General features: G+C 44.8%; 2 protein-coding genes across 2 annotated transcripts; both read right to left on the bottom strand.

The window, feature by feature from the left end:
- Positions 1-25,030: 25,030 nt before the first annotated feature.
- Positions 25,031-41,089, bottom strand: MCUR1 (mitochondrial calcium uniporter regulator 1). The gene is made up of 9 exons (XM_075585666.1): positions 40,678-41,089; positions 36,721-36,837; positions 34,957-35,060; positions 34,167-34,268; positions 33,573-33,614; positions 29,505-29,576; positions 27,053-27,106; positions 25,308-25,422; positions 25,031-25,111 (listed from the first exon to the last, which is right to left on the bottom strand). Exons 1-9 carry the CDS (start codon positions 40,817-40,819, stop codon positions 25,056-25,058), a joined length of 804 nt encoding a protein of 267 aa, XP_075441781.1. The 5' UTR covers positions 40,820-41,089; the 3' UTR covers positions 25,031-25,055.
- Positions 41,090-43,102: 2,013 nt separating this feature from the next.
- Positions 43,103-62,786, bottom strand: LOC142487024 (regulator of G-protein signaling 9-binding protein B-like). Its single transcript, XM_075585667.1, has 3 exons — positions 62,366-62,786; positions 60,261-60,570; positions 43,103-45,579 (listed from the first exon to the last, which is right to left on the bottom strand). The coding sequence occupies exons 1-3, from the start codon at positions 62,459-62,461 to the stop codon at positions 45,221-45,223; spliced, it is 765 nt and encodes a 254-aa protein (XP_075441782.1). The 5' UTR covers positions 62,462-62,786; the 3' UTR covers positions 43,103-45,220.
- Between the last annotated feature and the right edge of the window lie 9,303 nt (positions 62,787-72,089).

Genomic DNA, 72,089 nt, shown 5'->3' with positions numbered 1-72,089 from the left:
CTGCTATACAGGCATACCCCGCATTAACGTACGCAATGGGACCAGAGCATGTATGTAAAGCGAAAATGTACTTAAAGTGAAGCACTCCCTTTTTTCCCCACTTATCCATGCATGTACTGTACTGCAATCGTCATATACATGCATAACTGATGTAAATAATGCATTTGTAACAGGCTCTATAGTCTCCCCGCTTGCGCACAGCTTCGGTACAGGTAAGGAGTTCAACTTTGCTGTTCAGGACGTGCCGACAGGCGCATGCGTGAGCTGCCGTTTGACTATTGGACGATATGTACTTACTCGCGAGTGTACTTAAAGTGAGTGTCCTTAAAGCGGGGTATGCCTGTATTGAAGTTTACAGTCTGCACTTAGTTTGTGTTTTTCGTTGTTTTTTCCTTTATGCTCCCCCTGGGTTATATATATAATATAACATAATAAATAATATATTATATAGTATAATATAATATTATATAGTATAATATTATATATATATATATATATATATATTTATATATATATATATATACGCTCTTACGATGCTTTGTTTATGTGAATGTGTATATATATACACACATACACAACGTTGCAAAGCGTTGTAAGAGCGTTGGATAAGCCATTTTGGCGTTGTAAAAATGAATATAGGTATGCATTGCATAGCGTTGGATAAGCCATTCGTTGTAAAGCGAAGCGTTGTAAAACGAGGACTGCCTGTACATGGTAATATTTAGTCTCATTGGGAGCGTCATGCGTGCCGGAATATATTAATATGTCTTGCGTGCCAGTAAGTAATACTGAACTGAAGTTATGAAGTTATTTAGATAGGAAAAGCAGTTTTTAAACGTCCTGGGTGGGAGGAGTTTTACTCTGGGGTAAGACTGTCAACCTCACCACTGATTTATGACAGAGATTGGGTGCAGGTAATTGTTCTCCAATGGCCTACACTCAATAGTAAGGTATAGACTGGAGATTGCATATAAACAAGGCTCAGCCTATCCTCTGTGTCTTTTGTGCTTTTCGTGATGACTACATCTGAACATGTATTATGGAAGAAATTGCCAATCCTGTATCCTGATGGCTTTCTTGTCCAAACCCCTTAAGTAAATGTATATTTTGCCTGTTATTTGTATATCTTGTGTGTTCACCTTTTCAAGGAATAAATTATATTTTATCATATCTAGTCGTGTTCAGTTCAACCCAGATATTTTGGTGTATATTATATCTTGTCATAAGTTACCGTGACAAGCATACAGTATGATAAACTGGTGGCAGTGGCGGGACTGAACTGAACCTGTATTACAGTTTACTGCGGGACTCTGTAATACAGTTGGAACTCGGGTGAATTGCGAGTTCCTGGGACTAAAGATATTGGACACACTGTACAACATATAACACAAGATATGGCACCACCTCACTGTTCCCCTACTTGTGAGAAGCATTGCCTCCAGAACCAAAGTGCCGGCCATCCGTGTGACTGGAGCCGGGCACCGAGACCGGAGGAGTGCATCAAGTCGGCGCGGGAACCTGCAGCCGGCAAGGCTGAGAGAGAGGCGGCGATCGGTGAGCATGAAACCCGGCCGGCTGAGCAAAGAACCAGCGCTGCAGCCGCCGTAACCATCAAACCGCCCGGAGAGCAGGGAACGGACCCAGCTCCGGGACGGCAGAGACTGGGAGCGGGTAGTCTTGGAGACCACGGAAGTCTTGCACCAAGAGAGGTAACGGCCATGACGGCGGCCCGTCCATTTTCCCTGAAAGAGCTAGCACTGGTGTGTGCGTTGGGCGAGACGTGGTTCCCGGCGAAGTGGACCCAGTTCATGGCGTTGGTGCCGCACCGACCCGCTTACCCCCTCCCAGAACCCGGCGCTCGAGCAACTCCGCTCTGGACTCAGCAGCCCCTTGCTGGGGGTAGTCCACCGGCGGCGGAGGAGCTCCGGCAGGCGCCGCGGCGCTATCACTGCCAACAAGCGGGCCATGTCTCACGAGCTGCGGAAAAGATGACCCAGTTAGCGGCATCCTCTGATGGCTGCCGCCCAGCCTGGGCGACAACCCTTCGTGGGACGTCCCCTGGAGAACCTGGCCGGGCTGCATCGGCAACAGCGGCGGAGAGCGGCGGCCATCCATCGGATCCCGGCGGAGAACCGGCGGAGAAGAAGCTAGTAAACTTCTAGGAGGGGGGTTACAGATACTTACATAAAGTTGTTAACAATTAACACAGATGAGAAGAGTCTCAACAAATAAATATCTACTCAAATGAAAGAAATATATAGCATAAAAAAATATTTTAAAAAGCTACTGCAAACGTTGCAAACAAATATAAAAAAAAAATACACCTGCAGATTAAAAAATAAATGTGTGTGTATATATATATATATATATATATGAAAAAAGAGGAAAGCACACGGCCCATAGTGTAAGATTTCTACACATTTATTACAAAAATATGGGGATGGGGGGGAAAAAAGCTCACTCACAAACAAACAATATAAAACAGCAATGTGTGAACATTAAAGTCACCGCCTGCTGAAGTGGGTAATTCAAGCAGATCCTCCACGTGTGTTCATACTGCAGATGATAGAATCAGCTGTCTGCTCGTAGTAGGAGCTGAAATACCAAAGACACACGAGGAATTCTCCGTTTCCTGTGTCCCGACAGCCCGAGCGCAGTAAGCCTCTCACACCGCAAGCCAATCGCAGCAAGGACGGGGTCTGGCCATGTACCGTCCCACAGTGATTACACTGCCTGCACTGACCTGAAGCGTTTCATCTCTCGCAAGACTCTCTCAAAGGCAATGATTGCTTGTTATGAACAAAGATACACTTGTAGCAATAAAAATTATAATTATAACAAAGTTATTCAAAGAAATATTAAAATAAATGCTACACAATAGTACTAGCATCAGGGGATGAAATCAGTTATCTGATGAAACGCGTAGGGCCGCCTATGATGCTGATGTCCAGGAGTTGATCCGCAATATACCTGCATTGCTAGACCGGGGTTAATAGCTGCTACACGGACGTTACTCCATGCTCGGAACCAAACACACCGGAGGTTTTGCTTCCGGAGAAAGATCTTTTGGGGACTGATATCGCGAGTACCTGCTGGATGGAGGCTCGTGGAAGTCAGTCTGGATCCTTGGAGCAGTGGAGCAGTGGAAAAAGAACAGAGGTCCATCTGTCGGATCGGAGTATGAGTATATCTCATAACATGCTTTATTATTCAATTTGTTTGTGAGTTTTAATTTGTGAGCTTTGGGTACTATTAAATTTGTAATTTTAAACAGTAATGCACTAGGATTGTGCGCTTTTTTCTTTATATATATATATATATATATATATATATATATATATATATATATATATATATATATATATATATACCGGTATGTATATGTGTATATATATATATATATATATATATATATATATATATATATATATATATATATAATACTGAGTTAAGTTATGGTGAGTAAAAAAAGTGACAAAAACCCTCCACAGGAAAGCAAATATGCAAATACAACTGTATGTATGTATGTATGTATATATATATATATATATATATATATTGATGTAGAGGTATTGGTACCATGTTAGCCGAGCTTAATAATCAAAAATGAATTGACGATACCGTTCTGTGGCTAACGAAATGCTTTTATGTGTGCGAGCTTTCGAGATACACTGATCTCTTCTTTCGGCGGTGTTACAATGAATAAAGCAAGCAATATAACCTAATAAAACCTTTGCTTGCTTTATTCATTGTAACACCGCCGGAAGAAGAGATCAGTGTATCTCGAAAGCTCGCACAAATAAAAGCATTTCGTTAGCCAAAGAACGGTACCATATCTCCTTCCCTGAAATACTTATCTTACTGCCTCAAAATGTGGGGCAGGTAGCAACGGGTATTTAGGAAGATGTATAGTCTTCTTCCAATCACTTACAAGATTTTTACGAAGATACACATGTAGCCCTGGTTCCCCTAGAACACAGGACACTACCAATTGCTGCCCTTATACCTGTTGGCTCCAGGAGCCTGAGCCACGGAGAGCCTGGGATATGTACTTACTATGGTGCAGCGCCTCCACCTATGAGGGATCCCAGCAGAGCGGAAGCAGCCCCTCACAGGACACAACAATACACACCCACACAGTGTAAAATAATGCAACCTTTACTGTGAAGCGATTGCTATGAATTATGGGATTACTCTCCCCTATGAGTAGTTACAGATACACAGTTTCCATACGCCTTGCAGGGCTTATTATCCTGAAGTGCTACCCACCACCTTGTCCCAAACCGTGTCCAGAGAAATGTGTATCTCGCACAGAGTCCCCAAGAGTTCTACAGCATGTAAAGTCCCTTGGCCACTAGTCCCACAGTGTCCCCAAAAACCCACCCTTACAGGCGTGATCAGTGCCTGGGTATAGACCGGTATGTTGGTGCACTTGTAGACTGTTACCTGCCGGGCGCGACAGCACCCGGTCTGATGAAGCTTCACAAAGGATCCGCCGATCCTCCCTCTCACCGCGACGTCGTCAAGGTGATCCCACCAAGGCAATGTGTCTGCAGTCTCTCCAGGGAAGCCTGATCTCAACCCTCTCTGCAAGGAGTTCAGCATCTGCTGTGTCCCTAATATATCTAATCACTACAGGGATCCGTTCCCTAAGATAGGGCCTCTCCCTGTAGCTGCCACAAGCTATGTATGACTCAGGGCCTATCTTGGACCTAGGGGAGTGTATGCTGGCCTAGTGTAGAGGCTTACTTGCCCTCCACACGGACCCTCTGTCCCCTACCTCTCCCTGTCACACTCTGCCACGCGACCTCCTGTGACACACTTCCTGTTCCTCCCTGCAGCACAGTTACAGCTCCTATTCACTCCCTGGCGTCAAGTGGTACACTCCTAAGGCTCATGGGACTTGTAGTACTTTCCCATAGCCTTCCCTGATTGGCTAGTGTTCGCACGCTTTCCCACTGCGCATGCGCGACCTAGAATGGCAACCGCTCTGCGCATGCGCAAGCTTCCCCAAGATGGCTACTCTCTGTGCAAGTTCCCGAGCCCCCGGCGACGCAATCGCCCTATCGGTGCACACCGGCAACCTCTTGCTGCACGCCCCGTCTCTCGGAGCTACCGACACGCGTGCACGCGCATCCGAAAGCCCCCGCAACCGGCCGCAACTCTTCTGCACAAACGGAGGTAACGCAGTAGGGGGCACAACCTCAGAGGGGGGGAACCTGGCTACATACACTACATACAAAAGACTCTGGACTGCGCTCAGCCTAGAGAACAAGTGGGATTTTGAAGTGGAAACAATACAATGGACCACATCCAAATCGTAATAGAAGTGATTTCCTTAATTTATGAATACAATCTACCACTCAGTTTAGGATTCATAGATTACGAAAAAGCATTTGATTCTGTTTAAAACTCTGCAGTCCTAGATGCATTAAGAAGACAAAATGTTGAAGAAGCATACATTGATATTATAAAGAACATTTATGAGAATGCCACAACAGCCATTCGATTACATGAAGATACAAGCAGATAAGGATTAGCAAGGATTTGCGGCTGGGAGACACCGTGTCACCAAAGCTTTTCACTGCAACACTTAAAGACTTGTTCAATACATTAGATTGGGAAGAAAAAATAATCAAAATCAACGGTGAATATTTGTCATGTACTATTTGCAGATGACATTTGTTATTTTTGCCACAAGTCCAGAAGACCCTCACCAACAAATTTGAGAACTCACTGAAGCAAGTAAGAATGTGGGCCTCAGTATGCCTCTCAGCAAGACCAAAGTGATGTTCAACAAATGTGTCATGTCTGAGAAGATTGAAATAAATGGAATAGAACTAGAAGTCGACGACTATGTCTACCTTGGCTAGCAAATAATAATGGGAACTTTTTGTTAATGAAATCAATAGAAGAATTAAGATGGGATGGAGCGCATTTGGAAGAAACAATATAATATTTCAAGGGGACCTATCACTGTGCCTCAAGAAGAAAGTTTAGCTTCAAACAACGCAAAGAACTATAGAGAGATGTATGCTGGGTATAAACCGAATTGACAGGAAAAAGAATGGATGGGTTGGAAACCAAACAAAAGTATCTGACATCATCACAAGGGTTAAGAAATCAAAATGGCAGAGGGCTAGATATATCAAAAGAAATGACCATCGTTGGACAAAAATGGTGCTGGATCGGATTCCAAAAGAAATTAAAAGACCAAGACAATGACCAAAAGTAAGATGGGAGGATGAAATCAGAAAATTTGTTGGAGTAACATGGAGAAGAGAGTTTTGTAATTGCAGTGCCTGGAAGATCATTGGGATGGCCTTCATCCAGCATTGGATCGACAAGATGATGATTGATTGATATATACAGTATATATCAATCAATCATCATCATCAGTCTGAACACTACACACTCTACTGTGTAACACGTGAATGCTACATACTCAGTAAACTGTGACATACACACATACCTCTTCCCCTCTGGTAAGTGCTGGAAGCCGGGCCCGCTGCCTGCCTCTTCCCCTCCGCTAAGTGCCGGAAGCCGGATCTACCTCTCCCCCTCTAGTGCGCACCAGAAGCTGATGAAGCTGGGCCTGCCCAGAAGTCGTCCAGCTTCCGCGCGCGGCACCAGAGTTGTTACTGAAACTCCCCTCCCACTAAAGGTAAGGTGTGTGTGTGTGTTTCTTATTGTATTTTGTGGGGGATTTATTGTGTGTTATTGTGGGGTGGATTTGTGTGTGGGGGATTTGTTTTTGAGTGTGGGGGATTGTGTGTGTTTTTATTGCAGTGTGTGTGTGTGGGGGGGGGTTATTGTATTTTGTATGGAGGTGTGTGCGTTTATTGTAGTGTGCATGTCTGTCTGTGTTGTGTTGTATTTTGTGTGGGTTTGTATTATAGGGAGATTGTGTGTGTGCATGCTATTGCAGTGGGTGGGGTATGTATGTATGTGTGGGGTGGATTGTGTGTGTATGGGGGAGTTATTGTATAGTGGGGGTGGGAAGCGTGTGTGTGTATGGAATGGGGGGGAGAACAGAATGAGTGTGACAAGGAAGGGATTGAGTGAGAGGGGAGTCATTGAGTAATAGTTGAGGGGGAGAGAGTGAGGAAGGATAGGGGAAGAGTGAGAGAGGGGACAAATACATGAGGAGAGTGAGATGAATGGAGGAGGGGAATGAGCGAGAATGTGTAAAAGAGGGGGGTTGGGCTTTCAAGGCCACCGACAAACTGTCGGCGGCCCTGTACAGTATTTATTTGTACAATATAAACTTACTGTACTGTGTGACATATCTGTACATAGATTACATAGAGGGAAGCAGCGGAGGGTGGATGGAGGGGGGCAATGGAGTGTGGACTTACCTCGGCCTCTGTGGTGCTAATCATGCTTCTCCAACCCTCTTGGGCCTGCTCTTTTGCCACTCGCTGCCCACGCTAGGAATTTTGAGATGCAAAATCTCAGGGCTTGGTGGCAAGACACAGAAATTGAAAGCGGCAGGGGTGGCAGCAGTGGAGTGCCATGTTGCTTTGTATTCTGCATTGCTGTCAACGCTCACAGATTCTGTGAGATGTACACCTCTCTCATGTGAGGCCGGGGGCTAGGCTGTAAATGGAGGTGACTAATTGAAAATCTGTGAGAGTTCACAGGTCTACCAAGGCTTTCACAGCGTGGAGGAAAAACGTTAGCAATTGAGGCTGGTGCCCAAATGCTTGACGTGAGGTGGATCTTAAGTGATTTCTTGGAAGGTGGAAGATTTCCTGTTTTAATTGTAGATTTCATTGGAGATTGTTTAAAAGCCTGGGCCCGTCTTCTGAGTGCCATTTTCCAATCCTGACCGATATTAGTTGGGGAACAAGTGCCTTGTTGGTTGATGTGAGTAATATGGAGTGATGTGTTCCGAGATGTATGTTGGTACTAAGTCATATTTGGTCTTATGGATTGTACAGTGGTCTTTGAACTCAATTTGCTGTATGATTGGTAGTCTGTGAAGTTCTCTCTGGTACCTGCGCAGGATTCTGAATTGCCTGCAAACAATTAATCCACTTGTTTGACAAGCTAAGATGTTGTGGTTTTCTATAGTCTAGTCTAGAAGTGACCAGCTTGTGGATGATCTTCTGCATGCCTTCTTCTAAGAAGTTGGTAGAGGCAAGATTTAACTGTTGGTTTGACTTGCTCTTTCATTGTGAGTGTGGTGAGCTGAGTGAGGATATATGTGTGACGGTAAAGGGTTAACCAGGCTCTCAATAAAGGTCAAGCCCATGAATGGTTAACCCTGACCTGTATATATGGGTTCAAGAGGGTTAGCTCTTGAGCCCAGTAACAATGTATCTTTGCAATGCATGAAATGTAATAAAGATATTTTTTGTATTTTTATCTTTCCGGGCATGTCAGAGAGCAGGAAATGCTAGGGCATCAGTTTCAAGGGGGATTTTGCAGAGCAATTGTTGCGAGAATGTGTCTGGGTAGTCGGGGTCCAGAGTTGCTGGATACCCCAAAAATGTACCCAGGAATCATGCCTGATTCTCAGATACATGTAGGCACATTGTCCCGGCAATATCTTCCCTTGAAAATGCTTGCGTGACTCACCACTAGGATTCCCTGCTTCAGCACAGCCAGAAAGGTAAAATTAGGCACAGGGATGAAAAGTGTTCCTGTAGCTGTGGGGATCCCTAGGTAACATAGGGGTATCCAGTTAGTGCTAGGTAGCCCAGAACTAGTATTGGGTACATGGGTATCCCCAACCGTAGATAAGGTTGTGGGGGACACTCGGAGTCCAGTCTAAGTCCTATAGATAGTGTGTGGGAAATATAGGCTGATAGGAATAAAAGTACACTTTCTATTCTGTTCCCCATACCCAGGGCTTAGGGATGTATTAAAAGTATATCTTATTAATACATGTGATGTAATGAAGTGTAGTGTTATGCACTGTAAGTTAGTGGGCTTTCAGAACCGATGGCCCAGAGACTTCCAGGGCTACCAAGTTAGTTGCCACTAAGTCTGGGAGACATTGGAGTTCAAAGCAGCCAGGATGCCAGAGGTGTGAGAAGCAAATGAGCAGCAGGAAAAGTCTGAGCACCCAAGTCCGGTCGGACAGTTGTTCTGTCAGACTTGGAAGAGCCTGTCCCCACACGTGGCATTGAGGGAACCAGGGACAGAGGTACCAAGTTGCACCTGGGTTCATTCAGATTTCCAGCTAACCCATTTTTTTTCTGCCGGCTTGTCTCTGGTTGGCTGCTGAGAAAGTTCTCACACTTCGGATGGGGCTGTAGTATTTTGTGAATGGAGTCAGAAATACTATAAGAATCCATGCACTCATCAGTCTCCAGTCTCCAGCAAGAAAGGGCACTGGCTTCAGCAAAGTCTGCCCGGAATATTTTCTGAGTCCTGCTTTTTGCCACCAAGTCCTACAGAAGAGAATGTAGTGGTGGTGTCTGGAATTTCATACCGATTTGAGTTCCAGGACATTTCAGGCTAAGTCCTGGTCAGGGGAAAATCTTTATTTAGAATTCCCTGCATCTAGGAGAGTCTAGGTTTTTACCCCAGGTCCCAAGTGTGTCTTTTTGTCTGTATTTTGTGTTCCACACAAATATGTGATGACACCAAAAAATGTGATGACACCAACTTTTATCAACACATTTATATTTCTGGGTACTTGATTGAACAGAACAAGTTGCAAAATAAATTGTGATTTATTTCCTTAATAGACAAACACACGACATCTGCAGAATACACTTAAAACAACACTCACTGGGATAAGGGAACAAAATAAATTGTCCTTGGAACGAAGAAATTGTCCTTTGCTTGCCAGTGCAAGAAATGCAGCCTTGGTTTTAAAAGTCCTGTGGTTATGTTGTTATTAACCCCTTCACTCCTGGACTGGTTGCTGCTGTGCTGGAACAAAGTCTTGCATCTTTACATCATGGATTAAAATTCAGGAATCACCCTGGGGATACCTGGTGGGGCCACAGTTATAGACTGCCCAAAGCTATCTTTAACATGTGGATCCAATCCCCTCGTGGGAACAAAAAAACCCACGAATAGCCAAGTTACCCACAGTTCATAAGACCGGTCAAAAGGGCTGCCGGTGGGCGGGGCGCATGGGTCAGGTTGACGCCCATGCCACTTAGCATACCTGGGATACACCCATAACTTGGGGCCACTGTGTCTGATTTCTGACTCAGAGGTGTCACTAGCCTGATATCTGCTGTGCATCAGTATGCCAGTATTGTAAAACAAATATAATCACTGCGCTTCTCCATGTAAAGAGCATGCAGCTAGTGAAGGAAATGGCCATACAAATGTGCAAAACAGAAAGTGAATCCCTGCGCTTCTCCCATAGGGATAGCAATCAATGGGGAATATATATATATATATGTATGGTGTAAATACCTATAAGAAAAAAGGAGACTTTTGGTATACATCCTTTGATCAAATAATGCCAAGCCTGCTAACCACGTCAAGGTAAGTCTCTTTAGCAGGTCCCTACGCTAAATGCATACTAGTGTTTTGTGAAATAAGCCCAGAAGGGGTTAAAATATCAAAGCATATGCTTGTATAACCTAGTGCAATTAAAAACTGGTATATACCAGTACAGATACTCACATGTAAGTGAAGTGGAATAAGGGGACCTTGCTAGGAGATTATATACCTAGAAGAGGAGGGGCTGGCCTGCCACAAACTGCTCAATAAGCAGTTGCAGGTGATTGGCTAAATATATTCAATTACACCATAGTAGTGTTGCCCTCTAGGAGCGTGCTGCAAAGGATTAAAATCGGCCCAACAAATAATGTAAAACAAATATAATCACTGCGCTTCTCCATGTAAAGAGCATGCAGCTAGTGAAGGAAATGGCCATACAAATGTGCAAAACAGAAAGTGAATCCCTGCGCTTCTCCCATAGGGATAGCAATCAATGGGGAATATATATATATATATGTATGGTGTAAATACCTATAAGAAAAAAGGAGACTTTTGGTATACATCCTTTGATCAAATAATGCCAAGCCTGCTAACCACGTCAAGGTAAGTCTCTTTAGCAGGTCCCTACGCTAAATGCATACTAGTGTTTTGTGAAATAAGCCCAGAAGGGGTTAAAATATCAAAGCATTATTTGATCAAAGGATGTATACCAAAAGTCTCCTTTTTTCTTATAGGTATTTACACCATACATATATATATATATATTCCCCATTGATTGCTATCCCTATGGGAGAAGCGCAGGGATTCACTTTCTGTTTTGCACATTTGTATGGCCATTTCCTTCACTAGCTGCATGCTCTTTACATGGAGAAGCGCAGTGATTATATTTGTTTTACATTATTTGTTGGGCCGATTTTAATCCTTTGCAGCACGCTCCTAGAGGGCAACACTACTATGGTGTAATTGAATATATTTAGCCAATCACCTGCAACTGCTTATTGAGCAGTTTGTGGCAGGCCAGCCCCTCCTCTTCTAGGTATATAATCTCCTAGCAAGGTCCCCTTATTCCACTTCACTTACATGTGAGTATCTGTACTGGTATATACCAGTTTTTAATTGCACTAGGTTATACAAGCATATGCTTTGATATTTTAACCCCTTCTGGGCTTATTTCACAAAACACTAGTATGCATTTAGCGTAGGGACCTGCTAAAGAGACTTACCTTGACGTGGTTAGCAGGCTTGGCATTATCAGTATGCCAGTATTGTATACATTATGGGTCTCTGGGTCTTTTCATAACTGACACTCTTTTAGACAGGGGGACTCTAAATCTGTGAGAGCCTTTTGAGGCTCCGTCATAAAAATACCTACAGCTCATTGAAATGCCGGTTTCTATACTGCCATCATGTGTCGGTTAGAGGGTATAGCGAGCAATGCATTTTGTCTTTTAGCATGGCAGCCAGGGAATGGCTTGTAAATGGGGAACAAAAACGTCTGGGACAGGGCAACCACAGTAATGCATAGCAAATCCGGTATTAACCCCTTCCTCCCCATCACATATGCTTTTTCATGCAAATAAATTTACAATTTATTTCACTTTACCTGTTTTGCTCAATGAATGATCCTGGTAAAAAGGTGTAAATGCCTGGGTAAACCTTCTGTAGATCAAATCACAATTTTTACTTCTCAGGATCATGCAATAGATGCAACATTTCAGGCTGCAAACAACATTACTTCACGTAAGTGGTTAAATGATATTCATACATATCTAGCTTATAAGGAAAGAGAGTGTCCAGAGACCCAGTTTTTTGAGTTATTCATTACTGATCTCTCATTTTTTAATATGATACTAGTTGGCTATTGCCCTGACGAAGCTTAATGGACAAGCGAAACGCGTAGGGTTCACTAGGTGGCGCTGTTTCTTCAAACCAGAGGAGATACGAGAAGACTCAAGTTCTTTTGGCAAATCACCATCTTCGACCCTTGATGCCAGACGCTGGCTGACTTGAGGAACCCGGAAGTGCACGAGGACACTGGAGCCCTGCTGTTGTCGGCAGCTGCAGTTCTCAATAGGCATCATACCCCACTGGATACTCCTCACACATTGACAGCATAGCGGTGATTATGAGAACTCCTTTCCTATGTACCCTCTGATGCTGCACTTGAATTACTTGATATGTAAGTGAGAATTGGGGCTTGTGGCCAAAAATATATCTTTGGCAATGTTCTGAAACATTGTGTTGTGCTTGTCTCTTTTTCTGCCATTGCATGTTGTTGGAGGTCCCCTGGAAGGACCTTGAAGCACAGAGGAACCCAGCCGTAAGAAGATTAAGCACTGACCTTTTTCAAAGTATTTTAATTCTCTATCTATCTATCTATCTATCTATATATATATATATTCTTTAGTGGGACTTTAAGTAGAGCATGGAATTATATATGTTTGGCTATTGAACTGAACCTGAGGCTTGGTACTCTAGGCAAGTGAGATGCATTTCCTGCTTAGGAGGAGACGGAGACAGAGAGATGTTGCACGCCACCCACAGCTACGCAGAGATGCCTCTGTGAGGAATCTGAAACTGGAGTTCGGGAGTAACAGGGCGAGCGATGGACGGACCAACCGAGGGATCCCAAAGACATTCCTGCATTATACTTATTTTGTAAGCCTATTTGTGAGTGCGATACATATTTTTGCTCATAATATACGTTTTACCGAACAATATTACACTATTGGTTTCCCCTCTTTTCTTTCTCTCTTCTTTTTTGTATTTTGTTGTATGTTATCGGAGACTTCTGTGGGAGACAGTGACTGGGTGGGAGACAGTGACTGGGTGGGTGACAGTGACTGGGTGGGAGACAGTGACTGGGTGGGTGACAGTGACTGGGTGGGTGACAGTGACAGTGGGTGGGAGACAGTGACTGGGTGACAGTGGGTGGGTGGGAGAGAGTGACTGGATGGGAGAGAGTGACTGGGTGACAGTGAGACAGTGAATGACAGTGACTGGGTGGGTGACAGTGGGTAACAGTGACAGTGGGTGACAGTGACTGGGTGGGGTGACTTACCTTGACCGGGTGGGTGCAGCTTGCTGCCGGACGCTTTCCTCTCCTGCCCCCGATATCTCCGCGGAAGCTGCCCGGGACGGGAGGTGGGCTTGGGGGGCACGGGAGGTGGGCTCTGGGGGGGCCATGGGAGGTGGGCCTGGGAGGAGCGCGGGAAGCTGCCCGCAGGGGGAAAGCAGGCCGCAGGAGGAGTTGGTGCTTCCCCCTCCATCCCACATTGGGAGCGGGGGGGGGGCTTAGATGCGGGCCGCAGGAGTAGCTGGTCCTTCCCCCTCCATCCCACGTTGGGAGCATGTGGGGGGGAGGAGCGGAGAGGAGCGTGGGGGGAGTGGGCCCTGCTTGCCCTGGGCATGTGCACCGGGACTGTGGGGAATCACCGCCATTTTTTTCCAACTTTTTTAAAATGTATTTAATTAACTAGCGCCCGGCCACGCAGGGGGCCCGGTTGGCCGGGCCCCCCTGACCCACGGGGCCCGGGACGCCAGTGCCCTTTCTCCCTCGCTGTTGGCGCCACGGCCCTGATCGCAGCACAGAGAGCGTATGCAGGTTGAGCTATTCCCTATACCAGGGCTCTTTAACCAGTTCTCCAAAGGGGACAGATCAGAAAACATTTAGGAGTAGAAGGGACACCAGCTTATTGGTTTGTAATTTATTATATATTTAAACACTTGAAAATTACTATATTTCTAAATTTTGCACTCATTTATAACAACGGTTCCATATATATTTACATTACCTTAACTTGCAAGTGAGTTTGTGTGAAAAATTGCACTTTGCAACTGCTAATTTCATACTAGTTGCTTAAGCAACATCAAGGCCCTTTGCCAGCTGCTAGTTTAAGAGCCCTCCCCTATTCTAACATGATCAATTCAGGAATAGGATGTCCCTAATGGGGTATGGCAGAGTAAGGGACCATTAAAAGGGATTTGTAATGACCCTGCTCTTTTATCCGCACCTCAAGCAGGGTTGAGGCGCTAGAAATAGCACTAGAAATTAAAGGTAACATAGGAGATGGACTCAAAGCCAAACCAGTGGGCTGAAGAAGCATCTCATATGCTACGGTGGTCGTACCAACGTAAATGTATAGTTCAAGGTAATGCAATCATGGGGACATATATTGGATGGGGAAACAAATGTCGATTGGAGGGGGAGATATCTGCATAATCCCCCCCATGTATGATTTCCAATCCTCCATTCTCCTCTAACAAACTATTCCATGCATCCACTCTCCTCATGGATGTCCATTTAGTGTCATCTAGATTGTTCTCATCTCCCTTGTAAAAATATTTCCTTAATAATAGTTTCTGTGTGAACAGAATGATGCATTCACATGTATTCATATCAGGTTTTGTTGAGAACGTAAGTACTTTGCTGAGTAGTTGTCTCAGAGTGCGTTTGGACGTTGATGACCAGTAATTGGAATATCGGCCCTTCCTCAGGTAAACCTCTGCTTTCTCCGTTACGCTTGTTGGTGTTTCCAGTAAGCTGTCTTGCTCTAGTCTCCCTTCTGTCCACATCTGATCTTTCATTGTCTACTCTTATGTTGTCTGTTCTTGCTTTTGGGGGATCCTAAAAATTTAGAATCTGAAGAACCCTTCCTCTATGGATCTGATACCTATTAAGGGATTCTTCAATGGAGGAATTCACATCTGTAGAGGTTATTTTGCTCTGGGTCTCTTTAGTCACTCGCATACGTGGTCTACTCATAGGCTTTGTGACTATTTGTAGACCCTAAATTTGCTATAAGACTGTGTGTCTTGTATACATTTACTTCAAAGATGACATTATTTGAGTATTTGTTAATTACATGGTAAGTGACCAGCGTTTCGGCCCAATCAGCCTTCCTCAGGGTTGACTCTTAGAGTGGCTGGAAATCCCCCCTGATGAAGCACAGCTTTATACGAAACGCGTAGCGGTTACATCACAGACGATTCTGTTCAGTGCTTGATGTTGCTCTCAGAGATACATCAGCATCCTCTTTGCTGGGAATCCCCACCACGGACGAAACCAGGAAGTGCCGGATCAACTGATTAGGCCATAGAAAACCTGCCCATCGTGCGAGACATGAAGTCGCTCAGTACCACACTTCCTTAACGTCCAACCGGACAGATAAACAGTGAGTACGAATCTACCTACTGCACAAAATCTAAATTGTAAGTTTTCACTTACTTTTTAACACTGTTCAAAATATACATTTTCACTCCGGTGCGATCTGTGTTTCTCTTTTTTTAAAATGTACTCCAAGGATTACATTATTTGAGTATTTGTTAGTTACATGGTAAGTGACCAGCGATTCTGCCCTAGCAGCCTTCCTCGGGGTCGACTCTTGGAGTGACTGGAGATCTTTTGTCTTTCACCTTGAACTGGACAACAAATCACTACTTGTCATTTCCCCAGGGCACCCAGTAACCTTGTTTTATTATTATTTTGTTTTGTGTCCATGACATATGCTTTTTGTGAGATGTATGCATTTCGATTTCTCTACAGGGGTCACAAATACTATCAACTTAACGATAAGAATTTGGGAAACTCGGTTCCCAGCACGGTTCATCTCCCTCTCCCAGTTCAAAGGCTGTAAAAAAAAAAAAAACCATCACACAATTGAGTGGGATTAGAGCTTTCAAGAAAAGCTGGGCACTTTTATATGCCTAGATTATATTCAAAATCAGACAGTACCACTTTTTTATGTGTGACAACTCACTAATACACAGCCAGAAGCAAAAAATTACATACAAACATGACGCATAATACATATACACAGATGGACATTGAGAAAATAACTTGGCCTGTAAAAACGGCAGAATGCAGTGACACACACTGTCCTAATGTACAGAAGAGGCTGCAGAGGAGCAGAAACAGATGAAATCATCAATCCCGTACGGGAGATTTTTTTTTTTTTTTTTACATAATTGGAACGGTGCTGAAACTTGCCATAATACCGCGGCTTTACAGATACTGCGCATTATGAACAAATCATATCTAGGGAAAGATGAGAATATGGGGAGGTTATTTATTACAACTGTAGTTCCAAACTGGGCACTATCGCACGGAAACTCCCATTGAAGTGTAAGAAACAGGCAATGGCAGCCACCTCGTCCTCTGTTCTGTATCCTGTGAGAGAGAGAACTGCCAGAGAAGTACACAAAGCACTCGCTTCAGGGCCCAGCAGGATGGTTGTTCAGTCATATGGGTTGGATTGTTCAGGGAACTAGATGCTGTGCCAGCAGGAGAAGCATGAAAGAAACCAGTGTCTGCGCTGAGAGATTAACTGATTCAGGGCGGGAATTAAACCACTAGGCAAAATCAAAAGGGACTACGGGAATCCTTAGTCCCACAGTATGAAACGCTGCTGCTTAATTGGCTTGTTCCTGGTTAACCCAACGTTTTTTGTTAACTTCATGATACAGATGCTATGTAGGGCAGGGCGATCTTAACAGCATTATAGGCCCCCGGGCAAAGCAGTGCACTGGGCCCTGCCAACTCTCCGCTACAAGTCGCAATTTTTCTCCTTCTAACGAGTTAGCGGGAGATTTGAATGTTGAGGCGGGTGATCGGAAACTTAGTGTTAAATTCAGGTCTGTGCATAGATTAGCATGGGGCCCCTATGCTTGTGGGGCCCCCGGGCAACTGCCCAGCGTGCCCATGCGTTAAGACAGCACTGATGTAGGGCTGCTTTTGGTAGGTGCATTGTGCTCAAGCTGTGCTTTGTTTTATGCATTTCCTTGTCCTTGAGGTTAAAAATAAATACCAGCTCTCGCACAAATATACTGACTGCCTTTTTGTTCCGCCCTTGGACTTCTTTCATTGCTTTGCTTTTGTGCAAGATTGCTTAACCCCATTAAAAGTTGTATTTTGTGTGGGCCCCTTTAAGTGCAAGCTGCTTAGATGTGGTTTCTCTGCTCTCAATCAGAAACAGGCTTTTTATAATCTTTATCATTTCTCCACTCACTTGGGTGTTTTTTGTAAACAGCATGACAGGAAGAAGTAGAACTCAGCCAGCATTTGATGAGCTATTTATGCTTTGATGAGAGCTATACCAGCATCATACATGACTACTACATACACCATATAAAATGTCACAACACCCGGTATTACACATACAGACCGTGTCACGATGCACAGAGAATAGCCTTGTACCAGGAGGAAGCCGCCCAGCCAGCCCAAATGACACAATGCAGATTGACATTTGTTTCTAAAACAAAAATGTGAGATGACCTATATTGTGCGTCTACAAGTGGTTTTAATAATACGTTTGGTATTTAAAGATACATTAGATCTTAAAAATGCATTTGTGCCTGCAAATTTAGGAGGAAGTCAGCAGAAAGTCCTCAGACGTGTCTGGGAAAACAAAATGGCCGAGAACAGAATCAGTCAGTGAAACAATTAATAAGGGGGATAGTGATACTATTCACGTTACTTCTCATTAACTAAATGTTGTGACCAACTATATTTTTTCCAGGACCATTTTGGGGGGGGGCTGCCAGTGATGCCCTGCTAGCTGGCCAAAAATATGTTTATAAATAATGTAACAATTGTATTTGCTTCCTTACAAAAATGTAACAATGCTTCAGGCAAAGATTTGGCTGCTTTTGTGTCTTTAGAAACTAAAAACAAATACCTTTTTTTTTTTTGGTGCATCTGAATGGCAGTGTCAATTATCTGCTCCCATTAGATTTATCACACCCTGTCCTAATCAGGGAACCCATAAAGATAAGGAGTGAGGCGTTGGAGTACAAAAAGAGTTTGCACAGGCATAATATTACATAACAAGGAAGTAGCCAGAGGCTAATTTCACCAGAAAAACTTTTAGAAACTTATAAAAAAAAAAAAATACCTTTAGGTGAAACAATTTGATAAGAAAAATAAATAAATAATAAAATCACATAGATTGAATCCCTCAAAGGTTAGTGCAAATCATCACGTAATTTAGAAAATATAAGACACACCCACTTGCTACAACCTCATAACTACTGTACGTACTGGTGAAAAGCCAAAAACTACACTTGCATTGTGCTTTATTATGACTTCATGTTTCACGGTCAAGTCTGATATTGTGTTGGCTACATGGTGCTTAATGGGTTATACTTTAAATCAAATTAGCACTGACTTATTGCTCGTCTATTCCATCCAACTCAGAACTGCAACAATGCGATTTTACACTGGATATAACAAACTGCACATCCAGTTGGACGGGATTAGGAAAAGTTTAAGATTTGAATTTATGCAAATACAATGGGTGTGCAAAAAAAAAAGGTGAATTTTAAACTGAAATATCGGCATAAAACAATGACTTAGATCCACAGAAGGGCGCAAAGCTTTAGCACGCATTTTACTCCTTTCATTTCAATGACCTGAGGTGTTCTAAAGCTTAACCCTCTTTGCGGATATGGGCCAAAGACGTGTCATTTAATAGCGCCCCAACTTGGGATATCTTCACTTTTCCCTACTAGTGAAACATTTGCAATAAAACCAATGACAACATAATGAGTTCTGTACCCATGGATAACGGTGGCTTCTCATCTGGAGTGCGACAGATTCTATCTTCAAACAAAGAAATGCACAAAGCGCACTGGGGTAAAAAAGGATATATTGTAAATTGTAGAAGTAAAATCAAGGTAATTCCACTTACAGCGTACAATTATTTCCAACAAATTGTGTCAAGCTGGACTGCTTAGGAGTTCCACTATCCTGAAGTGTGGCACAAAGTCTTCCTCAGGGTGAGTTAGCAGCCGTTGAGACGAATGCTCCTGCGCGCTGGGAGCAGCAGCTGTTCCGCGTCTCGCCACCTCTCTTCCTCCCGCTTCCGGGTCTGCGCTGTAGACACAGTGATGTGTGCAGACCTCCGGATTACCAGTGCAAGGTAAGAGTTAGAAAATTCTCATGCACGGCCAATAATGGTGTAAATAACACCTAGGTCGACTTCATACAGGAATATAGGCAACTCCAAAAGACAGTCTCACAGGTGGATACTCAGTAGTAAACCCACTACTAGTTTCACTCAATACAGAGCTTCGTCAGGTGGCATCAAGATTCTATCTTCAAGCAGCAATTCCCAGTGAGTTATACGAGTTTAACTCATATACTGTTAGTATCTTGCCACCTAAACAGGCCCTGCTCTTTTAAAAATAAATACATGTGTTTCTAGTGTTAAACATATGATTTTCATTCGTTACCCAAAAAAAAGGAGCTGTTCTGCTACCTACAGATTAAAATCTGCGTAATCTCGAACGGAAAGCGGATCCCGTACCCACTACCCACATATTTTGAGACTTTATTTGAAACCCAAATGTCTCGAAACAGGTCCGCTGTGTCCGCGCTATACGGAATAGTGCTTCCCCCTCCCCGACGCACAAAGCAAATGCTTGTTTATGCGTAGGTGGGAAGAAGAGTTGGGAGGTAAACTAGAAATAGATGAGTGGAGCGATAATCGGTGTAGCGGCCCCCAAAAGTTCAAAATGCACCACAATCAAAAGAAAATTCTTACAAACATATATATTGCTGTTATCTGACCGCTCTCTGAACAAGAGGGGAAGTAATTCCTCCCGTAGATGTTTTCGGGGCCTGTGGACTTAATGGCTCGCTGTCCCATATTTGGTGGTCATCAAACCACAGTGACAGTCTACACAGCGCTGTACATAGATATTTTGCAGGCAATAGTCCTTGTCCCGTAGAGCTTACAATCTATGCTTTTGGTGCTGAGGCACAGGGAGATAAAGTGACTTGCCCAAGGTCACAAGGAGCCAACAAGGATTTGAACCAGTGGTAGAATCCTCACAAGAAGGATGTGTGGAGCACAGCAGGCAGGGAAAACTGGGATATGGCACACCCAAAATTAGTAAAAAAACAATTTATTGAGGGGTAGACAAGGGAGACATCCAAAAGGGGTATTGGAGTAACTCTGACAAAGGGCATGCGCCCGAAACACGTCAGTTACTCCAATACCCCCTTTTGGATGTCTACCCCTCAATAAATTGTTTTTTACTAATTTTGGGTGTGCCGTATCCCAGTTTTTTCCTGCGTGCTCCACACATCCTTCTTGTGAGGATTCTACTACTGCCAAATACTTCTACGCTGGATGCACGCCTGTGGAGCCTATACTTCATCAAATCGTGAGTTACTTATGGAGTTTCTATCCTGTGTTATCCACATTACTGCTGCCACTATACTCTTAAGTAGTTTCTCATGGAGTATGGTGGTTAAAAGGCTTGATTTGCCTTATGGGCTGTTTCTTTCCTTATTATACCATAAATCCCACTCAGATTCATGCCTCATTATGGCTACTACTATCATATGAGTTAGTTTGTGGCAAGTGCTGCCTATGGGGCTTATAGCATTTGGAGTGCTTTTAGAGCCTGCACAAGGATTTGATTTTATACTCCAATGAATGTATTAAATGGTTCACATTAAGAAGAAAGAATGTTTCATCTTTAACCTGTTCAAGGCCCTGTCGCACTGATATTTGGTGTTTGCTTTTTGCCGTTGCATATTTACCCTGCTCCCTCTGGGAATTATCTATTTGTTATTTAGCAAAGTGTATTGATCTTGATATTTGTGTGGGGGCTGTTCAGTTTTTTGGGGCCTGACATTGTTTCTGTGGGTTTTGGGGACAGGGAAGTACCCCTCTGTTCCTCTGGAGCGAGGTGGAATGGGCCTGACGAAGGGGTGTTCCCCAAAACGTTGCCCCCTGCTGTTTCCCCTTAGTGTACCCACCTGTGTGTTGTCTTGTCCCCTTCAATTTTTGTTTCTTCTCCCCACCCCTCCCCTATCCTATTCCCCCATTGATATACTTCATGCTCTGATTTTTTGCTATCTCACTTTATTGGATGTAGGGTATGCGGTTCTGTTATAGGTTCTTTTGTGTATATATTAAATTATGCTTTTTTGGTATTATCCTGTTCTTGGATTCTGATTTCTATAGACAGTGAGTGCTGGACAAGTTTTTGGATTAGTGTGTATCATTTTAAAAGGAGTTCATACATAATTTTTTAGACCCCATTTACAGGGTGCGAACCCCTATTTTCAGCTTTGGGGACCCACATACTTACCTGTGAAGTCATTAGGTTTAACTCTTCCTATGGGGAAACAAAATGGCTACTAAATCTCAGGCCAGTAGGAAACTGCAACATCGGTTATCACACTGGGCAGTATATATTTAATTTGCATTAGATTAGAGGCACCTCACCATGCACAACTAAGAGTATTTAATAGGCGTGCCAATATAGGCCCAGCTGTGAAAAGCACCAGTAGGAAATATTATGGACTACACATCACTGCCAGCATTCAATAGGTGTTAATCTGGGGCCCATTCCCAACTAAAGAAAGACTGCAGCAGCAATTGCAAAGTTGTGCAGCCGCAAGAACAATTGTGTTTTGGAGCAAGATGCGAGTCAATAAAAAAAAAAGTGTAGAGCAAATTCAAAACATGACAGCGTGTTTATTTAAATAAACATTTTTAATTAAAAGAAAGATTGCATATACATATCAAAAAAACGCCTCCCCTAATCCCCAGCAATATAACAAAATTAGGATTGACAAAGATTTTTTAAATTGTTTTGTAGGGCAGACCCGACATCAAAAACGAGGATAGAAAGCAAGCTATAGGAGAATACCCAAAGGAACGGAAATAGTGGAGCTAAAAAGAATGTCTTTTTTTTTGTAATTGAGTAACTATGAAAAATAAAAGATGGGGGAATTGCACTTTTAGAAAGCCCATGACAGGGCATTTACTATCCAGGAGTGTAAACCACATGTGCAGATGTAGCAGGCGGTATTACACCCATTAAGGCACTAGGCGCAATGCGGTTAGCAAACCGTACCTCTCTTGACTTGATACAGCAAATCACCAGTTAACGCCAGTCGCCTAATAAAACTCACAACTGCAGCAATGCGAAATCGGTCGATAATGACTGCTACATCTGTATGTCTATCTTTATTTGTGAGAGACGTTCCCCATTTACAACACTACTCAATATGCTCGGGAGCTGCCAACGCTTTGTTAACAAATCACCAGTAACAGGTACTTACTACATAGGACAGGACGCTACAGGGACCCGTTAGTAGGGTGTCTATGCGACAGCATTCTAAAGATGCAATCTATTAATCTTTAACAAAGAAACATATTTTATATTCATACTTCATGACCCTTGTAAGCTTGTTAATAAGTGATTATCTTTTCAGTCATACAGTGGCATAGTATATAAGTATATTAAATGACCAATTGTTTTTCTTATAATGGATTTGCCTCCTAAAACTGAGGATGATTAATAAGAGTAGGCATAGTAATAGCAGCAGGAGCAAAGCATCCCAAAGTTTTATTATCTGAAGTTCAGAATCAGAGATCTCACACAGAACATCATGGGCAGGCAACACCCAATTCCTAGTATTCTTCCCTGTAGCAGAGTATTTTGATTTGAACAGCAAAATAATACAAAGAGATACTGTGCATCTTTCACATGTGGATTCCTTTGGGAGGAGAGTTAATTTTGTAGATTTCTTGTATTCCGTTTCAAAACCCACAGTAAAATGTCAAATTTTAATCAGATTGTGTCCATTGCAAACTGTTCATGCAGGCAGGCACTGGTTAACTGAGCTGGGTTACATTTTTGAGATGCCTTTCCAGATATCAAACTTTTAGCAGAATTGTGGAGTAAATTATTTGTATATATATTTATCCTACACATGAATATATATATATATATATCATATTAACAGCACTAACAATTCTGTCCTGTTAATGTGATCATACTTTTCCAAATCAAGTAAACATCATGGCCTGAGGGCCATTCTATTGCATTAAGGTTCTTCCACCTTTCGTCTTATTCGATAGTGTACACTGTACTGTACACTATCAGATCCTGAGTACTGGGTGTGCGCAAAGATTTCTTAGTGCTTTTAAAGCCATGCACTTTGTGTGCACAAACTAATATATTTTGATTAGTCTCCTGACTATCCTGTAATCACTGGGGCAGAGAGTTGCAAAAGATCTTTCAAATGTATGTAAACAATTCAATGTTAGAATAATATCTACTCCGTTTAAAAAACAGGCTCAGTAAATAGTAGCCCTAATTACCGACACATTAAAGAAGGTTTGAAGGCTACTGCTGATCTGTAAAGCATTAGATAGACGGTTATGAATTTCAGCATTTGGCGTTAGCATGGATTTAAATCACACACCCGGGTTTTTAGAACACGGAAAAAAGAGCGTTTCATATAGATGCACAAGGCACCGCTTGTTGAGATTTATCATCGAAGGAGAAATCGTATTAAATACTGCTCCTGAGACTTCTTCCTCTTGACCCAAAAGATTGGGGATATGAATTGATCAACTAGAATCCATAATAATATGTAATCAGTGAAAATCATAATGAGTGGGTGCAACTGTGAACTGAAAGTGAATCAGTAAAGTGGTGAGCACACTAGATCGTGTGCTCTGAAAGAAATTCACTTAAATGCACACCACTTACAATTTAAAATGTTACTTTTAATCATTTTTACTTAAAACATATATTACCGATTGTGTGTATAACAGTAAATAATAAATACCAGTAGAACGATATACGCATAGACTCCTTATTCCACACAGATGAAATAATAATGTATGCTGAGAGAGGAGATACATGTGAATTCAGTGAAGATAGTAATGCCATCAGGGAGCCAGAGCGAGATGAACAATACACCTAATAAATTATAGTTACAAAGTGAACTTGATACAAAATATGGCCAATTTAGTCAGTACTGACTATATTTTGTATCAAGTTCACTTTGTAACTATAATTTATTAGGTGTATTGTTCATCTCGCTCTGGCTCCCTGATGGCATTACTATCTTCACTGAATTCACATTTACCTCCTATCTCAGCATACATTATTATTTCATCTGTTTGGAATAAGGAGTCTATGCGTATATCGTTCTACTGGTATTTATTATTTACTGTTATACACACAATCGGTAATATATGTTAAGTAAACATGATTAAAAGTAACATTTTAAATTGTAAGTGGTGTGCATTTAAGTGAATTTCTTTCTGTGTGCTCACCACTTTACTGTTCCTCTTGACCCATTTAAAAAAATAAATAATAGTAATAATGAGGCTAATTTTGGAAAGCAGCAGTATAAACGGTTATCCCTCATTCTGACCGTGGCAAGCAGTAGATCCAAGACTACACGCAACAATGGCTCTCGTAGTTTGCGTCCTACCAGAAAGTCAGTAACCCACCATACCAACGTCATGTTTCTAATGGGACGCCTGGAGTTTGAGAAATTCTTTACAAAGAAAGACAGAACAGTATAGCAAAAGCGACTCCTATTTCCTCGTCTGGACGTAAAAATATTAGCATATACATCCACATCACACAACGTGCTGTACATGAGGCACCATCTTGGATATTTAATATAGTACAGCGGTGGTCCATCTCCATTCTCTGGTTACACAGTTGATTATAAAAATAAATAAATATAAGAATGCCACTGAATTCATTACACTCGAACCGTTTAGAAAAATATTCGTGGCCAGCAAGACAGGTTTTGATGATTAAAGGGAGAAAAAAAAAAATGATGTTTTACGGGTTAAACGAATACTTTATTACATCCACAGCCGGTAAAATCCAAGTACGATTGTAAGGCATGTAAACACTGACCCTAAAGTAAAACAAAAACAAAAACACTGATTCAAGGCAAGTTTCAATATGGCAGACGCATCAATAACTACAACCTTATGTAAAGTATTTTTTCTTTTAAATGTAAAATGAAACTTCAGTTGAATTCTCCTTCCTGAGGGAGAGGAAAAAAATACAAAAGTAAACAAGTGGGAAATAATCTCGGTCCAAGTTCTTACCTGCAAGATATTTGATAGTGTCAAGTTTATGTGATTCTAGCATTGTTTTGAGTCCTGCTACCTCTGTGTCTATCTTCCTTTTGGTTTGTGTCATTGCCCTATCTTGTTGAGTATGCTGAAAACAAAATTAATAAAATGTCAAAGACAGGAACAAAAACAGCTGCACACCAAACAAAGCATGAAGAAAACAAAGAATATGCATCTCTATATATGGTTATCAGACCATGTTTATCTGTTTTTAGCAATTGGGAACTACAGCTGGTGGATTTGAATCCTAGACTCAAGTGAGGACCAATCTAGTTCTTTGAGCATTTCGCAGTGATGTGTGTTGTAGTTGCACTGGAGAACAAAACGGCATATTGAATTGTAGAGGGTGTCAAGTTTGCTAAGGTGGGTTTGGGGTGCCGAGCCATATACTATGTCTCTATAGTCGATAATTGGCATTAGCATCTGCTGTGCGATATGCTTTCTGATCAGCAGATTTAGGGGGGATTTGTTCCTGTAAAGTACACCTAGTTTGGCATAGGTTTTGGATGTCAGGGTATCAATGTGCATCCCGAATGTTAAGTGGGAGTCAAACCATATGCCCAGGTATTTAAAACTAGTGACAGGGGTTAGGGTGGCGTTAGTGTTGGTTCTGATCTGGAGCTCAGTCACTGGAAGCTTTACAAATGTAGTTTTGGTCCCAAATACCATTGTTACAGTCTTGTCAGTGTTTAAAAACAGTTTGTTTTGGGAAATCCAGTTTTCGAGTCTCAAAAAGTCAGATTGAAGTATGTGTTCAAGGTCGGAGAGGCTATGGCTGTGTGCATATAAGATTGTGTCATCTGCATACATGTGTATTGAGGCTTCCTTACAAGCTGTGGGAAGATCATTGATGAACACTGAGAAGAGTAGGGGCCCCAGAACAGAGCCTTGCGGGACACCACAGGTGATATCCAGGGGGTTGGAGTTAGAGCCTGAGATGGACACATGTTGGGATCTACCTGATAGGTAGGACTGAAACCAGTTTAAAGCAAGCTTCCCTATTCCAGAGTACTGGAGTTTGTCAAGCAGGATAGCATGATCAACAGTATCAAAAGCCTTTGCAAAATCTAGGAATATTGCACCAGTGAGTTGTCCCAGTTCCATTCCACACTGGATTTCATTGCAAACTTTTAGCAGGGTAGTTACGGTGGAGTGTTTGGGGCAAAAGCCAGGTTGGAATTGGCTAGGGAAATTTGTCTTGTTATAGTAATCGCTTAATTGGGAGTGGACACATTTTTCCATGACTGGATAGTATTGGGAGAAATGGTAACATTACACAAGTGTAGGTTGGGAAGGCTGAGGAAAAAGGAGACAGTTAATTGCACAAGATCATACAGAGTGTAGGTATCCAAAGCATTGTACATATGGAATGCAAACACCTTAACCACTACATACACCACATCTCATCTTGTGGCATTACAATCTAGTCTTCACTGCTGGTAGGAAATGCATTGCACACAAATCAATCTGTATAATGCATGGAACAATGTACTGTGATTGCAGTGCATTCATGCTCATTCCTCATGGGATACCAACAGGCCAGGTTTTAAGGTTAATACATTGTGAGCAAGCTGTCTTTGTGATAATTAGAATAAGGTTAGTTGCAATGTAAATGAGTAAAATACTGAAAATCTGGGCGGTTGTTACCCCTGGAGGACAAGGGTTGTGTTACGGAGTCCCAAAACAGCGTTCAGATCTTAAACAGGGCATATACTTACCAGTTCCACTATTTCTGTTCCGACTTCCAGCAGCTTCTTTTCATTATCAGCGTACTGGGGGTGGAAAAATTCCAATGTAACACTTTGTGCACAATCGTATTGAGCTACCTCCTTAGGACTGGCCAGATAGCACACACTGTCCTATTGTCCTGTTTCTTTTCAAATGTTCATAGTAACGGGAACCTTAAAAATGGCTACCATCATGGCTAGCTAAAAACGGCTTTTTTTTTTAAGTGAAACTTCTTTAGTGGCACCTCTGATGGGATAAAACTGGATAGATGGGGGGGCGAAATGTGAAACGGAAGTGACGTCACGTAATGGACGCCGCTCCGCTCACACGCCCCTCCCCTGTCACATGTGGCGGCGGCGGTGGCGATAGCCGCCGGCGCCGCTCCTAATCGCCGCCGTACCCCTCACCCTCCCACACACCCACACCTAGTTGCTCACATGCGGCGGCGATAGCCGCCGCTCCTAACTGCCACGGCGCCGCTGTTCCGCCGCCCGCTGCCATGCCGCGCGCCACGCATGCGCAGAAGCGGCTGCCAGCGGCGCCTGGCAATAGGGTGGTTTGAGCACGCCGCCGGGAGGGGGTGGGGAAAGGGGGAGCTTGAGCGCGCCGCCGGGGGGGGAGCTTGAGCGCGCCGCCGGGTTGTGGGGAAGGGGGGAGCTTGAGCGCGCCGCCGGGTTGTGGGGAAGGGGGGAGCTTGAGCGCGCCGCCGAGGGGTGGGGAAGGGGGGAGCTTGAGCGCGCCGCCGGGGGGTGGGGAAGGGGAGAGCTTGAGCGCGCCGCCGGGGGGTGGGGAAGGGGGGAGCTTGAGCGCGCCGCCGGGGGGTGGGGAAGGGGGGAGCTTGAGCGCGCCGCCGGGGGGTGGGGGGGGGTATCTGCTCAGAAGACTCAGACTGAGCCCCCCGGGTCCGCAGCTCCGTCGGGGGTGGGGGGAGTCAGGAGAGAGGGGGCAGGACACAGACAGAGAGACATACGGTGTGTACACACAGAGAGATACACATACACTGACATACACACACACTGACATACACACATTGACTGACATACACACATTGACTGACACACACACACACACTCTGACGCACACACACACACTGACTGACACACACACACACACACACACACTTACTCTGACGCACGCACACACTCTGACGCACGCGCACACACTGACGCACGCACGCGCACACACTGACGCACGCACGCGCACACACTGACACACACTGACACACGCACGCACACCCCAGTGATGTACCGAACACCGCCCCTGAATGATGTGCCTATTCCTTCCCCCCCACTGTGAGCTCCCCCACCCGCTCAACATTCATGATGCTGGTACTGCTGCCAATAAACGCGCGTTATTAGTCAATTTCTGTGACAAAAGTCAAAGAAGTTTCACTTACTATGCGCGTGCACAGCACAGTAGAAAACCAGACTGTGTGGTGCTCTAAAACGTAGACTCAGCAACTTCAATTATAATGTATACATAATGTTTGTCCTCGAAGTATCCCACATATAAATGGTGACCACCTATAGCATAAACACCTATTTCCACCAGGTATCAATAAACCGGAAGAGTATAACCCCAATTGGTAAATACTCACACTAGCTAGTGTCCAGCCAAATCATTGAATAGGAAAAACGGTGTAATAGAGTAAATAAACTCACTTAGAGCAGGTGGTCCTCCCGGGATTAACCTTCCTAGGTGCGTGCATCCGGTACTCCACAGCAAGGGCAGATATCCAGAAAGGAGAATTGGAGCACAGCTACATAAAAAATATGCTAGAGAGTGTTTCCCAAACCAAGAGGTTTATTATGGTCAGAGCATGGTACCAGAAAAAATAGAGCCCTCAGGCCCCCACCGACATGTTTCGAGCGTGCGCTCTTTATCAAGGTGTACACCTTGATAAAGAGCGCACGCTCGAAACATGTCGGTGGGGGCCTGAGGGCTCTATTTTTTCTGGTACCATGCTCTGACCATAATAAACCTCTTGGTTTGGGAAACACTCTCTAGCATATTTTTTATGTAGCTGTGCTCCAATTCTCCTTTCTGGATATCTGATACGTGCACAGCACACACAGCTTTTTTTTTTTACTCTGTACCGATCAGTGCAACTTTAAATTAGTTATGGATGACTGTCAAACTAATCAATCTCTAACAGTGGTGGGGCACCCACTATTCTCCTAGTCGTGCCATGGGTCAACAGCGACAGCCATGGCTGTATTGGGTACACATAATGCTTTAACAGGCAAAGAAATACCACAGAACAGAAGACATAAGTACTGACTATAGCAACAATTAATTATCAACATTATTTCATCAACCAATATTTTCAATGATTTACCTGCACATAAAATTACTATAATGATTTCTATGGCTGATGCAAAGTTCATATGCTACACGTATTGGTGTTTTTGGAATAATAATAATAATAAAAAAAAAAAATACCATTTCTTTTACTCCGCTTTTCTCCATGTTAAAATCCAACTTGATGTTTGCGCGAACCTTGACAATTTCATCCTAAAAAAAAATAATAAATAATAATAATTTTAAATCGAGGGAAATTTAAATAATAATACATAAAAAGGTACAGCCGCAAAACCTTATCAACAATGGATACAGTCAATGTAAAACTGGAGGTGCATAAAGGAATATGGGACATACACAGAACACGATGGGGAACCCCACAAAGGGTCACACAAGGAGTTCCTTGTTATTTGCACTCACACAGTTATAATAATATTCGATAATATATATAAATGACCCAGAAAAAATATCTCAATACTGGGTGTTCATAAGAGCTACCAATGGCTCACAGAGAAACTCTAATAAAACTCTAATAAAATAAAACAATAAAATGTTATTAACATATATTCAAAATAAATGACAAAATGTGAACTGCTATACATATGTGAATAAAATCCGGTGAGGTAAGGAATAAGGCGTATGAGCAATATGTGCACTTAATATAGAATGCACACTAAGGTGTGTAAATGTGTCTTAGGCTAAGGCCCCGGTCTCTCCGCTGTAACGCGCGGCCGCGCTTTTGGCGGCGCGTTCAGCCGATTCCCCGGTCTGCAGCTCACTGCAGGAGGAGAGACCGGGGGGGGTGGGGGGGGCGGCGTGGCGGAGGAGTGACTGGGGCGCGGCCATGACGTCACCCGGCAGGTTCGCCCTCATTGGCTGAACCGCCGGGGGGCGTGCCTAATCGCTCGACGCGAGTCCTGCTCTCAATTCTATTGAGAGCAGGAGTAGCTCTCGCGCGAGCGCTGCGGCCCCCCCCTCGCGGCGGGTCCGGCGCCATTGCGGGGAGGGCTCTCGTGCGCGCAGCGTCCGCCACAGCGGACGCTGTAGTTGGCAGCGGGGGCAAGGCCTTAGGCCGCGCGTATAATGCCTCCGACAGTCACTGTCGCCCAAAAACAAATGCATTGCCGCCACCGCGTGCGCTTATAGTAAGCGCGACGGCGACAATGTGACGAAGTGACACCGCGTCGCGAATTTTGTTAGCAGGCAATGTTTGATTTTTCAAGGGCTGTCGCCTCATGTGACAGCCCCTGAACCAATCAAATGCCAGTAAGCTTGCGACGCTGGCGCAAAGCAAAATATAACTTTCGCTAGCGGCGACAGCAACGGGTGACGTCACCCGTCGCAGGCACTATACGCGAGGCCTTATAGATATGCCATGGTAGAAAGATCAATTGAGGTTGTCTTTTCTATCTGTCTACTCCTGGAAGAAGAGGACGATGTAACCAGAGGTAAGTTTGTATGAAGTCACAGTAGTACATGAGTATCAATAACTCCCTAGAGCAGTGGTGCGCAAACTGAGGGGGTGCGGGGTTTACAGCTCGCAACGTGACGTCATGATACCCAGACGCCGGGAACCACGGTAAGGAGGGAGGGCGGGAGGGGTTCTGCGCGCGGAGAGCAGGACAGCCGGCAGGGGGGCGCAGGGGAAAAAGATTGCGCTCCCCTGGCCAGGAGAATTGTATAGCATAGGCTAGAGCAGGGGTGCGCAAACTGGGGGGCGCGGGGTTTACAGAGGCCCAACGCGCTTCCTGAAGGCACTTAAATTAAATGCCGGGGAAGCGGCGAAGGACTCTGTAAACTGCCCTTACCTTGGCTCAGACGGCATCTGGAGACGCGTCGCAATGGCAACACGGCATCAAATGACGCCACGGGGTCATGTGATGTCACGTTGCCATGACGCCCAGAACACTGGAGCCGAGGTAAGAGAGGGGGGGGGGGAGGGGGAAGAGGGTGCGCAGAGGTTGAGAACATGCCGGCAGGGGGGCGCAGGGGAAAAAAAAGAAGATTGTGCTCCCCTGGGCTAGAGAGTGTATTATTCTCTTGGTTTGTGACAGCAGCCAGCTGTTTGTTATATAAATATATATATACATAATGTTTTTGTCTCCGTTTAATATATAAAATTGAGATATAATAATCTTTGATTATCTTTTATGACATTTTAATATTGGTCAAGCTTTTTTTTTTATAAAAATGTAATCTGACTAATGGTATATAGCATCTAATAATCTACCTTATATATTATGCTGTATCTTTGCTAAAGCTGATTGAAGAAAAAATAAAGAATGCCGATTTTGAACTGAACCCGATTCCTGAGTATTATATCACGAAGGCTTTTCTAACAACTAAATGTATATTCCACAGAAAAGGACATTTCTGCTAGCCAGTTTTAACCCTTACCATTCGCCTGGTTAGAATCTATTAATTAATTTAAAACCAGAGACAGAACATGTTTTATGTTCTGTCTCTGGTTTTAAATATATATTGCCATGCTCAGTAGAACTCCTCTGTGACACTCATATGCTTATATATATGTTGTGGTTATTTTGGGGGTTCAATAGGAGCTTGTTAGGTGTCCAGTATGTTTTAGAATCTATTAATGAAAGAATTTAAAGGAAATAGATTGTATTATTGTTTCTGTTTATACACTTAGCTTATATGCATGACATGAACCACTGTCCATCACAAAGTGTTGTTACCCCTTCTCTACACGGAGGTAAATAGCTAGCCCCCTGCAGGTATCCCTTACAGGGGTTAACAGACTACACAATAAAAAAAAAGGTTGATTGATTGATGTGGGGTCCCACCCTTCCGGTGTAAAAGAAGGGGGACTAGCACTCCTTTCAAAATATCCCTGAAGGCGGCTCCCTCGTGCTAAAACGCGTTGGCTTAACATTGGAACAAGCACGCAGTACCCCCAAGATTGGAGAGGCTCCACCTGCAGGTTCCTACAACTCACAGACTCTGCATTCCAGCAGCGTCTGCGTTCACGTCGGTTAGACACAGTTCACAGCCCACGGGATTTCCCAGAGATGTCAACTGGATACTATCGGAAGTGACGTCACATCCCGGTTCCAACGGAGAGAGGGAGGAGCATGCCAGCCGCAGCAGCAAATTCTCCGGGCAACGAGCGCGATCCCTTGGTGTCCAGCGCACACAACTTTGGCAAGAACCCACTGAGGATGCCCAGGAGAGTGACGCGGGACTACAGATCCCCCTGAATTGGGCTTCAACAATCAGGCAATTTACCCGGTTTTATTATTTTATTGATTAATGTGATATTCTGTTTTGATTATTTTTCACAATATAAAAATATTTGCTTGCATCACGTGCACCCCTCTTTTTTTGTTCTTTTTGGAGGTTCCTTTGGAGGATTGGTTATCCCTTTATTGGGGCTGCAACCACTGCAAGGGACTTTATCCGAAACTGGACTTTGTGTTTTTTTTGGCTCACTAGCATTTTCCACCGACTACCTACCTAAATCAAATTGGAGTAATAATTTTTCATTTATGTTCAGTTAGGAACTGTATCAAGGTTTGCTGATTGTTCATCAGGTACCTATATCACCTGCCTTGTCTAAGGATTTATTGTGTGGTTCATGTCATGCACTGTGGTAGAATATCATCTCGGTGAACAATTACCCTCTATCGAGCACGCAGATCAGGTTAAAACCAAGTTAAAACTTTTTGGCAACTCCCTGTCCGCAGCATATCTCCATAATACCCTCCTGAGGGAGGAGAAGAGAGGGGGGAGGAGAGAGAGGAGAGTGAGGAGAGTGAGGAGAGTGAGAAGAGTGAGAAGAGTGAGAAGAGTGAGAAGAGTGAGAAGAGTGAGAAGAGTGAGAAGAGTGAGAAGAGTGAGGAGAGTGAGGAGAGTGAGGAGAGTGAGGAGAGTGAGGAGAGGGAGGAGAGGGAGGAGAGGGAGGAGAGGGAGGAGAGGGAGGAGAGTGAGGAGAGGGAGGAGAGGGAGGAGAGTGAGGAGAGGGAGGAGAGGCTGCAGATGCCGGTTAAGTCCTCACGCGGCGGCCATTTCGCTAAAAAACAAACAACAACAAAAACTTGGAGATGTTTTTAAATCGGGAGCGACGCTCAGACCGTGTTATAAGCGGATTTGCGTTGTAGCAGACCGTGCTATAACGGGGTTGAGCTATGTGTATGTGCATATATATATATATACGTTGTACCCTTTCCCACAAAAATAGACACAACTCACACTTAATTGTCTCTTCAGCTGCTGTAGTTCAATTTTTACTTTCTTCAAAAGAAACAAACAAACAAAAAAATAGATTAGAACTCAAACAAACAGCGGATAGGACAGAAGTTAAATTAGAACTTCACAACAGACTGCAGCAGTCTGGATGACCACAAATAATCCTCCCAGAATGGTATACACAGTACAGTATGAGGAGTAAACACATGCATAACTGATGCATAGATGGTGTCTGATCTGAAGTTTAGCTCAGAGCACCCGAGACACCTTTACACGCAAGAGTTGACTTTTACTTCTATTTATTATGTATGCTTTTTTATACAGGTTACTTCATTCTCAATGGAATGGGATATAAGTTGTCTTATGGAATAGCACCACTTAGCAAATACTAAAATCGTATTTTACACACCATTTTAGCTGCAGCAGGGCAAGCTTTTATACTAGACAGCTGGTATCATCCATTTGGGGCTTCTTGTAATATCCATGCAACTAAGGCAACTACCATTGAACACCAATAAAGTAAAACCATGCAGGTGTTAAAACATCATAATCCTTCAAAGCCTTATTATCAGCCTTTATTTGCTTAGTTTTAAGTACCTCGTTTTCCGTTCGAAGTGCCGAAAATTCACTCCTCTCCAGAATGATCATGTCCTTCTTCACAGATGCTATCTGCGACATGACCTGCTGAAGAGAGATCTCCTGTGGAAAAAATAAAAAAATAAAAAACAACAACACAACCCCAGCTTAAATCCAACAAAAGTGAAAAGTGACCATTAATTAACAACCTTAGTAGAGCCTTCAGTACTGAAAAAACATGCAGGAACAGCAGGCTCCTCACATGAGACTGTTTCATTTCGGTAACCTTACATGGGCTAAACTCCTATCAGACCATTAAGATGCAGTTAGTGCCCTGTTCGTCTGGGATTGGTACTTAAATAATGCACCTACGATTAGAATATCCCTGCATGCTTATGACAAGAGGAATTCTACTGAAAAAGTGAGAAGTGTAAGGCTGAGGCCCCGCTGCCTGCGCTGTACGCACATCTGCGAGGCAGGCGGCGCGTGCAGCCAAATTCCCCGGTCTGCAGAGAGCTGCAGGGGGAAAGACAGGGAGGGGAGCGTGACTGGGGCGCGGCCATGACATCACCTGGCAGGTTCGCCTTCATTGGCTGAACCGTCGGGGGGCGTGGCATTGCACTCCATCACTAGTTCCCATCTCAATTTTCATGTGTGCCTCAAAAACCTCACCGCACAGCGGCCCCCCCTCACAGCAGGCCCTGCCCCATTGTCTGGCGGCTCTTGTCCCTGCAGCGTCCGCCATAGCGGGCGCTGCAGTAGACAGCGGGGACCTGGCCTAAGACTGCCTCCCAACCCCCATGCATCTAACCTGCTGCACTTTGGTGAACATGTCCTTGAAGATCACATCCATGTTGGCGTTAATGATTTTCAACAATGCAGATACAATGATCTCCGACTGCTGCGTTGTGAATCCTGAGCAAGAGAAAACCGCAAAACTCAAAAAAACAAAACTGGCCAGGGAGACAAACCCCGAGCAGAGACAGACCCACAGAACAATGACCTTCAGATACTGTAGTACATAGGAGCTCTTCAGGAGTTCAGAGGCTTGGAGAATATTTTCGTTGTGTTGCGAGTGGCTCATTGCAAATTACAGGATATAGTAGTTTAATTAGAAGAAGAAATACATTGATCCATGTGCTGCACCAAAAGTAACACTGCATGTATCGGAGATGCACAATAGAATGGAAGCAGTCAGACTTGCAATACATTATCCAACATCTCCACCGCTGGCTTCAGATTATTTCATATATTCATTACACATAATTAAAATTGAAGCATTGCAAGTCTAACTTTGAATAGAACAAAGACAAATATCATAGAATATAGAACTCCTACTGATTTTGGGAAAGGCCAGTTATGCGTTTACAGCAAATAATTCAGTTCTTCATAGCTACAGAAGACCCACTTTAATCCATAAAGCAAATTTTACAGAATGACTTGTAGTACAATTTAAAGCTGCAGTTCAAGCAATATCCTACATGTTTTTTTTTTAAATAAATCAGTTCTGTACTATGAGAAAATACTTGAGCATTAAAAAATGTATTCTAATGCAACAGGCATTTTTGTTCCTATAGCAACATATACAAAGTCACATCCTCTTCCCCTTTTGAAACAGCATCACCTTTTATAGCCCTGCCCTCTCTAGCTGTGAACCAATTGAATCTAGTGCCTGCCTGGTCACATGATCTTCCTCACAGAACTTTGTCAGTGCAGCAGACGATTACCCAAGATGCATTTAGTGAACCCCCAGCCAAATTTCAGCGATCGATTACAGGAGAACGGATTTATCAGCAACTTCGCTAATCACTCGTCAGTGTGTAGATTGTATTGATGCACATATTGAATGACATTTTTTTTGAAAGGCAGCTTTAAAATGATGTTCTACCACATCTGCACAACTAATTCTGCGTATTCCCGCTCTCGTCTAATCAGTTAAAGCTCTTATGGAAGCTATCTCCAACCATGTAACATCCTTGCAATGCATTGCAGGCCACTCTAGGAACACAAATATTAAATACGGACTGCAGATCTTTAATGTTCTGAACACCAATAGGAGATCCCCAGTGTGGGGGATGGACGCTTCTGTTTATTACTGTGTGTTTGGAGGTGGGGTGCAGGAGAACACGCATTATTAATATTATTAGTAGCTGTAATGCTGGGAAGATTTGGGCTAATTTACATTCCCCCCCCCCCCCCCTTTAAAATACGTGTGCGAGTGCAGCGCTGTACGTCGTCCTGTAATAAAAGGTGCATTTCCCTGTAGGGCTTACAGTGAAATACTTGGTGTGTGCAGGAAAGAGCTGGCTTTGCGATGTTGTAGCATTCTGTTGCTAGCAGGAGCTAGGCTGACAACGGCAGTCATATTGTGTCCACTGAGCAAGTATTGTAGCTCAGTGAGAAGCCCCTTTTATCTGAGGAACCATAGGCTCCCTGGACGTTGCTGGACCGTTGGTCATCCTTCTCCGATTCAGGTAATGTTAAAAGAATAAAAACGATACTGCCCAAAAATAAAGAAGAAGAGCAGACTGCTGCGGAAATGACTCTCACAACAAAAGTAAAGAAATATCATTACCATTGGCCTCCAGAACCTGCACAATTGCATGAGTGTCAAAGTAGAATTTCTTCCCCACCGATGAGAATATGTCCCACTTCTCCGAGACATGTCGGGGTGATGTTAAGACACTGAAGTCTGCAAATAACAGGGAACATTTACACGGGCTATGTGAGCAAAAAAAAAAAAAAAAAAAACCTTACAAAATATCCCCTTCAGCATTTGCACAGTTTGTTACAACTAGGCGATTTTCCTAGGTCACCAAGATACGGGTCCAGAATGTTGTAGCGATTTATTTATCCAGTTACATACACAGAGCCCCTTGCAATGAGTTGCAGGCCTCCCTGGCAGATGGGCTAAATCAGCAATCTACACTGCTCGACATTTATTTAACTGTTGTCCTTACCTGCCCCGTGGTTCTCCCATGTCCCCTGAGGACTCCTCAGTTCCCAAAGCTCTGGCAACGGCCAGTATATCTGCCTGCCAGATACAAAATGGCTGCAGGGTCAGAGCTTGCTTCAAGCAGCCAATAGAAAGCCACAATGTCATAAGGCAGTGGTTTCCAACCTTTTTTTGGTTAAGGAACCCTAAGTGAAATTCTGAGGAACCCCCAACCCTCTCTAATAGCAACTCTGTGGTCAGACGCATTGCAAATTCTTTTGTATTTGATACAATTGTCAAATTAACAGAAAATTACAGGGAAACCCTTTAGGCATGCCTGGGGGAACCCTGGTTGAAAAACACTGTCATAAGGAGATGACATTGAGGCTTTCTGTTAGTGACCCAGCAGCCATGTTTGTAGTTTTGTCAAAACTAGGACAAAAATTTAAAAAAAGATAAACCCCTACCCAAATTGGGAACTGGGGGTCCCTCAACCATGGGAGACATAATTCAGGCAATTTAAATAAATAAAAAAAATGCATCTTTCAGCCGTGATCTGTGGTTGCGCTGGGACGGACGGACGTCTGGACGTCTGGAGAAGAGCAGGGGGAAAGACAAGATCGTGATAGTGGGGGCGTGACCATGCCGTGACGCGGCTGGTTTGCCCTCATTGGCTGAACCTACGTGACCATTGCTCGGCCGCGGCGCCAAAAGTCAAATATCTTGACTTTTTAAATTGTGGTCGTGCATCCAGCTTCCTGCAGCGGGGACAGGTAATTACTGGGGCGGTTGTGTGTTCCGCGCACGCCGTCGCAGGCAGCGGTGACAAGGCCTAGATGTGTCTTGAGACTTGACATCGTTTGTGAAATCTAATTTTGATGATCAGCCACACATTATACAAGTTATATTGGGTAAAAGAAGTGACAAAAACCCTCCATTGTACAGCAAATAAAAAAATACCGCTTGTGAGCACATTCACATGTCTTAGACAGGGCTGCAACCGGGTCTTTCCCCATTCTCTCTTAGCATAGAATTATTATTATTATTAGAATGGTGGATCTTGAATGATAAATAACATGGTGACCTTCTTGTCACCTCTCGAATATGGACCCAGGGATAATTTTATGATGTTTCTTTGAAGCTGGGTCTACCAGATTATATTGGGTCTTTCTCACTGACTGCCCCACACCTCTGGAACGTCCTACCCCTCAATATCCCACTAGCACCCTCTCTATCAACCTTTAAGGCCGCGTCCAGGGTGAAGCTGAGCACGTGTGCTCGACGCAATTAAACACATTACGGCAAAGTGTTGGTCCAGAGTGTGTGCTCAGCTGCTTGCAGAGACAAATATATTTTAATTTGTAGTGCGATCGCCACGTCATGTGAGCGATTCGCCCTCCCCCGCCCCTCCCCGACACGTGCAACTACACATTTTCAACTTGGACAGTAATCGCCCTTGCTTATTCAGCGTCTGACATCACGGCACTCGAGCGAGAGCTTGCTCTCAGCCTGGACATGGCCTAAGGCTGCACTTAAGAGTGCCGGCGACGGTGACATCACGCTACGGTTGCTGGAAAAATCAAATTGACTTGACTTCCAGCAATCACGACCCATCCGTCGCTCCACATCTACTATAAGTGCACACGTTGGCAGCAATACATTTGTTTTGCCGCGTCGCCGTCACTATAAGCGCAGTTTAAGGCTGCGGCCCCACTGGGGCTGACTGCGCTCATGCTTGAAAGCGGCGACATCACCAGCTCTCCAAGCATGAGCACTTGGTGTCCTGTCTATTTTGCAAGCGCGCGCGTGGGGGTGTTGGGGGCTTGTTGAACGCGCTTCAAACACATTTTTTTGTCTCCCCAAGCGCCAAGTTTGGGTGAGCACTCGTGCACCGTGTGAGCGGGGACAGGCCAATTTAAATTGCAGAAACTAAACTCGGCAAGCGCCGTGCGCTCAGCGCTAGCGTGGCCGCAGCCTTACTGCTGTGAAGCGCTATGTACATGGATGACGCTATATAACTATGTAAATGCCTGCCAGCTGTCACATTGCTTACATGTAAGCATGTTACACCTCTAAGGCCTCGTTCAGGGTGCTGGCTTCGGAGGGAGGGCGTGCTGCCGTGCGTGCTGCCGTGAGAAACAAAGTATTCAATTTGAATACTGGTTTTCAGGGTAGCAACCGCCCTGTCTCCGAAGCCAGGAGTTGAAGCTGACTACAGTTTCAATAAACGAAAATTTCGTTTTTTGGAGCTGCAGCAGCGTCACAGGGACCAAGGCAGCCAATGAAATCATTCTTCAGAATGATTTCATGACTGCAACTTGGATACTTACCCTGCCGTGTGTAACCCCGCCCCCTCCCCGACGCTGAAAAGTCTGCTGGGGGATAAACACAGATCGCCCAGCAAACTGCAGCACTGCCTCCCTCACGCCCTCCCTCCGAGTCCTGCAGCTGGCACCCTGAACGAGGCCTAAGGCCTCGGACATGGTCAGCGCTTAGGCACTGACCTGTGCTGAGGCGCGCTGCTGCTCGGCAGTGAGCCCCTGCAGCCGCAATGAGAGTGGCTTTAGCAGGGGCTCGCGCACGCAAGCGTGCGGAAGCATAGGTCTTAGAAATTTTTTAGATTTTCGCACTCATGGGAGCGCAGGGCCGGTCACGTGAGCGGTTCGCCCAATGAGGGCGAACCAGCTCCGTGACGTCACAGCCCCCTCCCCCCCCGGACGGCGCGCGGTCTAAGGCCAGGGAAAGCACCCGCTTTCCCTCAGCCTCAGCGCGCCTCCGCCCGGCTTGATTCACCCTGGACGCAGCCTAATTCCCCAATAGAGTACGGCCCCATGACCATCCATGTGACTACCACAGGAGACAGGAAAAATAAGTTATGCTAAAACGAGTTAAACCCCGTAGTTGCTGGACTGCTCACACAATGCAACCTCCTTCAATGGCTTTACCGTGACAGCGATCAAAGCTGAAAAACAAGCTTTCCTCTGGCATAATGCAGAGGAACCACTGATTCCTGGTTCCCCTGCAGTGCCAGACACAGGGGCTTAGTGACTACATCTTTGGGGATTGGGGGAACCCACAGGGGTAATGGGGAAAAAAAGAAAACATTGCATCACTATTACCAAGCAGGATTGCGCCTGCAAACAACACATTAATGTTATAGTCGACTAATAATAGTACAAATGTAAGGCTGCGCTTATAGTGCGGGCGACAGCGACGTCGCGTCAAAACAAATGCATTGCCGCCGCCGCGTGCGCTTATAGCAAGCGCGACACGATGGAGCGACGGCTTGGTCGCGATCACTGGGAGTCATCTCAATTTGATTTTTCCAGCGCCCGTAGCCAGCACTATAAGCGCAGCCTAATGGTTATTATTGTACTGACAGAACGAGCTGCAGCCTAAAAACACACATTTGCTGGAAACCTATGTATTTATTAGAAGATTCATTAAAAAAAAAAAATATTTCATTGAAAGTGGTGTGAACGTGTTGGTTGCTGCGTTCTCTTGGACCCCGAGTGATAAAGTAATATAGAAGAGGAGCAGGTGACTGGGATGCACGCGCCCTCCCTCCCTGTCAGTAATCAGCAGTGGAAGACTCACCTCTGGGGCGCATGCGCGTGACAGTCACGGGAAGGATGCCCGCGCGCCTCCACACCCTCCCCCCGCCGCTGCTGCAGCTGGAAGGGGAGCGAGTCCGGGCCGCGAGGACGTGCAGCGGCGCGCGGGAACTCGCGAACACCATCCCCGCGGAGGAGGACCACCACACTCTACCCCCTGTCTCCCCGGGCAACCTCCGCAAACACGTGACTGGATAGGGAAAAGATGAGGGCTCCGCTTCCGCAATGAGTTTATGCACAACCAGCCAGGATTGTTGTGAAGGACAAGGGGGCGGGGCCTCGCGTCACCGGTATCATCCTGCCTAGTGTAAATCCCGACAGCTGACTACGCCTTGCTGACTTCAAGGTATCGCGGTCCTCTCCGGCTTCCGTCCTCCCAGTATCCTGCGACGCAAGGAAATGCTCTTCTCTGCCCGCCCGAAGCGCCATCATCGCCGTGATGTCACTGGGGCTTGAGGGCCTGGCAGCCATGATTGGGTCGGGCGGGCTGACCAGAGCTAGTCAATGTGTGCAGGTCGAGTTGAAGTGACATACAAGAAAAGCGATATTACAGATACACTGTGACATGCAGCATACAGGGATTGGGGATCAGCCATCATTTGTTATGCGCTATGCAATCAGTGCTGGTGTAATAATCAGAGGAGTGCCAGACCCCATAACGTTGGGACTCTAAGTCTGCACTGATTGCCATTTATTTTTTAATTGGAATTAAATCTTCTTGCTGTTTGTTTATAATCTGATTATCCATGTGTTTGCAAAAAAAAGTGTGTGTGCGCAGAGCACGCACATTTTAAGTGAAACGTTGTTCTCTTTTGTCACAGAAATTGTATTTGTGATGGTGATGTTTTTAATTAAAAATCAAAACACCATTTCAGTGCCAAAACACAAAGAAGTTTGACTTAAAACGTGTGTTTTAGCTTTTTGCACGCCTATATTTAAAGTAACAGTGAATTCCTCGTATGTGTGTGGTGGAGTGTGCGCTCCGCATGTCTTGCAGGCTCTCCAAGCGCTCCCTCCCCCCTCTGAGGGCTCAGCGCTCTCCACCACGCGCCCGAGCTCTCTCAGAGCTACGGGTACACGGAGCGCTCAGCACTGTCCCCCCTCCAGTCGAGTAACGACACTCTCAATGCTCTTCTCCCCTCCCCTCGGGAGGTGCTGAGGGGGATGCGGTGTGCTCAACCCCCTCCTCCCCTGTTGGCCCCCATACTTCGCGACGTACGCACGCGCGTTCGGCACAGACTACAGGAGTCTAAGTATTGAAACTACCATTGGCTGCAAAGTACAGCGACAACGCTGCTGCAGTTGCGGGAGACTTTTGAAACTGTGATCTCCGGCTGCAGCAGCGCGACATCAATTTCAGCAGCCAATCAATGCATGCTGAAATTGACCAAAGACACGGCAGCTACACACACGCACGCACACGTTATGTTTCTGTGATTTTACAATGCCCGTGACATATATATATATATATATATATACATAATACATATACATACACACACACACACACACACACATATATATACACACACACACACAGAGATATATATATATATATATATATATATATATATATATATATATATACAGTGTTCGACAAACCTATACATTTGCTTGCCCCGGGCGAGTGGATTTAACCCCCGGGCGAGTAAATATTGGCCCAAGCAGCACACGTTTGGTACTAGGTGGCGAGTAGATTTTTTTGTGTGGCGAGTAGATTTTTTGGTGATTTGTCAACCACTGTATATATATATATATATGTATATATATATATGTATATATATATATATATATATATACATATAACACATACACATTTATACACAGGACAGAGGGAACCAGCAAATCTGCTGAGCGGAGGGGGGCGGCAGTTTAGCAGAGCGAGCCAGGAGGGGAGACAGGACAGAGGGAACCAGCGCACTCACCTGGTAGTCTGAAGATAGGTCAGTCGGGGGAACGAGGCAGCAGTGGGAAAGTTTTTTAAATGGAATGATACCTGGGTTCCCCTCCACAGCGCTTGTGCAACTGGTCAATCGGCTTCCATAACTCCCCCCCCACCCCGACCCCCTCCTGATGCTGCGCAGTGAACGTGAGAGAGGCAGATTGACGGCGGAGTGCTTCTCCGCATGGGGTCTGCACAGCTAGGCTGTGCAGGACACAGAACAGAGTTCTTGGAGGGGGAAGGTAGAGCTAGACTAGATCAATATTAAATTTGCCACACTTAGCCTGCCAATTCGCCAAGTGGTCACGTATTACCGCTGTGAAGCGCTATGTACATTAATGGCGCTATATAAATAAATACATACATAATAATATATTTTTTTTCTAAAAGTGCATGAATTGCTCATTTAGGGGAGCTCTCACAAATTGTAAATGAACTTTTACTTGAGAAATAAATAGTACCACACTTTTGTAAAACGTTTATTTATTTTTATTTGGTTCCCCGTTAAAGTGTTACAGCTGTAGCAGACACAGAAGAACAAACTTTTATATAGCACACTTTTGTCAGCGTAATCCTATTAACATATATTTTCTCTTCTTACTTTACTAAGTAAATACTACAAGCTTTTTAATGCATAGATAACATGAGAACGCAGAATACATTGAAATGCTTACGGTTTCTTAGTTGAGGTGCATTGTTTTTAACCTTCATAAAAAAATATGCCTGTTGGTCATAAATATACATTTTACATCAAAATATATATGAAGTGCTTTTACTTTGCTAGCATTCATACCTTTTGGTAGAATATGGTATTTCAGTGCAGTTGGATGGCACGGGAAGGGTTGCCTTTCACTTATATTCCACTGCAGAGTAGTTGGTCCTATCAGTAAAATGGTGATTAGACCCCGAGGGAGATTTAAACCTGGCAACTCTCCCCATGTGTATCTTGGGAACCGAGGGTCTCCGTAGCTGCAAATAGCATATAGCTCCGGGGGGATCCCCGGCTCCTATCCTGTAAAAAATGGGGGCTAACAAAACTAGCTGGGGTAAGTGCTCCTTTGAAAGGACCATATACAAAGCTCCCACCAAAATGTGCTTTTAGAGCCAGGGAAAACGTTGTATTTTTTGTTAATTGTGTTACATTTGATGCAGATCATCGGTCAGAGGCGCTTGTCATCTCTAATGAGACATGATTTTTAAAACCCAAACTGAAAAAAAAGGAAGAACTGGATACATCCTATCATAATATAAGCATTAAGTAACTCCTCTCCAATTCCCTCTATTGATATTCCACGAGTTGTTGACGCACGATGCTCCAAAACAGTCAATACAAACGTAAAATAACTTGATATACTTATATTGTTTATATTAAAAAAAAAACTTGATATATAATCCGGTTAAAATAGTTTGGTGCAATTATAGCAAATATAGCTGTATTTGGTATTGAAGATAATAAAACATCCATTTTGATTACACACAGTGCAATGAAAGGGAAGTGAATGTCATTTAATGCATCAAACTGCAATTCAAATTTGGTATTTATTTTAACATTTGAAGCAAGGGTGTCCCCAAGTTAAGAACTGTATTTTCCAACACCAAGGAGGTTCTTATTCTATATCTGCTGCTGCGACCGTTAGGGCTGTTTTTGGCTGAAAATCTTCCTTAAAGTCTGTTGATTTTTGGTTGAAATTGGTCCCCTTTATAAGACCCCCTCCACTTTCCCTGGCCTTGGTTCGCGCGCCGTCGGAGGGCGGGCCAGTGACGTCATGGAGCTGATTCGCCCTCATTGGTGACCGGCCCTCCTGTGAGTGCTCAAACTAAAAATTTCATAAGACCTACGCTTCCGCACACTTGCGGAAGCGTGCGCGAGCCCCTGCTAAAGCCGCTCCCATTGCGGCTGCAGGGGCTCACTGCCGAGCGTAAGCGCGCCTCAGCACGGTTAGGCGCTGACCATGTCCGAGGCCTAAGACATCTGCAGAGACAACAGGCGAGGAGATTCCCTCATTTAGAACCCCGCCCCCCCCCAAAAAAAATGGTCAGAGGGAGATTGCTTCTTTTGGTTTAAAATATATGTGTCTATGTATCAAACGTCAGCATGGACAGCTGCCGAAGATGAAGGGAACATATATTGTATTTAAATCTTTTAAGAAAATGTCAACAGCACATTAAGAAAGATTGGTAGGAGCATCGTAAGGACAATCCCTTATGCATTTCGCGACCTCAATGTCACTTCATCAGAGGCCCTTATGCGTTTCGCGACCTCAATGTCACTTCATCAGAGGGTTCCCTGTCCATCCTGGAGTTTGTTGCAGTGTATGTGAGGCCAGTACACCAGTGAGAATTTGAGGTACTGAACTGCGGAGCGGAAGTGCAACCTCTTGATTATGTGTGGATAAATATGTATTTTTTTTCCACGTGTATAATATATAGCGTTTGTGTGTGTATATTAGGCATTAACCCCTAAATAGTCTGCCATTCATTCTCCTGGCTCAAAAAAACGTGTAATGGGACATTTGCATGCAGTGTAGCTGCCTTTCACAACTCATTAAAATATTTAGAAATACTAAACCCAATAAAAAAAAAATCATGCCATGTTTACAGCACAGATAGAGAGCGTAACAGCTATAAGGGCCAAACCACACAGAACCCAAGACACAATAAACTCTCGCCCATTGCAGCAGTTCCGACTTTCCCCTTCTTCCATGGAGAGCAAAGCCACAGATGAGACCTCGTTGTTAACGAGCTCATCATTAATGCTCGCATTGGCCTCTACAGTCCATCTTAAAACATTAACCTTCATCTCCATGTCATTGATCATCTTATCCACTTTAACAATTTCATCTTCCAGTTCTTTGTGCTCCAGATTTCCTTTGTTCGTTGGGGAATCATTGTAGTTCATGTTCTGGACGCTTAGTGCCCTGGAGGCGACAGCGGAAGTGCCACCTGCAAATGTAAAAGGTGCTTTATTTAAAAAAAAACAAAAAAACTCAGTAACAGACAATGTCAGATTTCCCATTAGGCTTGTTAGGAACAGGAGTAACCTAAGGCGGCAAAAATTTCCGCCCCCATATAATTTTGCCACACTGTCGGGTCTCTCTGTCCTGAAGGGAAGCTACTTGCCTGTATCGCCCGCCTCCTTTCTGCCGCTCTCCTGCTCCTTTGGAATCCCGGCGTCAAATGACGCTGTGGACGCCCCCACCGTGACGTCACATGGCATCTCGTTGCCATGACGACGTGACTTTACGACGTCAAATGATGTAATGACGTCGTATTTTCATGGCAACGTGCAGCCGTATGATGTCATGTTTGGTGACGTCACGGCGTCATATAATCCAAAGGACCAGGAGGGCGGCACCAAGGAGGCGGCAGACACAAGAAAGTGCCTAGTGGCGGCAAATTTGGAAATCCGCCGCTGGTAACCGATTACAAAAGAGATGTGGGACACTTGGGGCGACTGTGGTAGAGTTTAGGAGCCATGTTGGGGACCGAAAAGCGAAATTTTGTGCCGATAAGGATACATATCCAAATATATATATAATTTGTGCAATGATTACAAAACAACTGTAATGTTGTTCAGGATACGCTCCCCATATGTGTATGAATAACTATTTCATTCCAGGTTCTTATCCTGTCCTCTAAGCACAAATTGTGGGGCGTGAGATTTTCTGGGGGGGGGAGGGGGCGCGGCAATTACAGAGGTCCTAAGGACCTGCGCTCTCCCCTAAAGAATTTAAATTAAATGCCGTGGGACCGCGTGAGGCCTCTGTAACTAACTTACCTTGACTTCCAGCGGCGCGTCGTCATGGTAACCTGACGTCAAATGACGCAGCAAGGTCACGTGACATCGTGTTGCCATGGCAATGGGACGTCACATGACCCGCAGCGTCACTTGACACTGGAGCCAAGCAAGGGGCAAGGGGGAGGGGAGCGTGAGCAGGGGAGGAAAGCAGGCAGGGGGCACAGGGGGAGGAGATTGCACTCCCCTGCTCTAAGGCACTGTACACCTTGTCTGCCTCTCCATCTGACCTGCATTTCATCTCCGGTCTCTTGCAACTGCTTACTGTCCAAGCGCTGCATGCCTCGCTCCTACTCCGGCTCTCTCCACAGCCCAGTCTTAAAAGCATTCTCTCTTCATATCAGTAGCTTTCCCATATCCCACCAACCCTCCTACCAATGCTATATTACCGTCTCTAAATTCTTTTATTGCTACTTAGGATGTTTTGTTTTTATAATCAAGAAGAGTGAAGACCTGCCTTTGTACTGAAACCACTGATTTTCTTTTGATTAATTCTAACGGCAGAATAAATGATGATGATAATCCTACCAGTTCCAAAGAAAAAACAAATCAGAGTCATTTTTGGTGTATTGTATGTGTGTTGTTATATCAACTAGATATTGTGAGCTACATTTAACATGGAATTAATGTGTGAATTTGTAAATGATTCATTGATTGGAAACTGTCCTTGGCAGGGATTCATTTTCCTTATGTGCACTTTTATGTTTGATACACTTTTCCTCCATATGCCTTCCAAGAATATTTTCTACATCAACATCTGTGCAACCAATTAAAACGTTGTTTCAAAGCAAAGCGGAATGTATACAGAAGTGGCACGTGCTTCTAAACATAATCACTTCAAATAGACAGAAAGGTAAATTGACTTAAAGCAGCTATCCAATCCACAACAGTATTAATATATTTTAGCGTATACTAACCAGTGGTCCCCTGGAACTGAACAACCCGTATAAAACCAAGTTATTATTACAGTTGAAAGCACATAAAAATATAACTTGTGAGCACACTCACATGTCCCAGAAAGGTCTGCAACCCTGTTTTCCCCAATTATCTCTTAGGCCTCGTTCAGGGTGCAGGCTTCGGAGGGAGGGCGTGCTTACGTGCGAGCTGCCGTGGGACACAATGTATTCAAATTGAATACTGGTTGTCAGGGTAGCAGCTGCCCTGTCTCCGAAGTACGGAGTTGACGCTGGCTACAGTTTCAATAAACAACCCAAGTCGTTTTTTGAAACTGCAGCAGCGTCACTGGGACCTCGGCAGCCAATGAAATCATTCTTGAGAATGATTTCAAGACTGCAACTTCGATCCCTAACCTCAGGTCTGTAGCCCCCTCCCCGCCTCCTCAACTCCTGAAAAAGTCTGCTGGGGAGGATGAACACACATCGCCCAGCAGACTGCCGCCCGCCCTCCCGAACGCCCGCCCTCCAACTCCTGCCTCTGGCACCCTGAACGAGGCCTTAGCATACAATGCTTTCACTGCAGCTAGGGATTCTGGGAAATGAGCACACTGTCACCTTTTGCTTCAAATCCATTTTAATCTTATGCCTGCCGTCTTACACAGCTTTTCAGCACAGCCGGAGTTAAAGAAATGCATAGCCAGTAAAACCACTCGCAGACAGGTGTTTCAACCTTTTGGGTCTCATCAGTGTGAGGCTGGTTATACTGGCTCTGCAATGTGAGGATGGGATAGGTTTTAACCACACATGAAAAATGAACAAATTTTATGGTGGGTATTAAAGTTGAGGAACAGACCATTGGGCAAGTTTATAATTGAGTGTACGCAGCCACGCAGTCTGAGCTTGTATATTGTGCTGTTTCTTTTTAGGTTCCCTTTTTGCCTTTGTCTGTATGTCTTCCGTCTCTCTATTCAACCTCTCAGTCCTGGATGCCTCAATGACAAATGTAAATAACTGCACAGAAAATTGAACAGTTAATGTAACCCGATGTTCAGGACTAGGATACACAGATGAACACGTATATATATATATATATATATATATATATATGTATATATATATATATATATATATATATATATATATACTGTATATATATATATATTTTTTTTTTTACATATGGTAGTTATATAACAAAATAATTGAAAGAAAAAATGAAAGATCAAACTGGGTATATATATAAAAGAGATATAAAAATGTGATATTGTGTTGTGGTTGGCTGCTTCAACTAATATTTCAAAGTTTTCTGAAGTGAAACATAAAATGCACAACTGGATGCACTTGGTTCAATTACTTTGCCATTATTTCAATGAAATCGCAGGTTGAAAATAAAAAAAACAACAACCAGTCCATATGGACCCTGCTGATCTTAAGACCAAATCTTTTTTGAATGACTTGGCGAGCACACCGGCTAATGCAGATACATTTTTAAAGCGGATTAGGACCTCTTACAGGATAGGTGCATTTGTGCTCTGGGTCACTATAAAGGTTAAGTGAGATTAGATATATTATTCAGATTAGATATAAATACACCGTGTGAGATAACACTATGAAAACCTCAGCAACTCTTAGGCTGAGTCCCCGCAGGCGCTGAGCGGGCGGTGCTTGCTGCTTTTAGTTAAATGTAATAGGGCAAGTCCACCATGGACATGCAAGCTCACCGCACACAATCTAACTTTCCAGCGCGCTCAACTACCCGCAATATCCCCCCCGTGCGTGCGTAAATGCATGACACCCGGCGCTCATGCTTGGAGAGCTCTCCAAGTATGAGCGCGCTCAGCGCCAGCGGGGACTCAGCCTTAGGCTTGTCCTATAGTAGGTGTGCATGTGACGCATGCTTTTTGTGTGTATTCTGTGAGTGAAGGTACTGTGTGTGTGTGTGTGTGTGTGTGTGTGTGTGTGTGTGTGTGTGTGTGTGTGTGTGTGTGTGTGTGTGTGTGTGTGTGTGTGTGTGTGTGTGTGTAGAGATTGTGAATGAATTAAATGAATTAAATAATATTTTAAAAATAAAAAAATGTTGCACAATAAAAATAATTTTTATTTATTTAACTTTGACACATACACACACATACATACATACATACATACATACACACATACATACATACATACATACATACATACATACATACACACATACATACATACACATACATACATACACATACATACATAAATACACACACACATACATACACACATACATACATACATACACATACATACATACACACACACACATACATACATACATACACACACAGACATACATACACACACACACACATACATACATACATACACATACATACATACATACATACACACACACACACATACATACATACATACACATACATACATACATACATACACATACATACATACATACACACACATACATACATACACACACATACATACATACATACATACACATACATACATACATACATACATACATACACATACATACATACATGCGCAAATTCATTCTTTTCCCCATCTTCTCCCCTGTCGGCTGTCTGGACGCTCACTACCGTGCACGCGCGCGGCCCCATTATAGAAAGACTGACTAACCTCAGCCAATAATAAGTGCAGCGCGCGCGACCACTACATAACAGCCCTGAGCACTGTAACAAGCTCTGCCTGGTAAGGATATAAGAGTTGGCTGCAGTGGCATAGCTATAGCCCAGGGGCCAACGCTCTTGGGGACCCGCTCTCTGGGGAGGCAATATTTGTCGCCGACTGAATACTCGAATCTGCCGATCTGCCCGTTGACTACGCATGACTGGCAAGCTCCGATCGCGCATGCAAAGTCGGCAAACGACGATTGCGCATGCGCACGAGCAGCTGGCATTGCTGACCGCGTATGTGCACGAGCAGCGGGCAAAATCTTGCCCGGGGTCCCTCGCATGTCCACGGGTTGGCTGCTTTTGTTTCTTACAAATTTAGGATAAAAAAAGAAGCTTTTCTTATGGGCCTCTGAATAGGGCAGTGATTATCTCTCCGATGTTTTCTTCACTTTGACCCTATTCCTGTCTTTCTCAGAGAGCCAATAAAGATAAGGGAAGGAGAGAAAGGGTATTTTACCTGTGCAAACTCATGGCGAAAACACAATGATATCAGACAAAACAGCCAAAGGAAATCAAAACTTCTTCCAAGTCTCAGCTGACCATGTTTACAAACTAACTTTAAAATACCATACCAAATCCAGGTATCATTTGTCTTACCACGTGTAGTGTAGGTAAATGTATTTGGTTGGTATACAACTCCCACTCCTTAATTGGTTTGGTACTTTTTTGATAACGCGTACTTTAGAAACTGACCAATATGCCTTTGAGTGCTGGAAGACTGGTGACACCTCAGCGTCACGGTCTTCTGAATGTCAACGATGTGATTGCTCCGTGTACTAATAACGTCGCGGACAGGCCCCACTCCCAGAGCTGAATTGGACTTCATTCCGATCGCATTCTGAACACAATCTCCCCCTATAAGGTGAGCAATTCTAGCATGATATGCCCTGCAGGGAATCGGCGAGACAGCGGCGACTAAACCTTCGCCCGCGATCATCCCCAAAGGGCCTCTTCCCCGCAGCTGTCCCACCACTGGACACTCAGACGCTGGCCACTTCACCAAGGTGAATTCATTTAAGGGCTAATTTAGATGTTGGTTCATGGGGTTAAGGATAGGGATTTTATGGTAAGGGGTTAGATTTTTAGGGTAAGGGGTTTTCGGGTAAGAGGTTAAACTTTTTAGGGGAGGGGAATAGGGCAAGGGAGGGTAGGGGGAAGCGTTAGTATTAGGGTTTAAGATTAGGGGGTTTTGGGGTAAGGGGTGAGGTCGGGGATTTACCTTGGCGGCGAAGTGGCCATCCGCGAGAGATCCCTGTGGCAAGGCGAGTGACGGCTAAACGCCGACGGAGATTTGGTTACAGCAAAACGGCTGGGACCAAATATCCTAGACCAGGTCATCGGGCCCCTAGAGCAGGGGTGTGCAAACTGGGGGGAGGGGGGGCGAAATCTCTGGGTGGATGGGGAGAGCAGGCACGTCTGCACAAACGGAATAGTTCGTGCACCCCTACCCTAGGGTTCCATTTTCAAGACTTTCATGTCACAGCACACTGAAAGGATGAACATTGCAATTGCTTTATGAAACAAAGTTTCAAATCCCTTACGAATTCTGTCACAAAGAAGTAGATATTAGTATTCTCTTCAGTGTACTTCACCTGTGTTTTCTATTTTGCAACAGCGTTTATGTCCAATCTGGAAGTAAAACATGCCACTCCACCTGTAACCGCAAGATGTCTGCTAACATTTCTTTTACACACTGATTTTCTACGTGTGTTCCCTGGGATCCTCTGGGAGGTCATTAGAGTTTTCCTCAAACATTTGGTACAACTGGATATTTTTTCCTCTTCCAGCTATCATAAGTCTTTTATTGGTGCTTACATATATAGCCAACCAACACCCCATTCTTACATTTTTGACACCACTGGTTTTTAATTTATTGGTCGTTCCTAAAATGGAGGTTGCCTATAAAGAGAAGGATGAAAAACACTGATCTATATGATTCAATTACATTAATCTGGAAAAAAAAATACTATATATAATATAGGAAGATGCAATTTTATTTAAAAGAGCAGTTCTTCAAACTCTCATATTTTTTACAGGGTGGGAAATGGGCTCCTCTCAGCCAAATGCCACTATTTCTAGCTCTGGGGAGCCACCGATTCCCATTATATATTTACCAGTGAAGTTACTGGGTTTTAATCTCCAGCTGAAACAACATTTTGGGCCAACAGGAGATTGCAACATCATTGGTTGTGGATTCCTATTGGACGGCCATTTAAAGCTGCAGTTCAGTCTTTTTTTTATTTTATTTATTTTTTTACTTCAATAGTTTCATGTGTGCAATCTGTAATTACCTAAAGAACTGTATAGCTGCAGGTCAATTCGTTCTCCATGTATTGATAGGTCGAAATTCCTGACATAATTAGTGAAGGGATTTGTTTATAATCTGCTTGTCTGTCAGTGGAAGCTCATGAATATTCATGAACACTCCTGCACTGACATCTGCTAGAGGGAGGGCAGGGCTGACAAAGGGGTGTGCCAGGGCGTGTGACAGGACATGAAGGGGCAGTGCCTTAGCAAATGGCTGTTAAAAGAATACAAGAAAATTGGTCTTTCAAAGTTGTTTTTTTAAAAACAGAGAATGCTAAAAGTATTTTTTCTTACTACAGAACTGATTTATTAAAAAAAACCACACATGCAGGATATTGACTGAACTGCAGCTTTAAAGCCTATTTAAAAACTAGGAATGAATACCGTTAACTTCACCAGTATCTCAGGGACTGGGGGTCCCCGGAGCTGAAAATAGTCAGCTCTACAGGACCCTCCAGTTCCAATCCTATTAAAAAAAAAATGTCGATTAGTAAGGGTTAATAGCTTCTTTTAAAACAAGTACTACAAACATCTTGCTCTACAGTGATAGTATTTTTAGGACATACGATAAATAAACTCCCCCCAAGACTCCCCTCCCCCCACCACCAAATCCACTCATTTCTTTATGGACTTGGTATATTTTGCCACATTGAAGGTTTACCCGGCACCTATCAAACAACTCTCTACTCAGACCACCCTCGGCTGCCTCCTCTTCTTCCTCCATCTCACCTCAGGACTTTGCTGACTTTTTTAAGGAAAAGGTGAAATCCATATGTGAGAACATCCCCTCTGTCTCTTCCTCCCATCCCACACCGCTTCCAAACTCTCCTCCTGCCTTCCTTGACCCTTTTTCCGCTGTCTCGGAGGAGGATGTGTCACTGCTGATCTCCTCTTCTCCCTCTACAACATGCCCTCTTGATCCCATTCCCTTCCATCTCCTAAAACCTCTTGCTCCTACTATAATCCCTACGCTCACACACATTTTTAACTCCTCCCTCTACTCTGGAACCTTTCCACCCTCCTTCAGGCATGCAACAGATATACCATTACTCAAAAACAGCAAGCTTGACCCTACCTGTCTTTCTAACAATCAACCTGTCTCCCTCCTGCCTTTTGCATCCAAACCCCTTGAACGTCTTGTATTGTCTCGATTGCTACATTTTCTCAACACCTATTCTCTCCTAGACCCTCAACAATCTGGCTTCTGCACTGCTCACTCCACTGAAACAGCCCTCACTAAAATAACTAATGACCTCCATGCTGCCAAAGACAGAGGTCATTACACTCTGCTCATACTACTCGACCTCTCTGCAGCATTTGACACCGTGGACACCCTCTCCTCATTCACATTCTCCATACTCTTGGTATTCGTAACAAAGCTCTATCCTGGATCTTCTCTTACCTCTCCCATCATACTTTCAGTGTCTCTTTTGCTAACACCTCCTCCTCCTCTATCAATCTCTCTGTGGGGGTACCCCAGGGCTCTGTCCTGGGACCTCTTCTCTTTTCTCTGTACAAATTTTCTCTAGGTGACCTAATCACATCTCTTGGGTTTAAATATCACTTCTATGCTGACGACACACAAATTTACCTTTCAACCCCTGACCTTACACCTGCTGTACAGACCAAAGTTTCTGAATGTCTCTCTGGGATATCATCCTGGATGGCCATCCGCCGACTTAAATTTAACATGGCAAAAACAGAGCTCCTTATACTTCCTCCCAAACCTGGCCCTATTACCTCCTTCCACATTACTGTTGGAAGTACCATCATTCACCCAGTAGCCCAAGCACGCTGCCTAGGGGTCACTCTTTACTCCTCTCTCACATTCGCCACATACATTCAAAACGTATCTAAAACCTGTTGCTTTCCCCCCGCAATATAACAAAGATACGGCCTTTCCTCTGCTATTCGACTGCTAAAACTTTGACTCGGGCCCTCATTCTTTCCCGTCTCGATTACTGTAACCTCTTGCTGTCCGGCCTTCCTACCTCAAACCTGTCTCACTTACAATCTATCCTAAACGCTGCTGCCAGAATCACTCTACTCTTTCCTAAATCTGTCTTAGCGTTTTCCCTGCTGAAATCACTCTCCTGGCTTCCTATCAAATCTCGTACCTCACACTCAATTCTCCTCCTCACTTTTAAAGCGTTACACTCTTCTGCTCCTCCTTAAATCTCTGCCCTAATTTCTCGCTATGCACCATCCTGACTCTTGCGTTCTGCTCAAGGATGTCTTCTCCCTACCCACTTTGTATCTAAAGCCTCTCTCCTGCCTTAAACATTTCTCACTGACTACCCCGCACCTCTGGAATGCCCTTCCCCTCAATACCTGACTAGCACTCTCTCTATCCACCTTTAAGACCCACTTTAAGACAGAAGCATATGAGTAGCACCGTGGCTAATACTATACATGATACATAAAGCTTGGCCCCCTGCAGACACACTTACCTGAATGTCCTCCTACTGTCTCTGTATGTTCTCCCCACCAATTAGATTGTAAGCTCTTCGGAGCAGGGACTCCTCTTCCGAAATGTTACTTTTATGACTGAAGCACTTATTCTCATGATCTGTTATTTGTATTATTTGTTATTTATATGATTGTCACGTGTATTACTACTGCTAAGCGCTATGTACACTAATGGCGCTATATAAATAAAGACATACATATATACATAAAACTCTCTAATCTTTGTTCATATCTAACACACACCACTTGATGCTAAAAAAAAACTTTATTCTTTTTAATCAGTTAAGACGCTAACAATACGTATTGTAAAGTATTGACAAAATGACCAAATCCAGCCATCGTTTCAGTCAAGTGCCCAAGGTTTCTGCTTCACTCATTGGAAGAGCCACTGGCATGAGGCTGATGATCACAAGTGAGAATGGAATGCGAACAGCCCATAACATAGCCTGAAGAACCCCCTGATAAATAACATCTCCATGAAGGGAATACCAGTTGAAAATTGATGTAAAGATTATTTAATGATTTCACCGCTAAGTTTTTTTTGGGGACATTTTAAACATGAAGCTCTACACAGGACCTAGCAGAACAGTAATATGTTTCATGGGGTTAAAACTAGGTGCTGGTTGGCTGTAAAAGAATTACCCAATCTATATCTATAAGTCTCAAATAATGGTTGTGTGTGAATGTCTTCTCCCTGCGTGATTGGCCCTGTGTTCCCCCTGTGTCATTGGCCATGGACGCACCCCCCCGCCCCCCTCACCCCACCCCTCACATTGCACCTCTTGCCCTCACTTGGATTAGGAATCTCACTTAGCAGGACCATCAACACACCACTACCACCCGCCGCCGGCCTCACCTCTCCCCCACCACCAACCCCCCTCCCCCCGGTCACAACACTCTGTGTCCCTGTCTCCCGCTGAGGCCCCCTGCCCCCGGGTATCACCTCCACCTGCCGCGCACCCCCATGCCGCCCGGGTGTCACCCTCCCCTACTGCCCCATGTGTCAGTCCACCTCGGACCCTGCCCCCCACCCCTTTCCCCGGTGCCCTCCACCCCTTTCCCCGGTGCCCCCCTGTCACATGGGCGTTGCTGCGGCTCCAGCCTGGCGTTGCGCGCACGCTGCGGCTCCAGCCTGTGGCTGCTCTCGCTCATCAGGCACTTCAGCCTCCTCCCGACGCCAGCTCGTGCCCGTTCTGGGTTGCCGTGCGCTCGGCGGCCTGCGCTGCATGCTCCGCCCCCACCGGTCAAAGCGCCCGCACATGAGGCGCCTTCTGGACCGGTGGGAGCGCGGAGATTGGATGGAGGTGGCTGGTGTCCACCGGTTGGGGGAACGGCCGGGTCCTCACTGCAGTTGGTGTGTGTGTGTGACACTGTGTGTATGTGTGTGTGTGTGTGTGTGTGTGTGTGTGTGACACTGTGTGTATGTGTGTGTGTGTGTGACACTGTGTGTGTGTGTGTGTGTGTGTGTGTGTGTGTGTGTGTGTGTGTGTGTGTGTGTGTGTGTGTGACACTGTGTGTGTGTGACACTGTGTGTGTGAGACACTGTGTGTGTGTGTGTGTGTGAGACACTGTGTGTGTGTGTGTGTGTCTGACACTGTGTGTGTGTGTGTGTGTGTGTGTGTGCGTGTATGACACTGTGTGTATGTGTCTGACATTGTGTGTGTCTCTCACTGGGTTTGTGTGTGGCACTGTGTGTGTGTGTGACACTGTGTGTGTGTGTGACACTGTGTGTGGGTGACACTGTGTGTGTGAGACTGTGTGTGTGTGAGGCACTGTGTGTGTGTGTGTGTGTGTATGTGTCTGACACTGTGTGTATGTGTCTGACACTGTGTGTGTCTCTCACTGGGTTTGTGTGTGTGGCACTGTGTGTCTCACGGTGTGTGTGGCACTGTGTGCTGCGCACGGGGGGAAGGATTGGAGCAGCGCAGGGGGGGGAGGACTGGACCTGCGCAGAGGGGGGGAAGGACCACAGCTGCGCATGGTTGGGGGGAGACGGAGAGAGACGAGGAGAATGGGGGGGGGGGGGGGGGGTGGCAAGAGGAAGGAGCGGGAGGTTTTGGTCCCGGGCAGCGCCGGGTCTCTCAGCTAGTCATAACTATTTTTAAATCAATGATGAAAATTTTTCAAGACAGTATCTTGAAAGCGGTCACGGGAGTGCGGCTTCCCTTAACCAGGAAACAAAAGAGGAGCCCTCTGCCATGTCCCTTCACTGCAGATCCTCTCCTGCGCTCCATGGGAACGCAGGGCGGGATCTAACCTGGAAAACAAACTTTCGTTGGGCATGACGTAGCCACTGTGTCACAGGCCCCTGGGAGTGCCAGACCCTATGACGTAGTGGGGTCACCCAAAGCACTTATAAGGTTAAAGGTCAAAAACTTAGGACCAAAATCAGCTAATGGCTGTAACATGATAAATAAGGTAAATCTTAGTTTCTGATGCCTTACCGAATAGTGTAATATTTCGAAATATTTTTGAAAGGTCTTGGAGATGTTTGTAAACCATATAAATGATGTTGTGGGAGTTGTGTTTTTGCTCCTTTGTTTGTCTTACTGTATGCTAACTTCCCTCGCCCTCTTGTAAATGGTCATCAGGGAGGGAGGATGGGGCGGGTATCACTGGGGTGGAGGAAACAAAGAAACCAGAATACAATTTCTCCATCAAAGCCTTTTTCAAACTTTGAACAAAAGGTATTAACATTGTCTACCATTTTCTGGTTCCTAGTTTGGTTATTTAAAATATGCAATTATTGGGGATACATGGGGACATTTCCTTTCAACGTTACAGACCTTAGTAGCCTGTTAAATATTGCTAGGCACAATGTAAAACCTTTTGTGTGATTTTCTCACAAATACGCGCTCATTTTATGATCTATATTTTGATCTCACCCTCCCCGTTTTGCTTTCTGTAACTCCCTTTTATCTCGTTCTTTACGTTAAATAAAGACAATGTACACACAAAAATAAAATAGCTGTGGAGTTGCTGCATAGAGTAGCCTTGGGTTGTAAAACAGGGCCACAGACGTTTCTTCAGGCCACTGCAGAAGTGTTGCTTGATGAAGTGAGACAGTATTACAGCTAATGGGTAGGGTGACCAGATTTTCAAAATGAAAAACCGGGACACAATAAAAAATTATTTATAAAACAAATTACATCACGTGACGCACCCCGTTGCCATGACAACGAGACACTGATGTCAGGCGGTGACATGTTGCCATGACAATGTGGCATCACGTGGTGTGTATAGGAGGTGGGCCCTGCAGTGTGTGTTTGTGTGTATATAAATAATGAAGACATTAATTCCAATTAAAATAATTAACAAATTAAAATTAAATAAATAATTGACAAATTAAAATTAAATAATTTTTTTTAGGCATTAATTAAAATTAAGACTTTTAAAAATGTGACCTTCCTGACCTTACACTTTGCAAAATAGGGTCTCTTGCTCTCCTCGTGGCAGTCAGTGACATCACTGCCATGCAGGGCCGCAGACAGCTTTTCTGGGGCCCAGGAAGAACGTTTTCACCGGGGCCCTCTACCCACGTTTCGGCGCCCTTGCGAGAACCCCCCCTTCTCACACACCTCACTCTCACCCCACCTCACACACCCCAGTCACCCATTCCTTCCCCCCCTCTCACCCATTCCTTCCCCCCCTCTCTCTTACACCCCCACCCCCATGTATTTTTCTCCCCTCCCCGCACTCAACCTCCCTCCCCAACATACGTGCACACACAGTGACACACACACACACACACAGTGACAAACACACACAGCCTCCCCTCATACTTCCCCCTCCTCTCCTCATACCTGCCCCCTCATACTTCCCCCTCTTCTCCTCCCCATATACCTCCTCTCCTCATACCTCTCCCTCCCCATCCTTTCCTCAGACCTACCCTCTCCCCCCCCTTATATCTCCCCTCCTCATACCTTCACCATCCCTCCTCATACCTGACCCATCCCTCCTCATACCTGCCCCATCCCTCCTTCTCCCTTCTCCATACCTTCCCCTCAGCTCCTCATACCTTCCCCTAGCTCCTGATATCTCCCCCTCCTCATAACTTTCCCCCCCTCCTCATACCTTCCCCTCCCCCTCCTCATACCTTCCCCATCCCTCCTCATACCTGCCCCATCCCTCCTCATACCTGCCCCATCCCTCCTCCTCCCCTCCCCATACCTTCCCCTCAGCTCCTCATACCTTCCCCTAGCTCCTGATATCTCCCCCTCCTCATACCTTTCCCCCCTCCTCATACCTTCCCCACCCCCTCCACATACCTTCCCCATCCCTCCTCATACCTGCCCCATCCCTCCCCATACCTGCCCCATCCCTCCTCCTCCCCTCCCCATACCTTCCCCTCAGCTCCTCATGTGGATGGTTCGCCCTCATTGGCCGAACCGCCGTGGGGTCGTGGCCACCCCTCTGTCGCAAGTTCTAAACACAATTTTGCTGTCTTTTGAAAAACTGGTAGTAAAGCGAGGCTGCCAAATGCGCGCGAAGGCACATACTGGGCCCAGCCCCATTGAGTGGCGGTACTTGTTTGTGCGCGTAGAACGTACTGGGGCCATAGCCATAGCATGCAATGCTTCCACTGCTGCCAGGGATTCTGGGTAATGGCAGGCAATGAGCACTCACACTGTGTCACTGTTTGCTTCTTTTCCATTTTAACATGGACACCTATAAGCGTATGCCTGCTGAATTACACAACTTTTCAGTACAGCCTGGGTTAAAGAAGTGCATAGCCAGTATATCTCACTAATTATATTGATGAACAGAGCTAAATACACGTTGTATTGTAGTTATTATATTTCTTTTGCATGGCACCAACATATTCAGCAATGCAGTACAATATGGGAGGGAGGACAATAACGAGTGTGTCGGTTCACCAAATGATCATTAACATCGAAGTGGGCCGCTTTATGGAAAAGTTTGACAGCCCCTGCGATAGCCATGATCAATTGTTAACAGCCTTTTATCTAATGGCTATCGCGCTGTAGTATTGTATTGTATGTCTTTATATTGCGCCATTAGTGTACATAGCGCTTCACAGTAGTAATACACGTGACAATCATATAAATAACAAATAATATAAATAACAGATCATGGGAATAAGTTCTTCAGCCATGAAAGTAACATTAAGGAAGAGGAGTCCCTGCTCCGAGGAGCTTACAGTCTAATTGATAGGTAGGAAGAACGTACAGAGACAGTAGGAGGGTTTTCTGGTAAGTGCATCTGCAAGGGGCCAACCTTTATGTATCGTGTTTAGTATTAGCCACGGAGCTACTCATATGCTTCTTTAAGCAAGTGTGTCTTAAGATGGTTCTTAAAGGTGGATAGAGAGGGTGCTAGTCGGGTATTGACTGTAGTGATTAGACTCCCAATCCTGTGACAAAGAACACTGTAATACTACCCCCCACCACACCGTTTAATTCCATGACGTGGTTGGTGTAGGTGCATAAGACTGCAGCTCACCTGTTGCTCCAGTCTGGATGGCAGGCTGATGAGTCACCGAGAGAGGCACGGCCAGTCCCAGCTCGAACACCTTGCACATGTCGGTGTGTAAGAGCTCCAGGCAACAGGAGAACTGCACCCACAGGCGCTCCAGCTCCGCACGATTGTCCACGCACAGCTGCTTGTCCCGAAGGGCTGTGGTCAGCTTGTTCCGGTTACTTAGCGCCACCTCTTGCGCTCTCTCACGAGTCCGCCTCAACTCATCACGCAGGCGGACGCTGTCTGACGAGCCCCCGACATTGACTGCTAAGAGCCTATAGCAAGACACCACCTTCCCATCCATGCACACACAAATAGAGGAGAAGAGATAAAAATAAAACACGAATGCCTATAAATATATATATATATATATATATATAAAATTTGGAATAGTTTTTATATATGTATCTGAGGGTGAGTATGTATAATTCTATATAATATATTAATATAATTCAATATATTGATGTAAACACACACACACACACACATAATTATGTGTGCATACAGTATGTGTCATCTAAAAGCCAAGTGAAGTAATACAATACATTCTTTCTAGAAATATACAACAACCCCGCATTTTTATTGACATTTTTTTTCACTTTTATTCATACAAGTTCTTTCAAGACTTCAGCTGTCTCCAATTTTAATCTTGTCTGTAACTGTTACATACGTTCATAATGTATATTATCTGTAACTGTCCATGAAATGTCTGTAAATATAATGTATAATCCTGTTAATTTAATGTAACCATGTTTTGTCACCATAACTCTGTGCACAGGACACACTTGAAAACGAGAGGTAACTAACTCTCAATGTATTATTTCCTGGTAAAACATTTTTATAAATAAATAAATTAATTCATTAATATCTTTAAATATAACACAAGCAATCGCCCATGTGTAAACTATAGAACACAACAGTTTGTTTATGTTAGTTTTGCTAGGTGGATGAAAGGGTATTTTCCATGTTCAAACCACCTATTGAATAGGCATTCATCTGCCACTGCTTAATAACCATAACATCTTCCTTAATTAGCTGCTTATTATTTAAGAAGCCATACAATGCTTTAACCATAAGCCTCTTTCTGGAGCCATAATGTGTCTTACAGTGCTAATAAATGTGATAACAGCCCTAACAGTCTTATGGAGCTAAACAGCACGGTCTGTACGGCTGTTTAGTGAATTTGCTCTGGTATCTGGTGTTTGAACACTTTACACAACATGCAGAATTAAAGAAAGTCATCTAATAATCCCTGTTCACAAAATGCCAGGGTTTGAAGATGTCTGGTTTTACATTTCTGTCCTACATTGGTTAATTACCGAAAGCACTTAACACATTGTGCTATTAAATAATGTCTGATAAATATAATTTGTGACAGCTCCTCATATGTAATCTAGTCAATATGCTGTTAAACTGCTCCCCTGTGCTGGAGAATACATCAGATCCTTTCAAATGAATGGGGATACAATCTTTCCCAGCACGGGGAAGTGGCTTTACAGATTACTGAATACAGGCCTAAATGACCTAACATATTCATGCTCAGTGGTGAATGCTATAAAACCAGCTTAAAAAACCCCCCAAAAAACCCAACACATTTTTACCATCAATCACACCCAACAACCGAGGGAACTCTGTATATTTTACTAATGACTTAAATACAGATTAGACTAAAAATACAAATGTAGATTTTGACTCAACTGCAAAAAAAATCTAACCTGTGAACAGAATTGTGTGCTGCATTTGATCAGCTCTAGTCTTTCCCCAGTTATATGCCTGCGTCCCTATTACCTACACCTATTGCATTTACATTACAGCCAGCAGCCTAACCCACTCCCACTACATTGCTTAGGTCACCAGTCCAGAGCAAGAACTCCCCTCTCTAACCCTGTTTCCATTCATGTCTGCAGCAGTTACCTTGTATTGACATTATATCACCCTCCTTTAACTAGCACTGCATTTGATATTCTAAAGCTATTGGTACAGTATCAACACTACATCTGTTTGTTGTTGTTGCTGCTAGTATTTAGAATTGACTAGGCCAAATAAAGGGTGCAGAGGGCGCTTCTAATGAATTTGGGTCAGTTTACCTTGTTGAGTGCTTCCACCACAGCAATGCATTCCTCTCTTACTTTCAGGGAGTTCACACTCTCTTCATTGGCCACCCTGATGTTCTGGATGGGCATTGCTGATCTCTTCTCCAAAGAGCCCTCCAATGTTACGTGCACTGAGGTCTTGCAAGCTGCATGTTGCCCTTCAGCAACTCAAGATCCTCATAGTTGAGCACTGAAGCAGAGAATGACGACTGGTTATCCTCTAATTAGAACGTACTGATCCCACCTTGCACTCCTGCCAGGCAAACCATGAAATAACAGTAGGAGACAATCTTCACCCTAACTGGACATAATCATTAATAATAAAAAATAAATTTAAAAAAGTGGGTGAATAAAGGACACATAACGTAGACGCTTTGCTGGATTCAGTTGAGTGTAATGGCTGACACAAAGAGTGGCGATAGCTAATCCAGGGGATTATAACAGGGTGGTCTGACCCAGGGTGAAAGGACAGGGCCTTCTTAATCCCATTATCTGATACTCTTAACTCCAGAGCCCTACTGTCTCCCACTGAAAATTATCTTTCATTTCCTTTTCCCTTAACTTCCAGCTAAAGGGATTGGACTCTTCCTAACAGGAACATTTTATTTACAGGTCAACTGTGTTTTTATTACTCCATTAGCTGGCTAAATACTGAGATAGTATTAGGTATGTGTGTATTATCAAAGATTAGACAAAGGACCTTGATTTGAGTTTAGGACAAGCCCTTTAATATCAAGCAGTGCAGAACTGCAATGCATTAGAGGTTAAAAGGTTAAAGTGCATTTGTATTTAGGGGTACAGTGTACCTCCACCTTTTTTAGTTTAAATCCTCAAATATGCTTTACTGTACGTTTTATTTAACAAATATAGAATTCCACTTTTGATTGAATGAAACAGTGATTTGTTTGAACACTTTCTACACATGAAGAAGAGATCTGTCAGCTTTTGAACGCCCTGTGTAATATATTTTCCGCTACAAAGATTTTGCAACCTACTACGTTGCCTCAGTATGTAGTAGGTTTAGAATTTCTTGCAATTAGGCAAACTACCTCTAGTTTTCTAATGCACTGTGGTCAAGGTGATTAAAACACCCCCCAAAAATGTCAGCTTGTGGTAACTTTGAGTGGATCAATGTAAATATCAACATATTTGTTGTTGTATTTGCATGTTCTAGACCACATACGCAAATACTTAATTCTAAGTGGCAGTAAACAAGTACACTTTTGATCCTTTAAACCTAGCTGGCTCAAAGTTCTACATCAGGTCTAAGCTTTTAGAGTAAGGCCTCGTCCAGGGTGGCGCTGAGCTGGGGCGGGCGCTCACGCTGGCCGCGATGAGACACATTGCAACAATGTGTGTGGCCTGCATGATCGCCCCCCGCCCCCTGCGCGTGCCCGCTCAGATTCAGGAGTTTCAAAATTTTGAATCTGTAGCTCTGATTTCAGATCACATGACCAAACTTATCCAATCAGAGGACAGCAAGGCAAAACCAATGCAATACAAGCATTGGGAGCTTGCATTGGTTGCTGTCCTCTGACAGGGAGGGGGGGGACACGAAACGGGGAGGGGGGGACACACGAAACGGGGGGGACACACGAACCGGGGGGGGGGACGAAATGGGGGGGGACACGAAACGGGGGGATACGAAACAGGAGGGGGACACGAAACGGGGTGGGGACACGAAACGGGGGGACACGAAACGGGGGGGACACGAAACAGGGGGGACACACACGAAATGCGGGGGACACACACGAAACGGGGGGAGGGGACACGAAACGGGAGGGGACACGAGACGGGGGGACACGAAACGGAAAACGGAGAGATGTGAATGGGGTGGGGGGGTAAAACGGAGTGGTGGTGGTGGTGGGGCAAATGGAGTGGTGGTGGTGGTGGTGGTGGGGCAAATGGAGTGGTGGTGGTGGTGGTGGGGCAAACGGAGTGGTGGTGGTGGTGGGGCAAACGGAGTGGTGGTGGTGGTGGGGCAAACGGAGTGGTGGTGGTGGGGCAAACGGAGTGGTGGTGGGGCAAACGTGGTGGTGGGGCAAACGGAGTGGTGGGGAAGGGGGGGCAAACGGAGTGGTGGGGAAGGGGGGGCAAACGGAGTGGTGGGGAAGGGGGGGCAAACGGAGAAGGGAAAAGGGGGGGCAAATGGAGTAGGGGGAAGGGGGCAAACGGAGTGAGGGAGGAAGGGGGGGCAAACGGAGTGAGTGGGGAAGGGGGGGCAAACGGAGTGGGGGGGGGGGTTGAGAGGGGAGGGAAGGGAGGGAAGGGGGGGTGAGAGGGGGGTGACAGGGGAGGGAAGGGGGGTGAGAGGGGAGGGAAGGGGGGTGAGAGGGGAGGGAAGGGGGTGGGTTTAGAGGGGAGGGAAGGGGGGGAGAGGAGGGAAGGAGGGGCGAGAGAGAGGGGAGGGTCGCGGGAGAGAGGGGAGGGAAGGGGGGTGAGAGGGGAGGAAAGGGGGGGTGAGAGGGGAGGGAAGGGGGGGTGAGAGGGGAGGGAAGGGGGGGTGAGAGGAGAGGGGGAGGGAAGGGGGGGGAAGGAGGGGGGAGAGAGAGGGGAGGGTCGGGGGAGAGAGGGGAGGGAAGGGGGGGGTGAGAGGGGAGGGAAGGGGGGGTGAGAGGAGAGGGGAGGGGAGGAGAGGGAAGGGGGGAGAGGATGGGGGAGAGGAGGGAAAGAAGGGGGAGAGAGAGTGGGGAGGGTGGGGGAGAGAGAGAGCGGGGGGAGGGAAAAAGCATGGGGGGGAGGGAGAGAGAGCGCGGGGGGGAGGGGGAGAGCGCAGGGGGGCGGGAGAAAGAGAGCACGGGGGGAGGGGTAGAGCACAGGGGGGCGGGAGAGAGCGCAGGGGGGGCCGGAGAGAGAGCGCGGGGGGAGGGAGGGGGTGAGCGCATGGGGGGGCGGGAGAGAGAGAGCGCGGGGGAGGGGGAGAGCGCAGGGGGGCAGGAGAGAGAGAGCGCAGGGAGGACGAGAGAGCGATGCAGGGAGAGAGAGGGAGAGGAGGGGGAGAGAGAGGGGGGGAGAGCGCAGGGGGGGCGGGAGAGAGAGAGCGTGGGGGGGAGGGAGAGTGTGCAGGGGGGGCGGGAGAGAGCGCAGGGAGGGCAAGAGAGCGATGGGGGGAGAGAGAGGGGGGAGGAGGGGGAGAGAGAGGGGGAGGAGGGGGAGAGAGAGGGGGAGGGTGGGGGAGGGATATATATGGATATATATATATATATTTATATATATCCATATATATATATATATATATATATATATATATATCAATATATATATATATATATGAAAAACAAAACAGAGAGCGCACGCCCCATAGTGTGACACTGTAACATTTAATGTAGGGAAGAATGGGTGGGGGGATTAAAAACACTCACAATGTGCAAGTTAAAATATAGCAGTATGTGATTTATAATCACCACCAAGGCAGGTACAATCCGCATCAAGTAGAGAGTCCAAGAATAGCTGGAATCAGTTGCATTTGTTGAGATGAAACGCGTCAGGGACGTACCTTGCGACATTACGCCATCACGTTGTGTGCATCCTTTACGGCCGGGGAGCACATGGAGCTATAGTGAGGCTTACTCTGATACCTTACCGATTTGGAGGATTTCAAGTGGTACCGGAGAGACAGCGCTGTTTGGGAGCCTGATTCCAGCTTTTCTTGGACTCTCTACTTGTTGCGGATTGTACCTGCCTTGGTGGTGATTATAAATCACATACTGCTATATTTTAACTTGAACATTGTGAGTGTTTTTAATCCCCCCACCCATTCTTCCCTACATTAAATGTTACAGTGTCACACTATGGGGCGTGCGCTCTCTGTTTTGTTTTTCTTATAGATTCTGCTGTGGAATTGGTTAATCCATGTGAGAGCTGTCGTGGGCCCCTGGATCCTGCACTCTGTCCTGTTATTACCTGTCAGGACTCACCTTAGGGTTTGGACATTGGACTTTGAATTTGTTATGTCATTTAATATTTTTTATATAATTGTTTATTCTAGTATGTAATATTATATCATTAATGGTTTTATTAATTTAGGGTATCTAGTATCATTTTTTGCTATTCACATAGATTTTTGTTAATTTATTGGCGCTACTTTCTTTCCTTTTCTATATATATATGTTACTGCAATACACGCTCCCCCCCCCTTCCCGTCGCTTGCAAATTTCTTCTAGCAGGACAAGATTGGTCTCCTGCTTACATGCACGTGACGTCACTGTGCATGAGCGCCAGCTCGCTCGCTCTGCTCTTCCCTTCACCCTGGACGAGGCCTAAGGCTGCGACCAGGCAGGGAGCGGGCGCGCTGTCGGGAGGGGGGCGAGTCGGGAGATGCGGCCAAGACGTCACAGAGCTGGTTCGCCCTCATTGGGCGAACCGTTCACGTGACGCGCGAGCGTCAAATTCAAATTTGCTTGCTTGGCAAGCAGGTAAGCGCCGCGCATGCTCAGGCGCTTGCTCACGCTGGCCACACACATTGCCGCAATGTGTTTTATCGCGGCCAGCGTGAGCGCTCCCGCCCGCTCAGCGCCACCCTGGCCGAGGCCTTAGAGACTGAAGTCACACTGTTTATTGTAGAAGAGAAGTGCTAGTAAATACAGTATAGCTTCAAATCATGGAACACTGTTATATATTATCTTGAAGTCACTGCTGCTGCAACAACATTCACCCAGCAGATGGCAGTGTACATACATTGTTATACATTTATCTGCCTTTTCACTCACAAACTGACCTGCATTATGCAACAGCAGCACGCCTTAAGGTAGGTCCATACTGCTGCAGACCCGCGCGGGGCGGAATCATATTGCCTAAAGGCATTGATCGCGCCCATAGATCACAAGCAAGCAGGAGGGGGCGCACGGGGCGCACGGGGCGCAAGGTGCGCAAGAAATCTGTTGAAACTGATTTCTTGGTGCGACAGGCCGGTCACGTGAGCGGTTCGCCCAATGAGGGCGAACCAGCTCCGTGACGCCCCTAGGCACACACCCAACGGCGCGCCCACCATGGACGGAACACGCACCCGCTTCACGCGGGTAACGTCACAGCGTTCGCATACCTCCGCGCGGGCGAAGGCTGTATGGCCTTAGGCTTAAAATCAAGATGAAGAAAAGAAAATGGAAAAATCAAGTGAACCATTTCCTGTAGTCTCTATCAAAGAATGCGACATAAAACTGCAAGCTAAGGCCCAAACACCAGACTTCACAACTTACTTTTGTAGATAACACTCTGAAGACATCAAGGCATTTGGCAGTGAAACATTCTCCCACTGACTGTTCTCTTAGCAGATTCAGCAGCTCATCATTAGTCCTTTCACAAAAAAAATTGTTATTGACAAATCTACCAAAGCCAAGTAACCAACTCTTTTCTATACTGTACAAATTGTATACTGTACCTGGTGTCATCAACTTTTTTTCTATACTTTTTTCAACCGCTGTGACGGGTAGCAAAGGGTTAATACCCATCTTCCATGGGTTACAACTGACCTTGTTGCACTCTACCAGTTTAGGGATACCTTGTAGAAAAGCTACAAAGTAACTGGCACTACCAAGGATCTCAATCACTACAGATGCCTGCGGAACATGTGCACAAGGCAAACAGGGCATGCAAAAGCACAATATTACTCTGACAATCTCCTCCAGAATACATCAAACCCAGCTAATTTCTGGAAGGTTATCAACAATATATTCCAGCCTCCTAACCATCAACAACCAAGTAATATCACTAAGGGGGATATTACTCTGACAAACACCACTGACATTGCAAATGCATTCAATGATTACTTTGTGGGGTGTGCCACTAACTTATTAGCGAAACGCAGCCCAAACCACAAACCTGAATCTCATCCTGGGTGTACCCCTATAGTCCCACCCCCTCCCAACACTGCCCACAATTTTCAATTTGGCCCAGTATCCGAAGAGGAGATTACACAAGCGCTTCTCAAATTAAAACTAAGCAGCCAATGTGGACCTCACTTACTACAATTTAGGTTCCTACGACTTGGTGCCCCAGCCATTGCCAAACCAATTGCTTCCATAGTCAACTCTATCCTGTCTGCAGTCCATAGCCCGAAGACCTGGAAAACTGCCAGAGTTGTCCCAATCTTCAAAAGTGGGGACAAAAACACTGTCTCAAACTACAAGCCAATCTCACTTCTCCCAATTCTATCCAAAGTCATGGAAAAATGTGTCCACTCCCAATTAAGCGACTACTACACCAAGACAAATTTCCCTAGCCAATTCCAATCTGGCTTTCGTCCCAAACACTCCACCGTAACTACCCTGCTAAAAGTTTGCAATGAAATCCAGTGTGGAATGGAACGGGGACAACTCACTGGTGCAGTATTCCTAGATTTTGCAAAGGCTTTTGATACAGTTGATCATGCTATCCTGCTTGACAAGCTCCAGAGCTCTGGAATAGGGGAGCATGCTTTAAACTGGTTTCAGTCCTACCTATCAGGAAGATCCCAACATGTGTCCATCATAGGCTCTAACTCCAACCCCCTGGATATCACCTGTGGTGTCCCGCAAGGCTCTGTTCTGTGGCCCCTACTCTTCTCAGTGTTCATTAATGATCTTCCCACAGCTTGTAAGGAAGCCTCAATACACATTTATGCAGATGACACAATCCTATATGCACACAGCCATAGCCTCTCTGACCTTCAACACATACTTCAGTCTGACTTTTTGAGACTCGAAAACTGGATTTCCCAAAACAAACTGTTTTTAAACACTGGCAAGACTGTAACAATGGTATTTGGGACCAAGACTAAATTCTTAAAGCTTCCAGCGACTGAGCTCCATATTAGAACTAACACTAACACCACCCTAACCGCTGTCACTAGTTTTAAATACCTGGGTTTATGGTTTGACTCCCACTTAACATTCGGAATGCACATTGATACCCTGACAACCAAGACCTATGCCAAACTAGGGGTACTTTACAGGAACAAATCCTCCCTAAGTCTCCTGGTCAGAAAGCGTATCGCACAGCAGATGCTAATGCCAATTATTGACTATGGAGACATAGTATATGGCACGGCACCTCAAACCCACCTTAGCAAACTTGACACCCTCTACAATTCAATTTGTCGTTTTGTTCTCCAATGCAACTACAACACACATCACTGCGAAATGCTCAAAGAACTAGATTGGTCATCACTAGAGTCTAGGCGCAAAGTTCACCTTTCCTGTCTTGCCTTTAAATTCTTTATGGGCAAGCTACCCAGCTACCTGAACAAGCTCCTCACCCCTACCACATGCAGCACTTATCACCTGAGATCAGACTCCACAAGACTGTTCATGGTCCCAAGGCTCAACAAAGTATCCGGCCGTTCCTCCTTCTCTTACCATGCACCCCAAAACTGGAACAACCTACCAGAGACTCTCACATCCACCACCAGTTTAAGTTCTTTCAAATCTAAGGCTGTCTCACATTTTAATCTGGTCTGTAACTGTTTCATTCACCAATAACATATATTTTCTTTAACTGTGCACGCAATGTCTTGTATATAATGTATACCCTGTTCATTTATGTAACTGTATTTGTAACCATGTATTATTTGTCTTAACTCTGTGCCCAGGACATACTTGAAAACGAGAGGTAACTCTCAATGTATTACTTCCTGGTAAAATATTTTATAAATAAATAAATACCTGATTTGCTATGCATTACTGTTGTTGCCCTGTCCCCGCCATTTTTATTCCCCATTTGCAGGCCATTCCCTGTCTGCGAGGGTAAAAGACAAGATGCATTGCTTGCCATACCCTCTAACTGACACATGATGGCAGATCTTAAATGTAAGGCAGGAGGTATTTTTTTGTAAGTCCAAGCAGGAATTAATTGGACATCCAGCTGTGATATGGGTGAATGAGCTGGGGCTATTTTTAAGACCAAGCCTCAAAGGGCTGTAGTTATTTTTATGACAGAGCCTCAAAAGGCTCTCACAGATTTAGAGTCCCCCTGTCTAAAAGAGTGTCAATTATGAAAAGACCCAGAAACCCATAATGTATACAATACTGGCATACTAATGCACAGCAGATGTCAGGCTAATGACACCTTTGTTTCAGAAACCAGACACAGTGGCACCAAGTTATGGGTGTAGCCCAGGTATGCTAAGTGGCATGGGCGTCAACCTGACCCATGCGCCCTGCCCACCGGATAGCCCTTTTGACCGGTCTTATGAACTGTTGGTAACTTGGCTATTCATGGTTTTTTTTGTTCCCACGAGGGGATTGGATCCACATGTTAAAGATAGCTTTGGGCAGTCTATAACTGTGGCCCCACCAGGTATCCCCAGGGTGATTCCTGAATTTTAATCCATGATGTAAAGATGCAAGACTTTGTTCCAGCACAGCAGCAACCAGTCCAGGAGTGAAGGGGTTAATAACCACATAACCACAGGACTTTTAAAACCAAGGCTGTATTTCTTGCGCTTGCAAGCAGAGGATAATTTCTTTTGTTTCAAAGGACAATTTCTTTCATTCCCTTATTCCAGTAAGTGTTGTTTTCAAGTGTATTCTGCAGATGTCGTGTGTTTGTCTATTAAGGAAATAAATCACAATTTATTTTGCAACTTGTTCTGTTCAATCAAGTACCCAGAAATATAAATGTGTTGATAAAAGTTGGTGTCATCGTGACAACAGCACAATGGACTTTTGATGCTTATATCACTTATTTCTTTTCTTTGCTATCCCGTTCTCCCCCCCTCTCCCCTTTATATTTGATACACTTTTCTTGTAATGTTTCCTTTCATTGACAAGAATTGGTCCAAGAAACTTCTTTTTTATTTTTGTTCAGGAGAAACTAGAAAAAAAAAAGAAACTAAATTATTTAGATTCACAATGATCAGTTTCCCCTCCCACTTTCTCTAATTTGTCCTTTCAAACATATTCATTACGTTCATTCTCCTTTCTCTTGTTCCTGCACTGCATTTTGCATTTCCTGCCACTGGAAACGTTTGCATTCTTAATGCAGAATAGTTATATTGACTAGGGAAATAGTTTTGTTTGTAGAAATCAGAGACACGCAGCTTGTAAGGACGAGAGACACTTTATTAGTGCTGAAAGATACTGGGGCTGTGTACTAAGCATCTTATTTTATGACTTACATTTTTTGTAAGCAAATAAGTAAACAGTACATAACAATTTAAGGTTGTACATGGATTACATCACATGTTCAAATAAACAGAGGGGCCGGGGTAGCCCTTTACACATCAATGTACAGTACAGTGTAGTAGGCAGAGGATGCCAGGGTTGATGATAGAGTATATAGAGGGGGTGAGAAAAGGACTTGTGGTTGACATAAAAGTGGTGAGGGTGGGATTGGGGGTGTGGGGTGGGAGGAGGAGTTTGCACTCCAAATTGTAGGGCTATTAGTAGAATTCAAAGATGTGTTAAAGAATCGAGGCCATAAGTTTGAGTAGAGTAGAAGAACCAGGGGAACCTGATTTTTTAAAAATCTCTTAACACTAAAATTTATAATAGGCTGTTCCATGGTCATTATCTCCCCTATCTTGTTCTTAATCAAGCGAAATGAAGGAGGCAAAGGATTTTCCCCAATTTTGGCAATGACACATCAGGTTGCCATGAGAACTTGCATAAGTAGTCTCTGTTCATGATTTTCAAGGCATGGTGGAAAGTCAAAAAGCCCCAATGCTACATCCAAGTCAAAAAGCTCCAATGCTACATTCAATAGGACAAATTATAAAGTTAAATACTTACAGATGTAGCAAGAT

This window comes from Ascaphus truei, chromosome 2 (genome assembly GCF_040206685.1).
Source record: "Ascaphus truei isolate aAscTru1 chromosome 2, aAscTru1.hap1, whole genome shotgun sequence".
NCBI classification, from domain to species: Eukaryota; Metazoa; Chordata; class Amphibia; order Anura; family Ascaphidae; genus Ascaphus; species Ascaphus truei.
Note: the sequence above shows the minus strand (reverse complement) of the source record. Positions and strands in the feature narration are given on the sequence as shown.

Coding starts and splice junctions, on each gene's coding strand:
- MCUR1 (XM_075585666.1), bottom strand. CDS start 40,819: ATGGTGTTCGCGAGTTCCCGCGCGCCGCTGCACGTCCTCGCGGCCCGG. Junction 34,269..34,956: donor TGTTCACCAAAGTGCAGCAG/GTTAGATGCATG, acceptor TTTTTTCCACAG/GAGATCTCTCTTCAGCAGGT. Junction 29,577..33,572: donor AGCTGAAGAGACAATTAAGT/GTGAGTTGTGTC, acceptor ATTTTTTTTTAG/GATGAAATTGTCAAGGTTCG.
- LOC142487024 (XM_075585667.1), bottom strand. CDS start 62,461: ATGCCCATCCAGAACATCAGGGTGGCCAATGAAGAGAGTGTGAACTCC. Junction 60,571..62,365: donor TGGTGGAAGCACTCAACAAG/GTAAACTGACCC, acceptor ATGGATGGGAAG/GTGGTGTCTTGCTATAGGCT. Junction 45,580..60,260: donor CATCCAGACTGGAGCAACAG/GTGAGCTGCAGT, acceptor TTACATTTGCAG/GTGGCACTTCCGCTGTCGCC.